Source organism: Taudactylus pleione, unplaced genomic scaffold, assembly GCF_031769625.1.
Source record: "Taudactylus pleione unplaced genomic scaffold, aTauple2 ptg000053l, whole genome shotgun sequence".
NCBI lineage: Eukaryota > Metazoa > Chordata > Amphibia > Anura > Myobatrachidae > Taudactylus > Taudactylus pleione.
The window spans coordinates 28803822-28875910 of record NW_028284455.1 but is presented as its reverse complement, the minus strand read 5'-3'; the positions used below and the strand labels follow the sequence as shown (position 1 = coordinate 28875910).

The 72089-nt window shown below is 42.1% G+C and overlaps 1 long non-coding RNA gene across 1 annotated transcript; it reads left to right on the top strand.

The window, feature by feature from the left end:
- Positions 1-33820: 33820 nt before the first annotated feature.
- LOC148535320 (uncharacterized) lies at positions 33821-53323 on the top strand. Its single transcript, XR_015875669.1, has 3 exons — positions 33821-33902; positions 52725-52792; positions 53204-53323. It is a non-coding gene; the product is annotated as an uncharacterized LOC148535320 (long non-coding RNA).
- Positions 53324-72089: the final 18766 nt, after the last annotated feature.

Sequence of the window (72089 nt, the reverse complement as noted above, 5' to 3'; positions counted from 1 at the left end):
CAACTGTTTCGAAACATTCTAAAAAACAAAGAACGTACCGGAGAGCTCAGCAACACCAAAAGACCCGGAAGACCACGGAAAAAAACTGTTTGTGGATGACAAAAGAATTATTTCCCTGGTGAAGAAAAACCCCTTCACAACAGTTGGCCAAATCAAGAACACTCTCCAGGAGGTAGATGTATATGTGTCAAAGTCAACAATCAAGAGAAGACTTCACAAGAGTGAATATAGAGGGTTCACTACAAGATGTAAACCATTGGTGAGCCACAAAAACAGGAAGACCAGATTAGAGTTTGCCAAACAACATCTAAAAAAGCCATTACAGTTCTGGGACAACATCCTATGGACAGATGAGACAAAGATCAACTTGTACCAGAGTGATGGGAAGAGAAGAGTATGGAGAAGGAAAGGAACTGCTCATGATCCAAAACATACCACCTCATCAGTGAAGCATGGTGGTGGTAATGTCATGGCGTGGGCATGTATGGCTGTCAAAGGAACTGGTTCCCTTGCATTTATTGATGATGTGACTGCTGACAAAAGCAGCAGAATGAATTCTGAAGTGTTTCGGGCAATATTATATGCTCATATTCAGTCAAATGCTTCAGAACTCATTGGACGGCGCTTCACAGTGCAGATGGACAATGACCCGAAGCATACTGCAAAAGCAACCAAAGAGTTTTTTAAGGCTAAAAAGTGGAATGTTATGCAATGGTCAAGTCAATCCCCTGACCTGAATCCGATTGAGCATGCATTTCACTTTATGAAAACAAAACTGAAGGGAAAATGCCCCAAGAACAAGCAGGAACTGAAGACATTTGCAGTAGAGGCCTGGCAGAGCATCACCAGGGATGAAACCCAGCGTCTGGTGATGTCTATGCGTTCCAGACTTCAGGCTGTAATTGCCTGCAAAGGACGTGCAACAAAGTATTAAAAAGTGAAAGTTAGATTTAGGATTGTTTAGTTTGTCCCATTACTTTTGGCCCCTTAAAAAGTGGGAGGCACATATAGAAACCATTGTAATTCCTACACCGTTCACCTGATTTGGATGTAATTACCCTCAAATTAAATCTGAAAGTCTGCAGTTAAATCACATCTTGTTTGTTTCATTTCAAAGCCATTGTGGTGGTGAATAGAGGCCAAAATCTGAAAATTCTGTCAATGTCCCAATATTTATGGACCTGACTGTATTTTCATTACTTTGATTCAACTGAGTGTAAAAGAGTTCAATTTCATGGAGGATCAACTGAGTGTTATCAATTTTTCTCCCAATTCATCCTTGTTTTATCAAGTTTTCTCCCAATTCAACCCTGTGAGTGGCAGCTGGTCTGTCAAAGAATGGAAGATTGTGTACTGTGACATAATCTTTTTAGCAGATTGTTTTAGGAAGCATATATCTGAGATCTGCCAGTAGCTGGGCATCCTTTACATAGGACTGTAACCTGCATTGTGACATAACAATGCATGCAGGCAGCAGCTGGAGATGGCTGTAGCTTACATAAGCTCTGGGCCCTACCTGCTGCATTTATATAAGTTATAACATGATTAGAATTGAGAAATGGAGAAATGATTGGTTTTGATATTTTTCTTTTTCATCTCAATGTGCACTCATTAAAGATATGACTTATTCACTTTAATATTTTAAATTTAGTTACTTTTTTATATCATAATATACATGTAAATACTGTAAAGAATGCCAGCCCTTTTGTGTTCCTATTTTTATATCTTTTTTATTTGCCCCTTTAAAGAAATTCTAACATTGGGAAAATCATTTGCAGTTTCTTAATAACCAGACATCAAATCCATCTATTGTACTGCATGTTGCAAATGTGCAATTGAGATGCTTTTGCTCTATAATAATCCTCCACATATGATCAGTTACTTCTACAGACCCCCCACCCCACGTTTTTCTTCAAAATGCTATTTTAATTTGCCACCTTGCACTTTTTGTCATCCCCTTACTCCATTATGCCTTATATTTTAGTATTATTTTGGCTTGGTCCTATCTGCCTACCATCCTTATTTAGTTATTTCATTTGGGCCTGGTACTCTCCCTGTGTTCCTCATTTTCCTAATATGTTTATGTATTTGTGTCTATCCCTGTCTATCTTTTCCCCTATGTATTTTTTCATTTGGGCTTTGCTTTTTTTACCCCCTACCCACCTTTTTATATACATATATTTTACTGTGACTCAATGTTATTACTAGTGCATACGTGAGTTAAATTTCATGGAGGACTAACTTGATGTTATCAGTTAATCAAGTTTTCTCCTAATTCATCCCTCCAATTCATCCCCGAGAGTAGGTGATCTACCAGAGAGTGGAAGAGTGTGTACGATGACACAATCCTTTTAGCAGATTGTTCTAGCAATTGTTTATCTGAGATCTGCTGCAAAATCTGACAGGTGTGTAGGCATAAAGTGCATCCAGAAAGTATTCACAGCGCTTCACTTTTTCCACATTTTTGTTATTTTACAGCCTTATTAGAAAATGGAATAAATTCATCTTTGTCCTCAAAATTGTACACACAATAGATCTAGTTATTTTTATAGCAAACATATATTTTTATAATGTAAAGAACCTCCCTCCCCTTTTCTTTCTAACCTTGTAAACCCAGCTCATCTAGATACAAAACATTGTGCATGTGGGAGGTATTTGTTTTCCTTTGTTTCTATATTTATTTTTGACCTTTTAAAGTAATTCTAACATTGGGAAAATCATTTGCAGTTTCTTAAGAACCAGTCATCAAATCCATCTATTGTACTGCATGTTGCAAATGTGCAGTTGAGATGCTTTTGCTCTATAATAATACTTTATTCAGTTACCTGTACAGACCGCCCTCCCATGTTTTTTCTCCAAAATGCTATCTTAATTTGCCACCTTGCAATTTTTGTCATCCCTTTACTCCATTATGCCTTATAGATTTGTTTTATATTGGCTTGGTCCTATCTGTCTACTAAGACTATATAGTTATTTCATTTGGGCCTGGTACTCTCCCAATCTCCATCATTCCCCTGACATGTTTATGTATTTGTGTCTATACCGTTCTACCATTTTTACTTTTGTATGTTTTCATTTGGGTCTGGTTTTCTTTACCCCTCCATCCACTTTTTATATATATTTTCTTTACTTTGATTCAATTTTAACAACTATGCGTAAAAGAGTTCAATTTCATGGAGGATCAACTGGGTGTTATCAATTTTTCTCCCAATTCATCCTTGATTTATTAAGTTTTCTCCCAATTCATCCCTGTGACTGGCAACTGGTCTGTCAAAGAATTTAAGATTGTGTACTGTGTCATAATTTTTTTAGCAGATTGTTTTAGCAAATGTATATCTGAGATCTGCTGCAAAATTAGACAGGTGTGTAGGCATATATTGGGTGTTGAATCTGTGATGAAAACTCCAGTAGGATTGTATCAACAGTCTGAGCTGGAGTTAAATCCCCAGAGGATTGGACAAGTGTGTACTTATTTTAGTAATGCAGTATCAAATTTGATGATTAATTAGCTTTTTTCATTGTCTGTAAATGACAAACTGCAGATAAAATGGAGGGAGGAGTCTCAAAAAGGTGAGGATGACTGACGAGAAGTTGTTATATAGTCCTTACCTTAATATGTTATTCAGATTCGATTTCTGAAGATGTAATCTATCGGTAAATTGACTATTATGAATCTCTTAAATCTCCTGAGATAGCACATTGAAATTGAACAGCAAAATCCCTTAGCAAATCTCAAATTTACTTAGATTCTATTTTGCATTCGATTTTCAAATCGAATTCGATCTTGTTTCAGTTTAAGAAGGGATTTGATGTTCAATTTTGCATGTTCATGTAGAAATCGAACACCACTTTCCACTCCAAAACGAACTTCAAATCCCCAAATGAATATACCTGCTTCATGCTTTCATTTTCAGCATGAGCAGCTCTATTTAACACAGATGCATGCAATAATCAGTAAGATGCATGAATGCATCTTAGTGTAAAAAGCTTAAGAGTTAATTTTTCATAACCAGTCCAGGTTGTGTAAATGCAGGGGAAAAATTGTGTAGGGTTCCGCTGTACTTAGCACAACCAGCACCAGGCTCTGAGCTGGTCCTGGAACTAGAATTACATGGGAAAAAAATTAGGGTTCCCCTGTAATTTCCATAACCGGCACAGGACCCTTTCTGGGGAGTGAGGGTAATTCCACAGCCAGGGAAACCCTATCATTGGGTTCCCTGGCTGAAACATTACCCCTTACTGCTCGTCAGCCCAGGCCAGGCATCCCTAGGGAGTTGGGGACCCCTCACTAAAAAGGTTCCCCTCTCCAGGGCACCCCTGGCATAGGCTATTAGCCCGGGGCTATCCCTGGCACCCGTGGGTGGTGGGTGCCGGGTTGATAGTGTAATAGTATAGTGAAAAATGTAAATTGTCAACAATGTCTTTACCAGTAGAACTGCAGGTCCCAGCTGTTAGGATCTGTGTTTGTTGTGGACCCTGGGTGGAAACAGGAGCAGACACCAGAACAGATTTAAACTGAAAGGTGGGATGTTTAATGTGACTGTTGGTAGACATGAACAATAATAATACTGATTAACATCTATGACCGAAGGAACAATATTGAGCAAACGAATGAATGTCCAGATAAGTGACAGAACTACAATAAAGTCTTGATTAACTGAGGTAACTGTGGAGCTGAAGGAAAAGTCCAGTAAGTCAGTGGTAATAAAATAAATATATTTATAGAAGCGCTTGTAATTAAAAAAGCTAGGGCGTGTACTCATGTGTGGAGTCTAAATAGTGTCAGTGTGTGGACCAGCAATGTTTAAAAGACAGACAATACACTCAATACATAAAACACATGCAAAAAATGTTTAAAGCGCTTTCTGTGAATAAGTTGAATGGATTAAAATGTTCCCCGTGACTGGCATTGCGATAGGTATAAGGTATGAAGAACTGGCCCTACCTTTCCCTGTTTGCGGTTTTCCTGTGTATGCAGTTATATGCTTTTAAACTGCTGATGTTGGATTAGTCAGCTGTGTGCTGTCTCCGTCTCCCGCTAATAGAAATTCAGCCCGCCGGGACTGCGTCCTCTGCTTGGTGTTGTTTGGGGAGCCGCCTTCGTTTGGGAGTCCAGTATACTTCGCACTCACTCGAATGTGACTTCAGCAGGGGTTCAGCTAGCACCAACGCGTTTCGTCACGTGTGACTTTTTCAAGGTGTCTCCGTGATGAACTTTGTCTTCTCTTATCCCTGTGGGAGTACTGATTGGTTCTGTCAGTCAAATTCTTTGTAAATCCCACTGTGCTTGTAATTAAAGCTTGAATAAGAGACTGAGTCGTTTTTGTATTAGGAAAATATATAAGTCCATGGATAAAAATAATGATGTAAATATACTGTATGTGTTAAGTATGCTTTATTAAAAGTAAAGAAAATAAAAATAATAAATAAATAAATATAAAATTACTCTAAAGTGTTCAATAAACACAGATTGCTACAAAAAACATTTTGCTTACATTTTTCAGTAGAATGTATCATTGTATTTAAACTATTGCTAGGTCCATTTTATGTGGTGGAAAGAGGAGAACATATGAGTTTTTTGTGATATTTGATAAAGATAATTATGCATAGAAAAATAATGCCTATACAGAAAAAATATAGTACCTGTACAGAGAAAAATAATACCTATACAGAAAAAATGCCTATACAAAGCTTTTCCGTATCACCAATTGTTAGTTTCTTTAAACTTCTGTAAAAATAATGTAGGACTAAAAAAATATTTGATATTACAATTTGAGGAATGCTCCTAAATCAAAATCTATATTCAATCCCTTTGGATGTAGAGTTCCCATATAGTAGATCCATTCTGTTTCTGATCTTGAAATTTTCTCTAGATATTGTCCCCCTCTCCAGACTTTTTCAATCTTCCTTATTGCTGTGAATTTCATCCCTTTTGGATTTTTCTGATGGTGTTTAAGGAAATGATTGGAGGCACTGTGTGTTGTTACACCTTTTTCTATGTAATATATGTGTTCTTATATTCTTGTTTTAACTTTTCTAATCGTGCGGACTATGTATTGAAGGCTGCACGGATACTCCAATAGGTACACTACACCTTCTGTGTTGCAGCTCAAATTCTGTTTGATTACAAATTCTTTATTATTTGTGGTTGAACAAAAACTTATAGTTGGTTTCATAGTGTTGCTGCCGGTTTCTCTGCATGCTTTACAGTTCAGATGAGCGGAATCCTCTTTGTTTACATGTGGAGTTGGATCTTTCTGGCGGTATGCAACTTGCAGTAAGTATGTTTCGCAAAGTTTGTGCTTTCTTGTAGACAATTCTTGGCTTTTTCGCAACTAAATCGTTCACTTCTGGGTCAAGTTCCAATAGATGCCAATGTTTCTTTAAGCTTGTTTCCAAACCCTTTGTGTAACTATTGTACTGGGTGATAAAAAGGGTTTTGGGTGGACTGTTCTTTTTTCTTGTTCTTCCTCTGAGGAAACGGCAAGTTAAACAGAGCCGAGAAATGCGTTAGGTGTTCCCACTCTGAATACACAGTGCAACAGAATTCCTGTTTAAAGATACACTGTTACCACCATTGAGAAGTTTCTCCCCGAGGTGGTCAGCTGGTAATCAGCGAGACGTCGCCTCAATCGGAGCGGCTCACATATATACCAGTCGCTGCTCAGACACCCAGCTATACTACTTCAAGGGAACTTTACTCACTCCCGGCCGGGACTGTCAAGTGCACGGACAGCCGATTCCCCCATGCCGCACAGCACCCGCACTGCACAGTCCAAATAGCGGGTAAGACTCTGGATTTCATATCACTCTGCTGGCAGAATTATTTATTTTGTCTACTCACTATTGGAACTATTGACACTTTAGCTCTACAGTTTTTTCATTTCCCTGTTTTTTTAAGAGACATTTCCACATAAGAGTCTGTCATCTGCTGAACATCTCAGAACATCTGAGAGCAGATCTATTTGAGATATCCAATACATAACCCACAGGTGTATCATTTATCCATACTTTTTGGACGTTTGTTTTGCAGATTGAAATTCACCCACGACTGTTTACATTTATCTCATGCTGATTTTGTAAAGTTTTATATGTTATGTTTTTTATTTATATACCACCTGCATTGATGTATGGTAACCTCTTTTATGCTGGTTTCTAGATATATTTGTTTTTATTTTATATGTTTATTCTCATACTATCGCATCATTAAATATGACCCCTATTTATTTTAGGGATGTGCAGGCTCGGTTCTACTCGGTTCCGTTCGGTTCTTTTTACCGAATCTTATTGGCTATCCAAAACTCGTGACAGCTGAAACCCAATAAGATCCGGTAAAAAGAATCGAACGGAACCGAGTAGAACCGAGCCTGCACATCCCTAATTTATTTACATTTTCACATCATTTGGTTCATTTCAATATACATACCAATTAGCGCTGCCACAAAACCATTTTTCTACTGAAAAATATAAGCAAAATGTTTTTTTGTAGCAATCTGTTTATTGGACACTTTATAGTAATTTTATATTTATTTATTTTTTATTTTTATTTTCTATACTTTTAATAAAGCATACTTAATACATACAGTATATTTACATATTTATTGTTATCCATGGACTTATATATTTTAATAAAAAACAAAAATAACTCAGTCGCTTATTCAAGCTTTAATTACAAGCAAAGTGGGATTTACAAATAATTTGATGGACAGAACCAATCAGTACTCCCACAGGGATAAAAGAAGACAGAGTTCATCACGGAGACACCTTAAAAAAAGTCACACGTGATGAAACGCGTTGGTGCTAGCTGACCCCCTACTGATATCACATTCGAGTGAGTGCGAAGTATACTGGACTCCCAAATGAAGCGGCTCCCCAAACAAAGCCAAGCAGAGGACGCGGTCCCAGCAGGCTGAATTTCTATTAGCGGGAGACGGAGACAGCACACAGCTGACTAATCCAACATCAGCAGTTTAAAAGCATTTAACTGCATACACAGGATAACTACAAACAGGGAAAGGTAGAGCCAGTTCTTCATACCTTATACCTATCGCAATGCCAGTCACAGGGAACATTTTAAACCATTCAACATATTCAGAGAAAGTGTTTTAAACATTTTTTGAATGTGTTTTATGTATTGAGTATACTGTCTGTCTTTTAAACATTGCCGGTCCACACACTGACACTATTTAGACTGAACACATGAGCACACGCCCTAGCTTTTTTAATTACAAGCGCTTCTATATACATATTTAATTCTTAAATGAGTCAGTTTTTACTGACCTAATTAATAGAAATCCACTTAAAACCTATTGGGAGCGCAGGATAAATTTTCTTTATAAGTCAGTGGTAATAGCAGGGTAGGGAATCTGGGAATACTGTGATAACAGCTGAAAGGGAAACAGGTAATGCTGAGACGATGGCTGAACAGGGTAATCCGGAAATGCTGTAATAGTTGCAGGCTGGAGTAGGTAATTGGGAACAACAGGTTCAGGAAGGAATGGGTAGGTTTGGGGAACTTCAGGTTAAGGGGGGAGTGGGTAGGTAGAAGGAGCAGGACTTGATCCACAGCAGTAAGCAAGGCAGGGTAGCATGATGCAGGTTTGCTGTGAGCCAGGGACCAACAAAGAGTTAGGGCAAGCACCGGAGCACAAGACTATGGTCAGGAGCGCAGGAACTCTCTCATAGCTGATGCTGAAACACACGGTTGCACTGGCAACTACAGGCAGCTCCAAACCCCCTTAAGTACCCAGCAACAGAGCGTGAGTGGCTGGAGATATCACCTGATGCATCAGGATAGGCCCACCATGTCACATGACCTGAGGCAAAATGGCCGCTCCCATGTACCTGTGATGCCGAGACACTGCTAGACTTACCCTTGCCAGTATGGCCCAACGCTGGCAGATCTCCGCACACACACAATGCCAGTCTCCACGCACCAGCTCCCTCACTGGAAGGACCGCGCCACAGTGCCCCCACCGGCAAGGACCGCAACTTCCATGCCGCGAAACCCTGGTCGTGACACCAGCAAACCTCCCCCACATGCTGGTACCTGTAGTTCACTTGTAAAGAAATGTTAAAAGAAAGGCACTCTCCATGTAGTCACCCTCGGTCTTCTTAAAATAAAAAAATGAAAAATACCGACCCACATATTCAGTACCATACTCCTGAATGATGGGCTGAGACGTGGCATTTCCCTTTGAAGTGCTGTGGCTGACGCGTTCATTGGCTGAGAGATCAGCCTCCTCTACTCTCAGCCAATGAACGGCTCCCACCATTGAAGCCGAAGGATCTTTATATACATATTTTTTACATTGATTCACTGTTATTAACAGAGCATAAAGGAGTTCAATTTCATGGAGGGTTAACTTGGTTTTATCAGTTTTTCTCCTAATTAATTCATATCAAGTTTTCTCCTAATTCAGCCCTCCAATTCATCCCTGAGAGTGGCTGGTCTGCTAGAGAATGGAAAAGTGTGTACGATGACACAATCCTTTTAGCAGATTGTTTTAGCAAATGTATATCTAAGATTTTCTGCAAAATCTGACAGGTGTGTAGGCATATAGGAGGATTGGACCAGTTTGTACCTATTTTAGTTATACAGTATCAAATTAGATGAATATTTTGCTTTATTCATTGTTTGTAAATTATAAACTCGTGGGCGGTGTTTTAAACAGGTAAGGGTGACAGGCGAGAAGTTGTTATATAGTCCTTAACTTAAGATGTTATTTAGATTTGGTTTCTGAAGATGATGTTGTTTAGGACCTTATTGGAAGATATATTCTAGAGTCCTTTTTGGAAGTTGTTATCCAAAGTCACTTACTAAAAGCAAGAACCAGGGTTGCATAAAATTTGGAGTTTTAAAAAAAAATTTTTTTTATTTAAATAGGATTTTTTATTATTTTCTTTTAAATAAACGTTTAAAAATGTAAAACATTTACTTACATTTTTTTTATAAAAAAATCCTAATTAAATCCCCAAAAATCTGATTTAAATCAAATAAATCCATTTTTGATTTTTAAAAAAAAAAATTCCAATTTTATGCAACCCTGGTAAGAACTACTCAGGGAGTATCAATGTAGGACAAAATGTCACTACAAAATGGCTGCCAGTAGCTGGGCATCCTTTACATAGACCTGTGACCTGCATTGTGAGATAACAGGCTGTAGCTTAGATCAGCTATGGGCCCTTCCTGCCACATTTATATAACATGATTAGAATTGAGAAATGGAGAAATTATTGGTTTTGATCTTCTTTTGAATGTGCACATTTGTAGGTATTACTCTATTCTCTGTAATGATTTTAGATTTAGTTATTTTTATAGCAAAATATATATGTATATACTGTAAAGAACCCCCCCTTTGTTTTTGACCTTCTAAACTGTGCTTATCTAAATACAAAACATTGTGTATGTGGGAGGTATTTGTGTATTTATGTTTATCTTTTATATTTGCCCTTGTAAAGTAATTCTAACACTGGGAAAATCATGTACAGTTTCTTAATAACCAGTCATCAAATCCATCTATTGTATTGCATGTTGCAAATGTGCAATTGAGATGCTCTTGCTCTGTAATAATACTCTACTTAGTTACCTGTATAGACCGCCCTCCCATGGTTTTTTTTTACATATTTTTTTAATTTGCCATCTTGCACTTATTGTCAGCCCCTTACTCCATTATGCCTTATATTTTAGCATTATTTTGGCTTGGTCCTATCTGCCTACCATCCCTATATACTTTCATTTGGGCCTGGTACTCTCCCTCTGTTCCTCATTTTCCTAATATGTCTATGTATTTGTGTCTATCCTTCTCTATCTTTTTCCCCTATGTATTTTTTCATTTGGGCTTTGCTTTCTCTGCCCCCTACCCATCTTTTATATACATATATTTTACTTTGATTCAATGTTATTAACAGCGCAGACGTGAGTTAAATTTCATTGAGGATTAACTTCATGTTATCAGTTAACCAAGTTTTCTTCTAATTCATCCCTCCAATACATCCCTGAGAGTTAGGTGATCTACCAGAGAGTGGAAGACTGTGTACAATGGCACAATCCTTTTAGCAGATTGTTCTAGCAAATTTATATCTGAGATCTGCTGCAAAATCTGACAGGTGTGTAGGCATATATTGGGTGTTGAATCTGTGACCAGGACTCCAGTAGGATTGTATCAACCGTCTGTTCTGGAGTTGGATCCCAGAGGATTGGAAAATTATGTACCCATTTTAAGACATGTAGCATCACATTAGATCAGGGATGGGGAACCTTAGGCCCAGGGGCCGTATAAGGCTCCCGGAATCATTTGGTCTGGCCCTCTGTGCTTTTTCCAGCTAGCCTCATCTGGCTAGCAGGTGCCTAGAATAGCACCCTGCAGCCAGAATCTATGGAGCAGTGCCGCCTTGAGCATCCTTAGGACACTTCAGATAGTCACACCGCTGCCCTTACATTCCCCGGAGCATCCTCAGGATGCTCCGGGCATTGCGGTAATCACCGGCAATTGTTGCCCCGCCCCTATGTGACATCAAACAGATGGGGAGTGGCCTACACTGGGCCCGCTGATAGTGTTATATATATCAAAATGGCCCTCGGCAGAAGAAAGGTTCCCCACCCCTGCATTAGATCAATAATCTGCTTTATACATTGTTTCTAAACATACAAACTGTTGATAAAATAGTGGGAGGTGTCTGAAGGGGAAAATGAGTCAGGCCAAAGTTGTTATATAGTCCTTACCTAAAGATATTATTTGGATTTGGTTTGTAAAGCTGTTGGTATGGAGGACCTTACTGGAAGATGTATCTCAAAGTCCTTTTTGGTAGCAAGAACTACTCAGAGAGTATCAATGTAGGAAAAAATGTCACCACAAAATGGCTGCCAGTATCTGGGCATCCTTTACATAGGGCTGTGACCTGCATTGTGACATCACAATGCATACAGGCAGCAGCTGGAGTTGGCTGTAGCTTAGATCAGCTCTGGGCCCTACCTGCCACATTTAAATATCATTCTTAGAATTGAGAAATTATTGGTTTTGATCTTTTTTTAAAGAACCCACCCCTTTATTTCTAACCTTCTAATACCAGCTCATTTATATCCCAAACATTGTGTATGGGGGAGGTATTTGTATTCCTATGTTTATATAATTTATATTTTCATCTTAGTAATTCTAACACTGGAAAACTAATTAGCAGTTTCTTAAGAACCAGTTACCAAATCCGTCTATTTTACTGCATGTTGCAAATGTGCAATTGAGATGCTTTTGCTCTGTAATAATCCTCCACATATTAGAAGTTACCTCAGGATGCAGTTGTGATGCCGACGGTCTAAATGCCGACCGTCGGCATCCCGACTGTTTAATCCCGGCAAGTTTCTAATGACCGACGAATGAGCTCCTCTGGTTGAGGTAAGTAATCTGAGTGTGTCTTGTCTGTAAGGGGCACTGCATAAGGGGACCACTACTGGGGAACACTGTATAAAGGGCACTTCATAGGGGGGACTCACTACTGGGTGCACTACATAAGGGGGCACTGTATAAGGGGCACTGCATAGGGGGGACCTACTACTGGGGACACTACATAAGGGGGCAGTACTGGGGGCATGTCATAGGAAGGGCTACTACTGAGGGCACTGTGTAAAGGGCACTACTGTGGGCACTGCATAGGGGGACCATTACTGGGTGCACTGTATAAAGGGCACTACTGGGGGCACTGCATAGGGGGACCACTACTGGGGGCACTGTATAAGGGGCACTACTGGAGGCACTGCATAGGGGGACCACTAATGGGGGCACTGTATAAGGGGCACTACTGGGGCACTATCAGGGGCACTGTATAAGAGGCATTACTGGGGACACTGCATAGGGGGACCACTACTGAGGGCACTGTATATGGGGCACTACTGGGGGCACTGTATAAGAGGAACTACATAGGGGGGTGACTGGGGGACGACAAATATTTATCTTGCCTCTTGGCAACTGGGATGAAATTATGCCACTGCTCTGCAGTGTTGGGGTTCATGATTGTGTTGAGTGCCCATATTAGAGAGGCTACAGCCTTAGCCATTTGCCTCTGATCTTGTCATTGCACCACATTAAACTGATCATTGAGGCCACAACATGATACTATTGGTTCTGGGAGCTTGAACATCATCTGAATGACCTGAAAGTAACAATGAGAACAGGCTTGGTTTGTGGTCTACTGTTCATTTGGCCATCTGTTTTGAGATGCTGATAGATCCCAAAAGCAGATGAGAGGGTCTTGGGGAGGGAGTCCCATAATACAGGTAAGGTGGACACAACAGATTGGTGGTAAGTTTTTTAAATTTCCAATGAAAAGTTATATTAGGCTTTAGGTAATCTGCTACTACAGTCCTCATCAGATGCTGTTACCTTGATTGCTATTGCACAGCTTTAAAGATTTTACTCTAGGTAAATTATCACTACTGCTACACTAGGAGCAATTTCTATAGAGGAAGTTAGGAATATTTTGTGAATCTGTGATGGTCTACTCCCTTCTCACATACTGTCTATCTTAGACTTTATTGCATCCCTATTTAGTGTGTTGAGCTCTGGGGGTGGGGTCCCAATCAGTGAGCACACAGACACATGTTTGAAACTTTAGTTATTAATGATCATTAAGGCTGCAAAGACGTAGGCTGCATTAGATTCAAAGTGTTAGATTATAAGTGTAATTACAATTTAATAACTAAGACGCAGTTACGCTGGAGGAAAACTGAGGGAAAACATCCTCAAAGCCAGAACACCTTCTGACCAACATCAAGCAACATATTTATGTGAGTTTCCAAATTCACCATCTGCCGTTGTATGAATACCTAGGACTCTCCTTGCTGTACTCACTGCTTGGACATTGCAAGTACCCCCCTATCTGCGTGCTGCTCCTATTGATTGATCTTGTTGTTCATAAAATTTCTGACTGGATGGTCTCTGTAAATTGTAATTTTTCCCCTCATACTACAAAAAATCTTGTTTGTATTGCCTTTTTCCATTGCGTCACATATGTTCACCTTAATCATTCTTTTAATAACTAATTCCAGCACCCACTACTCACACACCTCTCTTTATATATCACTTTTGTAGCTGCACTAATACATTAGCAGCACTCTTCTTTTACCTGTATTTCTGAAAATTTAACTCCAGTTTTCATCTCACTTCTTACCTCGTCCACAGCATGAACACGCTTACTTCAAACACCCCCAATATTCAGTGCCCACATAATCCTCTGCTTTATCCATCTCTATCTTCCCCCTCTTGTCTTCTCCACTTGTTGTTCCCCCTTTTTTCTCTCATCACTCTGCTTTCCAACCCTCTGCTCCTTTCCCGGCCTTTCCTGTTCCTCCACTCTCAGCCACCTCCCTCCCTCCATGGTCTTGTTACCCCACCACTAAGCCCTATGCCCTCCTGGTTCTGCCTGTCACCTCCATGGCTGCCAAGAGAAATTCTGGGCCCAGGCACAACATGTTGGCCATGGCTGCACCCATTTGTGGGTGGGTCTAGCATGTGAGATGCACCCACTGATAGGAGCATGGCATAGCACCCAGCAACTGGGATTAAAGTAGTCACTACTGTATTAGAATGGCGGGGCAGTCCCATAATAGCTGCATTTTTATCTGGATGTACTGTATTTGGATGCTACAATGTAACACACAATAATTAAGGTGCTACAACTTTATTTTGTACATCTCTCATGTAAATAACACATAATCAAAATCTATTTGTTGACATAGAGATAGATGAATGAAGGACTTAATTTTGACATAACATCAGGTCATCTTATACACACACATTCCGCAGCACACACATCCTAACCCACTGCTCCATGCTTCTTCCTCACTATCTACCCCATCTGTGTCACCCCTGTCTGTCTGCCCCTCCCCTCCCCTTTAGAATGTAAGCTCTCATGAGCAGGGCCCTCGTCCTTCATGTGCTTCTCCTCCCCCTACGTATAGTATAATTTACTACTAACTCCCCACAACAGCAGCTAACACTTGGTTGCTTATGTCCTGCTGCTTGTGTTATGCAGCTATGTCTATAAACCATGTCCTTGTCCTGCCTTGTATTGTACGGCTAATAACTGTTTTTCTTGTGTGCTCATTTATGTAATGTAAGGCGCTGCGGAACCTTTGTGGCGCCATATAAATAAAGGATAATAATAATAATAATTTAAATATAATATTCTGAGTATACTAAACAGGACAGTGAATAGCTTTGTTCATGACCTCTTTTTAATAGTGGTATCCAGGACAAGCCTCCAATCATTTTCCACCAAAGGCCCCTATTGCAGTGCACAACCTTCACATTTTCCCATACTTTCCACCTACTTTACTTTCTTTTTCCTTCCCTGTAACTCTGTTCTTGGCAAACCCATCCTGCCACCATGGAGCACACAGTCAGGGCCGGCCTTCCCATTACGCCAAGTACGCAGCTGCGTACGGTGCCAAACTGTAAGGGCGCAGCCGGCATCATAATGCCGCTGCGCCACTTTTGGGGGAAGACTGCAGTCCCGGCTCCTGACTCAATGGGGAAGCTCGCCGAGGCCCTCCTGCTCCTATCACTACTCCCTCCACCAGCGCTCGCGTCCAAAACAAACTTTGCTGAAAATACCCGCCGGCGGCAGCCAGCGGGCCGTCCCCTATGCTCAATAAGGTTTGTTTTGGACGCGGCGCGCGTGATGACGTGATGCGCCGCTGGAGGGAGTAGCGATAGGAGCGGGTGGTCCCCGGCGGTGTGAAGTGGTGACAGGGCTGCGGGAGTCTGGATGTACAGGAAGGTGAATGGGGCAGAAGAAGATGGAGGCTGGGCCAGAGGAAGGTGATGAGGACTGGGGGGCAGAAGGTGACAGGTCATAGAGGCAGGTGAAGGGAGCAGAGGCTAATGAGGGAGGCTAGAGGCAGAGGAAGGTGATGGGGGCAGGAAGCAGAGGCAAGTGAAGCGGGCAGAGGATGATGAGAGGCAGAGGAAGAGGTGATGGGGTAGGAGGTGACAGTTGTAAGCAGAGGAAGGAAGCTGGGGCTGGAAGCAGATGAAGGAAGCTGGGGCAGAGGAAGGTGATGGGGCAGAAGATGAAGGAGGCTGGGGCAGAGGAAGGTGATGGGGGCTGGGGCAGAAGGTGATGGGCTGGAAGCAGAGGAAGGGGATGGTGCCTGGGGACAGAGGAAGGTGAAGGGTGCAGAGGAAGATGAGGGAGGCAGAGGAAGGTGATGGGGGCAGGAGGTGACAGGGGCTGGAAGCAGAGAAAGGTGATGGTTCCTGGTGATGGAGGAAGGTGATGGGGGCTGAGGACGGAGGAAGGTGACGGGAGGCTTCTGGGTTGAAGATGGTGATGAGAGGCTGAATTTGAGGAAGGTGATGTGGGGCTGACGACTAAAGATGGCTGGCTGCAGACACCATTCCTCTTACCCCTGAGGCATCCACAGCACTGTCATCAAGAAGACCTTGCTCAAAAGACAGAAGACAAGAACTACAGCCTGAGAGGCAGTGTGGTAAGTCATAGTGTATTTTCACTTTATTTAAAGGCTGGCATATATTTCAGTTATATATATATATAAAATCTATTCTGGTAAATAGGCGGCACTCCAGAGACCTCTACCTCCGTGAACAAACGTTTATGTTCAATGTTTCAGGGTTACATTCCCTTCATCAGGATACACACATGGGAAGGGAGGCAGGGGGCAAAACATGTTCTTGCACCTGGTCCCACCACTCTCTAGTTCCGACACTGGGGGGAGGCATGTATGTGGTATAATGCAATATAAAGGGCATTACATGTGTGGCATAAAGTATTATGGCATTACATGTGTGTGGCATAATACATTATAAAGGGCATTACATGTGTGTGGCATAATGTATTAGGGCATTACTGATGTCACCCCCTCCCTGTTACCAACTGCTGTTACTCTCTCCCTGCTGTCACCGTCTCTCTGTCACCCAGTGCTATCACCCTCTTTATGTCGTCACCCTCTCCCTGTCACCCACTGCTGTCACCCTCTCCATGTTGTCACCCTCTCCCTGTCGTCACCCACTGCTGTCACCCTCTCCCTGTTACCAACTGCTGTCACTCTCACCCTGCTCTCATCCTCTCCCTGTCACCAATTGCTGTCACCCTCTACCATTCGTCAATCATTGCTGTCACCCTCACCCACTGCTTTCACCCTCTCCATCACCCAGTGCTATCACCCTCTCCCTGTCGTCACCCTCTCCATCATCACCCTCCCTGTTAACCACTGATGTCACCCCCTCCCTGTTACCAACTACTGTCACTCTCTCCCTATCACCCAGTGCTGTCACCCTCTCCCTGTTGTCACCCAGTGCTGTCATCCTCTCACTGCCACCAAGTGCTGTCACCCACTCCCTGAATATGTATCTTTGGGTATAATTGTAGCTTAGCACACAGGGTGGTCCTGCTGTATAAGGACTCATACATATTCATGTGGGGCCTATGTGTTTTTTTTGCAAAGTATAAAAGCATAATTATTTTCACATGGGGGCTAATGTGGCTTTTTTTATGCATAGCCTATGAGGGTTATTCAATTAGATGCAGGGTTTCCCCCGTGACTAATTACCGTAAAAAAATCCCCACTGCACGGGGAAAGGCTGTGCAATTAAATAGCCTTTTTCTGTTGCCGAAAAATCTGGATTATTTCATAAGGGGCGCCAAAATTTATATCCGCTTACCAAAAAAATGAGGCTCGGGCCGGCCCTGCACACAGTGCACACATACCAATCATTGTGCAAGTTCTTCTGTAGTCATTGTATGAAGAGCTCAGTGATTCATAACTAGAGATGAGCGGGTACGGTTCCCTGAGAACCGAACCCACCCGAACTTAGGGAATCCGAGTCAGATCCGAGTCGACTCGGATTTTCCCGCCTGACTCGGATCTGAAAATGAAGCAAAACGTCATCATCCTGCTGTCGGATTCTCGCGGGTTTTGGATTCTATAAAGGTCCCGCGATCGCTGCCATTTTTCATTCCAACTGTGGAGAGTGAAGAGGGAGGGAGCTGGGAGCTGTGCTGTTATGCTGTGCATGTTACAGTTGTGTCTACAGTTGTGCTGCTTTGCTTAATGTCCACAGGGGCTGGCTGTTGTCCATATAGGGGCTGGCTGTTGTTGTGACTGAGGTTGTCCTGTCCATCCATAGGGCTGGCTGTTGTCCATATATAGGGGCTGGCTGGCTGTTGTCCTGTCCATAGGGGCTGACTGGTTGTAGTCCATAGGGGCTGGCTGTTGTCCATAGAGGCTGGCTGTTCTGCTGTGTTGTCCAGGGGTTGCTCTGTCCATAAGGGGTGCTCTTCACCTGCTGTGTAAAAAACACAAACAAACATTTTAAACGTAGGAGCACAGGGGTGCTGTGCTGCTGTCTGTCAAGGAGCTGCTGCCTCTTTCAGGGGTTCAATCCCAGTGTGATAAAAACAAACAAACAATTTTTTCTGTGTGCGTGTTAGCCACACTTGTCATCAAATGTAGGTGTGCAGGGGTGTTGTGCTGCTGTCTGTCAAGGGGCTGCTGCCTCTTTCAGGGGTTCACCCCCAGTGTGAAAAAAACAAACAAACATTTTTTTCTGTGTGCATGTTAGCCACACTTGTCATCAACGTAGGAGCGCAGGGGTGCTGTGCTGCTGTCTGTCAATGGGCTGCTGCTTCTTTCAGGGGTTTACCCCCAGTGTGAATTTTTTTTGTGTTTTATGTGCGTGTTAGCCTGCCACACACTACCAGTGTGAAAATAAAAACAATTTTCTGTGTGTGCGTGTTAGCCTGCCACACCACCAGTGTTCAAATAAAAACATTTATTTTCATGTGTGGTTGGTTGTGTGCATTAGCTGCAACTTAGCTACACTATAATTGCTTGGTGACACTGCTGTAAGACCAAAGTGAGTATGGAGGACAGTCACATGAACGGAGAGCAGGATCCATATACCAGTCTTGTAGCTGCTGGCAGCAGTCATGATGACGATGCAAGGCCATCAACGTCATCTATGAAGGCCGATGTACCAGGGCTTAAGTCAGGCCAAAGAGTCAGGGTAAAAAAACCTACTTTTATCCTGTTAAAGAAAAAAAAATTAAAGCTAAGTCAGCTTTAGAGAAACAAAAAATTGCCATTCACTACACTACACGAACTGGCAAGTTAAGGAAAAGGCCTTGGCCTTTATTATTTATGACTGGTGGTTCTAGTGGTGATTTAAGCCCCTCTGCTTGTAGGAGAGGTACCAAAACAATTAAAATTGTTAAGACTAGTAAGACACCGGAAACAACTGTGTGCTCCAAAAAAAAATCACAAATCCCTGAGGAGAGTCCAAGTGTGTCCGCGGTTGCCATGTGTGAGCCTGACCTTTTGGATCCTCCTTCCACCATTTGTGCGCCCTTTGCTAATGTGGGGATGAGCGGCACAAGTCAACATGCTGACGTCGAAATCGAGGATGCTTCTGTGGAATTGCACGAGGAGGATGAGGAGGATACTTACGTAATCAGCGATAACAAGAACAAGGATGATGAGGATGTTGATGAGAATGAGGATGTTGATGAGGATGTTGATGCCAAGGATGTTTGTGCAAAAACTGTAAATCAGACAACAGTTGTTGCCCATGGTGGGAAAAAATCCCATTGTTGCCATGCCTGGGCAAACGACCAACAAATCCACATCTCATGTGTGGAATAATTTCCACCCAAATCCGGACAACATTTGCCAAGCCATTTGTAACCATTGCCATGTAACAGTGAGTAGAGGTAAGGACCTTAACCATCTTGGAACCTTTTTCCTGTTATGTCACTTGCAGCGCATTCATCAAATTGGAAAGGGTATTGAACTTTGGGGACAAAAAAGCAAACAATCAGTCCAGTGTCCAGTGTCCCTTCTATCTGGATCCAAGCACCTGCAATATCCACCACCAACACCTGCATCATCATCAACATTCTCATTCATGATTGGAAGTAGTCCTGCATCCAATATCATAAGGACTGACTCCTCTCATATCCATTATTCCTCAGAAGGATCCTTGAGTGTTACGCCTGCTGCTGTTGCTATGAGTGGATCTTCATCCCAGAAGGGGCCAAGGAAGAAGAGTACTTTTTAGTAGTTCAAGAAGTTCAATCAAACAATTAAAAGTATAACGGAAAAAACCCTGGTGCACAGCGGATTACTGACGCCATAACAGCTATGCTGGTATTAGATGTGCGCCCAGTATCTGCCATTAATGCAGTGGGTTTTACACAGTTAATGGATGTTGTGTGTCCCCGCTACCATGTCCCTTCTAGATTCCACTTCTCTAGAATAGCAATTCCCAATCTGTACAAGGACATTAAAAAAACCTTATTAATGCCCTCCGAAATGCCATTTTGCCCACTGTCCACTTAACCACAGATATGTGGACAAGTGGGACAGGGCAAACTAAAGATTACATGACTGTGACAGCCCACTGGGTAGGTGTATTGCCTCCAACAGTGCAAACAGCAGCAGCAGCTAACAAATGCCAGCTCATTGAGAGGCATGCTACTCTGCGTATCACCAGTTTCAGTAAGAAGCATACCGCTGAGAACCTCTTAAAGTATCTCAGGGAAATCATTGCAAAATGGCTTACACCACTTCGACTCTCCTCGGGATTTGTGATTTCTGACAATGCCAGCAATATTGTGCAAGCTTTACATGTGGGCGAATTCAAACATCCCAAGTTTTGCTCACACAATGAATTTGGTGGTGCATCATTTTTTAAAAAATGACAGGGCATGCACGAGATGCTCCCGGTGGCCTGAAAGATTTCTGGACATTTTCGACATTCAGCAACTGTGTGCTGAAGATTGCAGCACCAGTAAGAAATGTTGAATTTGCCCTACCATCAGCTGAAGCAAGAGGTAGTAACTAGGTGGAATTCTATCCTCTATATGCTTCAGCGGATGGAGGAGCAGAAAAAGGCCATCAAAGGCTACACTATGGCCTATAGCATAGGGAGAGGAGCGGGAATGCACCTTAGTCAAGCGAGGAAGAGAATAATTTCTGTGTTGTGCAAGGTTCTCAAACCCTTTGAACTTTCCACACGTGAAGTCATGTCATTCCCCTAATCAGACTTTGCAAAAGCAGCTGGAGAAAGTGAAGGAGGAGCTGAAACAGAGTGATTCTGCTAAGTATGTCGGACTTGTAGATCATCCCTTCATTTGCTTCGACAAGATCCAAGGGTCGTCAATCTCTTGAAATCAGATCACTATATTTTGGCAACCATACTTGATCCTAAGTTTAAGTCATACCTTGTGTCTTTGTTTCTGATGGACATAAATCTGGAAAGATGCAAAGAGATGGTGGTGAAAAAATTGTCAGCTCAAGTGGAATGTGACATGGCAGCAAAACAAAATTTTCCTAAGAGACCCACTGCTGGCGGTGATGCAGATCAGTCAGCAAAATCTAATGACATCTGGTTGGGTCTGAAAGAACTGCCTACAATGAGTGACATGTCTATCGTGACTTTGTCTGATATGGGCACCATTCAGAGAATGGTGGATGACTATTTTAGGGATAGCATCCAAATAGGCATGTCAGTCAGTCCGTTTCACTACTGGCAGGAAAAAGAGGCAATTTGGAGTTACTTACACAAACTGGCTTTGCTGTACTTAAGTTGCCCACCCTCCAGTGAGGGTTTTCAGCACAGCCGGGAACCTTGTCAGTGATCGTCGTAGGAGGTTACTTCTCCAAATTGTGGAAAAGATGATGTTTATCAAAATGAATTACAAATTCCTCGAGGAAGACCTTTACCAGCACTTAAGTCCAAAAAATACAGAAGCGTCTGTTATGGTGGATTCCAGCGAGGACGAATTCATATTGTGTGAAGAAGAGGAGGATGCACACACAGATGGGGATGACGATGACGACATCTAATCTAATGTATTGTAAAGCCAGTTTGTGTATGGGATCATTGCCACCAATGTCCACTGTGCATTGGCAGCTTATTTTGTGGGGGGTCCATACAAACCAATAATTTCAGCCACAAGTGGCAGTTCCTGTAACTGAAGTGATTGGTTTGTTAAACTGTGAATGTTCTTTTTCACATATACAACATAAGGGTGGGTTGGAGGGCCCAAGGACAATTCCATCTTGTACCTTTTTCCTTTCCATTATGTGCTGGTTGGGGCATTGCTGCCTGACATTTTTAATGTTATGGTTTATGAATGTCCAGAAATTGTAATGGCCACAGACAGCATCTCCTGAATGCCCCTTTAATTTTTTTTTAAAGAAAATTCTGAACCAATTGCTGCTTGTTGTGTCAACTGATGGCACAAGTCGCACAACAGTGACATTCAGCCAAGGGTTCTCAGCCCTTAAGGCTGCTACACAGCCCAAAGGCCACATCCTGCTTCACGGCCTAAAGGCCACCATTCGTCACTCCTCACCAGCCCTCAAGGCTGTAATGGCCGCCACTTGACAAGAGTTCAAGGCCTCAAGTCTGGTTCCTTCCTAATCATAGCTCTGTTTTCCACTACTACTCAGCCCAGAGGCTGCATCAGCAATTAACTATCAACAATCAATTCTTCAGCCAGTGGCTGCACCAATTATCAAGTATCAACTATTCTTACTTCAGCCAGTGGCTGCACCAACTATCAACTATCAATTCTTACTTCAGCCAGTGATTGTATTAATTATCGACTATCAATTCTTCAATGCTCAAGGGGTACCCCAACCATCATCTTTGCATAGTCCTCAACTATAGTTATCACTCAGTTTTGAGCCAGCTAGCTGGATGCAACCTTTTGGCCCTTAACTAGATGAAAAAAATAAATATTGTGAGCTGTGAGGTGGTCAAAAGTGATTGGAAATGAGTGGAAATAAATGTTATTGAGGTTAATAATACTGTAGGAACAAAAACAGGCCCATTTTATGTGATTTTAGCTGTTTTTATGATTTTTAAGAAAAAAATCCAGATTCAAAACCAAAACCGAAAAACCAAACGCAGAGGTGAGGTTTTAGCAAAACCAATCCAGATCCAAAACCAGGGGAGATCCAGATCCAAAACCAAAACCAAAACACGGGGGTCAGCACACATTTCTAATTTGCTCTAATCCCTCTTTTACACTGAATTCCTGGATCCAACAGCTTGAAACCCGTTCACACCATTCTTGAAGATTTAAGCGACAGCTGTTACACCTTCTTTTCAGGCTTTAACATCTGATATTAGGAATATTATAGTACAAATAAAACTTTATGCCTTTCTTTAATGTCAGTGTAATAACCTTGGAATAATATAATTAAGGTAGAGATGAGCAGTTCGCAATTGCTTTGAATTCGAAGAACCCGCCCGAACTCCCGGTATCTGAGGCAATCCGAGTGGTGGCTTGGGTCTTCCTGCCTGACTCGGATTCCACTTCAAGTCAAAACGTCATCCTTGTGGCATCAGATTCTCATGGGTTTTGGATTCTATATAAGGCGCTGCGGACGTGAATCGGCGTAATTTCTCTGACAGGCACGCTGCTGTATGGTGAGCTGTACTCTGCTGTTTTATAGGCTGTGCTTTGTCCAGACTTAGTCACAAGGCTATGCTGCTCTTATTCAATGTATAATGTGTATAGGGGTGCATGCTGCTGTATGCTGCACAGTACTCTGCTGTATATAGGCTGTGCTGTGTCCAGACTCACATGTGGCTGCATTGCTCTTAGTCAGTGTGTATAGGGGGTATACGCTGCCTTATGCTGTGCTGTACTCTGCTGTATAAAGGCTGTGTTGTGTCCAGACTCACAAGTGGCTATGCTGCTCTTAGTGAGTGTGTATAGAGGGTCATACTGCTGTATGCTGCACTGTACTCTGCTGTAAATTGGCTGTGCTGTGTCCATCAGTAAAGACGTTCACGTGCATATATAAGCCCTGTAACTCCACACAGTTTGAATTGAGCTGCGACATCAAAAAATAAAAATAAAAAAATAGCTAGTTAATTTCTATTGTTTGTACTGTGTGGTGCGCTTTGTTCACGTGTATGTATAAACCCTCCTGTGACGCTACATTTTGAACCGAGCCGCAAAGTAAAAAACATACAGACCTATTTGTATTTTTTGGTGCGGTTCGCCCTAGTGTGCTTTGTTCACGTGCATATATAAGCACTGTGACTCCACGTAGTTTGAATTGAGCTGCGACCTCAAAAAATCGAAATAAAAAATAAATATATAAAGTTAAGTTCTATTGTTAGTACTGTTAGGTGCGCATTACCTTATTGCGCTTTGTTCACATGCATATATAATTCCTGTGACTCCACACAGAACCGAGCTTACAAATTTTAAAAAATAAAAAAATTCAGATCTATTGTTTGTACTGTTTGGTGCGCTTTATACTAGTGTGCTTTGTTCATGTGCATATATTAGCCCTGTGACTCCATGCAATGTGAGCTATGTTTGAAGTTGAACTGCCACATGTTTGTGCCGCCCACTGCTGTCGCTTAGTTTAGTCAGCCTGCTATTGTGAGGTGGTCAAAATTTACTTGAAATGAGTGGAATTTAACGTTATTGAGCAGGGGCGTTTCTAGAGAGGAGGGGTCCGTGTACAGTCTCCGACACAGGCCTCCTCCTCTCCATCTGGCAACCGGCAGCGCACTGAGCTGTGCGTGGCCAGCGCCAGAGTTATAGACTCTGGGCACTAGAGTGTGCCCAGAGACTATAGTGTATGCACAGGTACTGTAACTGGGAAAATGGCCGTGGCGGCCATTTTCCCTGTACTGCGCATGTGCAAACGAAGGGAAAATGGCAGCCGAAGCCATTTTCCAGTCGTTTTATAGTGCCGGACGCCGTGCCAACGTGGGACTCAGGAAAGGTAAGTATTATTATGGGTGCAGGGTGTGCAGTGCAGGGCCCCCCTGGACTCAGTGGCCCATGTTCCCCACACACCTGCACGCAGTATAGATACGCCCCTGTTATTGAGGTTAATAATACTCTAGAAAACCAAAAAAGCTCAAATTATGTGATTTAATGCTTTTTTTGGAATAAAATCCAAAACCAGTCACGGCAGTTTGGCAAAATCAGCTGATGAACTAGAACCAAAACCAAAACCAGCAAAATGGTCCAGCGCACATCTTTCATGTAAGGTGGTTGTTCACTGTACAGCAAGGTGCATCCAACATTCACAGTACAGACCTTGTTTGATTCCCAAGCATCTGTCTCTTTCTGTGCCTGCAATTAGTCTCATCAGGTAGCACCTCCCATTATATATATTCAGGTTGTGCAGTCCAGGAATCTTTCCTATTGATTCCCAAGCATCTCGCCTGCATTGATTAATTCCACCGTATTCTACCGTATTCAACAAAAGGACAAATTAATAATCAATTGGCCACAGAAGGAAGATTGATTCATCAGATGGTTTACAGCCCACAGCTGTACAAAAAATATGGATTTCTTTTTATTCTTATAGTTGTTAATGATTTTTATATGTTTTCTTCTGTGTCCGTTAGCATTGTCCTCTAAAGCTAAGTGGTCTCTGCAATTTATTCATTCTATTATTAAAACAGCTCTGGAAAGTACATTTTTCATTCTCACGTTATGCTTGTGTTAATTGTAAGGTCATTGTAATTAATTACACTGATGGTTGGCGAGGAGTATTTAAGATGAAGTTCATTTGCTGCACACTTCACTAATCAAAGCTTTATGAGTCACATTCGAGGGCTTGCTCTACATTATAACATTGTTGTAACGTGGTATAAGCTGTGTTGCTTTCAATATGTTTTTTTTTTTTCCTCTAGTGCACAAAATAGTTATTAGTCCGGAGCATTGTTGGCAAAGCTTCAGGTTTGCCAGCTCTCTCTCTGCACTAGTACCATTAACTTATTTCTGGCTTCAGGTTGCCTCCAGACCCAAGACAAACTCTCAACTCTTATAACTTGAAAGTTTTGAAAATGACAGCTGAGAAGCAATAAAATAATATTACATTGCAGCAAAAAGTGATGTAGGGGCCTGCTGTATTTATCAAGACAGAATCATGTAGAAATGTCTGATTTCAAACACTTAAGGCACGCTTGTGGTATCAGTGGTGAATGCAAGTATGCTGTCCTGGCATGAGTTTATTTTATAAGGAACACGGAAAAATGATTGCTGGTATATGCACCAATAAGAAATTATACTCTGCATTTGTTAACTAGACAAGTGGTTCTCAGACTCTGGGCCTGAGTCAGAGCCGAATGCTCTGACCAGAGCGCTCGCTCTGAATCAGTGCCCTCCTACCTGAAAATGGAGCGGCCTCCTGGCCGCTCGCATAGCTGTGGGTGACCACCCACAGCATATGCGAGCGGCCAAAAAGATGGTCGCGATGGTCAAGACCATCGCGACCATCGGGCTTGCGACGAGACCCTGCGGTAGGGTCTCGGTGCTGCAAGCCCATGAGTGATTTTGGCTCTATCAGAGCCAAAATCACTCCCACTGACATCATTACTGATGTCAGTGGGGCCAGCTTCAGACGGTAGGCGTTCCCATGGGCATGCCTCCGTCTGGCAGACACGCCCCCGGCACGCCCACCAAAGGGGGCGTGCTGTCACTCACCATCGACAGCACGCCCCCTTTGGTGCGAGACCCCGAGTCGCTCCCCGGGTCTCGCTCATGCGCACAACATCGACCCACTTGCGTGCGTCCTTTGCTCGTGAGCGGGTCTGAATGACCCCCACTGTTCTCAGGACCCCACACAGTTCACATTTTCTAGATCATCTAGCAGGTGCATTTTAAAAGATCCACAGGTGGAGCTTTTTAATTCTGTGAGGAGACCTGGAAAACATGCACTGTTTGGGGTCCTGAGGATGGAGTTTGAGAATCTGTGAACTAGACCCATGAAGAAAAATTTAAATTACTGTAAGTAGAGCACTTGTATTTTAAAGTTCTTATGCTGGGATCATCCAGCATGCCCGTCTGCGATATCCGCAAGTTAAAATGTCAGCACCATCGGGCAGTGTTTGGCCAGTCACTGCCAGCTGCGGCTGTCAGACAGACATTTCCCCTGTTCCTTCCAATGAAATGTCTCCTCCCCCGGGTGCGGAGCGCAGATATCGAGGTCAATACTCTGTGAGATGTCTCACAGTTTATGCCTGCGATGTCTGCAGGCTGACAGGCTGCCAGATAAAATGTCTGTCAGTCTGACAGGCATTTTATCTGGCAATGTATGCCCGGCATTACTCTTGACGAAAATGTATCCCATGATCAGCATTAGATATCATGTGACATGAACCAAAACTGTGTGTTTTTGGAAAGTCTGTGAAGAGCTATAGAATTATTTTGATTTCTGTATTAACCTCTGTCTAAAGGCTATCAAAAGTCTGTTGCTGTTTTAAATGTACAGTAGGAGTAGCACGTTTTCTTGAAAAAGAGAACACTAATCTATAGGAAGAGTTTTTGTGGAACATGATATTTAAAGTATATTCAAGGGAAAAAAGTGCATAATTAGAGCAGTGTTTCTTGGTTAGCAGTTGGCCACAAACCAACATTCTGGCAGGGGGTGATTGGGCGGCTTAAGTGGGCGTGCTGGCGCGATTGCATCAATGCAGCCCTGCCCCCCGCTTTATATTGCCAATATTATTGGCATTGTAAAGCAGGGGAAGGGCTACGATGACCTGATTCAGCGCGAATCGCGTATCATCGTCCCACTGGACCGCCCACTTTCACATACAGCCACAGAGGGGGGAGCATGGGGGGGAGGTGGCCATTCTGTGAGACTTGTCTACCCTTGCGGGAGGCTGTGAACAGCACCTGAATTTAGGGAGGCTCCCAGCTCATATTATGCCACACGAAAACTCCAATTCACATATGCCACAGTTCCCCCCTTGCTGTTGATGAAGCACATTGTGAGTGCCCCTGGGTGACCGCCTCTTCCTCCCTGTTTTTAATCAGGTGCTGCAAGCAGGAGATATTAAGGGGCAAACCAGATGAGCAGATTATGGAGAGCTTGTGCAGGCAAAACTTATACTGATGATAGAAAAAGTGGAGATGAATCGCGCTGAGTGTCACTAATAGTGAAGATGGACTATCCGATATAGATTAATAGATATTACACATGATAACATAAATACTGATACATTTGTTATTAATGTGATTAATTACGGCTTAGTTGAGATAATCAAGGATTATTTATTATAAAATACATATATTAAAAAACATTTTAAAAAGAAACAATTTGTAAATCCTCAATGGATAAATCTTGCAAGTGCAAGTTGTATTAGAAACACCAAATAGGTATTATATGAATAAAATCCTTCAGCAGTACAAGATGAAATGTAGGTATCCAAATATATATGAGATGATTGAATATAATGTCACTAATGAATGGGATCCGGGTTATTGTCCAGCTCTTAGTATAATTACCAGCCTCTGTTGGATCATCACGTCCTGAATGTAAAGGCAATATTGCAGTCGGCTTGGTTCCAAAGTGAGAAAGTCCGCTGGATAATGATTATAGATGCTGGTCCGGAAAAGATGATAATAGATCCAAGATGGAGTGCAGTCGATATTGGGGAACGCCAATTGCGTTTCGATGTGGAATCACCCACACCTTCGTCAGTAGCAGTATCCCCTTGGTGAGAAATGGTGACCTCAATGTGTAATTTTTGTACTGTTTCCCGAAATTGTCATATGCCCTATAATATACCAGTATTTTTATGTGAAATTAGTCCAATGCTGAATCAGAGCTGATTCCACATCGAAACGCGTTTGGCGTTCCCCAATATAGACTGCACTCCATCTTGGATCTATTATCATCTTTTCCGGACCGGCATCTACAACCATTATCCAGCGGACTTTCTCACTTTGGAACCACGCCGACTGCAATATTGCCTTTACATTCAGGACGTGATGATCCAACAGAGGCTGGTTATTATACTAAGAGCTGGACAATAACCCGGATCCCACTTTCATTAGTGACATTATATTCAATCATCTCATATATATTTGGATACCCACATTTCATCTTGTACTGCTGAAGGATTTTATTCATATAATACCTATTTGGTGTTTCTAATACAACTTGCACTTGCAAGATTTATAATGTTGAGGATTTACAAATTGTTTCTTTTTAAAATGTTTTTTAATATATGTTTTTTATAATAAATAATCCTTGATTATCTCAACTAAGCCGTAATTAATCACATTAATAACAAAAGTAGCAGTATTTATGTTATCATGTGTAATATCTATTAATCTATATCGGATAGTCCATCTTCACTATTAGTGACACTCAGCGCGGTTCATCTCCACTTTTTCTATCATCAATTTCTATAGGAGGCTGACTACCTCCTTTTGAACCAGCAGCGTAGTGACAGCGCCGTACTGATTTATCATTTTTTTTTGTTTGTTCAAAACTTATACTGGTTGGCTGTATTCGCATAAGTAGGTGCAAGAGCGTAAGAGGAGAGGCAGTTTTTTTGCATTTAGCTTGGCAATAATGAATTACCCTCAAATAATCAGAAATAAATTGCTCTCTGCCAGCTGTCATCTACTCTCATCGTTTATATATAGACATGCTATAAAGTGATTCCAACACATGCTGCATGCAGTACTAAATACAGCAGAATTTGGTTAGGATTTTAAAGGATTAAAAGTAAACCCTGCAACAAACAGAAATAACATCAAACAATTTGCATATTTATTACTTTTCTGATGTGTTTTTTTTCTACTTCAATATTTCAAGACAAAATTAAATAAAACCAGTTAAATTACTAAATTTTATTTCTGTAGAGGCTTAAAGGTAAACCAGAAGGTAAAACCTTATAGGCGTTTAATAAATCACACAGTCCTACAATCACTCTGAAAGAGTACGAAAAGCTAAAAAAAAAAATCAGCCAATGATCTATAAAATAAGGGGCCCAATTTTGGTCTCCAACTTTGCATCCAAAATAAAGCTCATAACACTTCTTAAAGAGTGGAGTAAAACAATGTTTCTGAAATTTTAATGTTACCTCACCGCAAATGTAGCAAAAAGAGTACAGATTGTTAACACAATTTCTAAGCATTGTGCCACTTGGTATTCTGAACACTAAAAAATATATGCTGAACTATATAAATATAAACTGACAGAGAAATACATGATAATATGTTGATAAATGGCACTGGAAAGTGTATCTTATCTTAAACAATAAAAAATGTTTATTACATAATAACCTCTGAGAATACCGTGTCAATGTATCAAAATTAAAAATGTAAATATTTAAGATTCCACATCCTAACAATAGATAGATAACACAGAAAAAATACATTGTCATATAAATAAAAATACAAAAAGAAGGTTCTAGATATGCGCAACAACTGCAGCCAATCGGAAACTCAAGGGAGTCCTTACTTTTCCCTTAAACACAATAATAATATCAATAAGTTTCCCTAAGGCGCTGTCGATGTTCAATATATAATTAAGTAGTGAACAAATAGTCTCTTACTTCATTAACCATAAATCCACCAAATGTTCTTGAGAAACTCCAAAAGTTCTTTCTCAAGGTGATGGTTTTTTTCTTCACTTTACAAACTTTGTCATCATACACCACAGGCTTCTTTCAATGTGACTCTCAAATGAAGAGAAAAAAAACATAGTACAATTCCGTTTCCGTTTTGTACACAAGATATGGCAATTTATTAATAGTTGCACTCACATTGCATTAAAAAAAACATACATATAGTATCACCTATATGATGCACAAAGCACAGGAATCAAGTGGACACAGGTACCGAAGGACTTCTAGATGGAAACAGCAAAAAGATGGGGGTCCGGGACACCAACCCACTTCTTACTCAGTCCTACAGTCCCCAGTCTACACGTCCCAAAGAATGTCAGGTCTCACCCGCTTAACGCATTTCGGACTCTGTTGTCCTTCGTCAGAAGTGTGGTGAGACAGTCTCCTACCCAATCTTAAATACCCATATCAATAAGCAAAGCCCCTCCCACATGCTGTCGTTTGTTCCCGCCATTTCCACAGCCATTCCTGAACGGAAATGGCACATCAGTGGTTGGAGTTCCTTTCCGGCTCGTATGCATTCCTTTGACTGGAAGTCATCATTTCCCGGCGCTCCTTACAGCCGCGTCATCATGGTGAGCTTCTGGTGATCGCGGCTGCCCGCGTGGAAAACATCAATTCATCCGGATACAGATTCCCATCCCATCCGGATTGGATAGCATATTCCAAAGCCTGGAGATAGCAAATTTGACGGAAATAGTCTCAAGTCCCGGGGTTAGCTAAATAAAGAGCGGTGCATATATAAACAGAATCATCATGACATAAAATGTAATCTCATCGGAGCTAGAAAGGGCACTTTTTTATACACATTTTTTGAAGTGTGTATATGGTTGGGACCGAGGGATATTTCAAATTAATGAACTCATATTCAGATTTATTTAATACACCATTCTCAAGTGACAAAAGCTCTTTTGTTATTCTACAAGTTGGGCACTTTTAAGTTTCTTACATGTATTCCCCTTTTCTAATTGGCCATTAATCTCTGCTAAATAATGCTCCTTGGTCATCAGGACCACCGCTCCACACTTATCTGTGGGTTTGATTATAAGTCTGTGTCATCTTTTAAGGATTGGAGTGCTGAAAATTTATTTTTAGTTAAATTACACTTTCTATTTTTCCTCTTTTGATTTACAATTTTTTCTGTTTCAGCATTAACTATTTTGCTGAAACAATGTATGAAGCTACCCTTTTGATGTACTGGGTAGAAGGATGATTTAGGTTTAAATAAGGACCCAGAAGGACCTCTGATCTCCTCACTCCCCACAGATTAACCCCACTTGGAGATCAAAAGACTTGGAAGTTCGAGTTACCAAGTCTGAGATGATATGGATATCCATAAACTTAAAACTTTAGTACCTGGTGGGCTGAAAGGAGAGTTCGAGCTCAAATGGTTTTTATGATTTTTACATATACTTTAATATGTATTTATATTGGATGCTTTTTATGTATGTATATGATTCTTTCTTGTATACCTTCATAAAGTGCCTTTTCTAGCTCTGATGAGATTCAATTTTATGTCATGATGATTTTTAATATGAATTCTTTATATTAGAATTCTTATTGATTTAGTTTATGTGATTTTGATGTATATTTATTTCTCTTGTTTATATATGCAACACTTAAGACTATGGCCCTCATTCAGAGCCGTATGCTCTGAGCAGACCGCATGCTCTGAATGAGGGCCGTCCTCCATAATTATGGAGCGTCCTCCTGGATGCTCGTATAGCTGTGGGTCACCACCCACAGCCTGTACGAGCGTGCAGGTTGATGGCCGCGATGGTCTTGACCATCGCGACCATCGCCACTGCGAGCCGGAGCCTGCGGTTGAGTTTTTCAACCGCAAGGCCCGGAGTGATTTTGGCTCTATCAGAGCCAAAATCACTCCCACTGACATCACTAGTGATGTCAGTGGGCCGGCTTCTGACGGTAGGTGTTCCCTTGGGAACGCCCCCGTCAGGGAGGCACGCCCACCAAAGGGGGCGTGCTGTCAATCAACATCGACAGTACGCCCCCTTGATCATACACAACGAGCGAAGGAAAGTCCTTCGCTCGTCACGTCTGGTGCATGCGCACGACGGAGCTCCCGCCGTCGTGCGCATGCGCAGTGCACAACATCGACCCACTTGCGAGCGGACAGCTGCTTGCGAGTGGGTCTGAATCAGGCCCTATGTCCATCAAATTTGCTGTCTCCGGGCTTTGGAATATGCTATCCAATTCGGATGGGAATCCATATCTGGATGACTTGATGTTTTCCACGTGGGCAGCCACGATCACCGGAAGCTCGCCATGATGACGCGGCTGTAAGGTGCGCCAAATGATGATCACTTCCAGTCAAAGGAATGCATCCAAAAAGAAACTCCGACCACTGATGTGCCATTTCTGTTCAGGAATGGCTGTGGAAATGGTGGGAATAAATGACAATACGTGGGAGGGGCTTTGCTTATTGATATGGGTATTTAAGACTGGGTAGGAGACTGTCTCACCATGCTTCTGATGAAGGATAATGGAGTCTGAAATGCGTTAAGCGGGTGAGACCTGACTTTCTTTAGGACGTGTAGACTGGGGACTGAAGGACTGAGTAAGAAGTGGGTTGGTATACGGGACCCCCATCTTTTTGCTGTTTCCATCTAGAAGTCCTCCAGTACCTGTGTCCACTTGATTTCTATGCTTTGTGCATCATATAGGTGATACTATATGTATTTTTTTTTATGCAATGTGAGTGCAACTATTAATAAATTGCCATATCTTGTGTACAAAACGGAATTGTACTATGTTTTTTTTCTCTTCATTTGAGAGTCACATTGAAAGAAGCCTGTGGTGTATGATGACAAAGTTTGTAAAGTGAAGAAAAAAACCATCACCTTGAGAAAGAACTTTTGGAGTTTCTTAAGAACATTTGGTGGATTTATATTTAATGAAGTAAGAGACTATTTGTTCATCTACTTAATTATATATTGAACATCGACAGCGCCTTAGGGGAACTTATTGATATTATAAAAATAAATAATAAAATAAAAAGGAATATTTTATTGCAGAATAAAGAATATTCAACAGATAGTTGCTGAGGCTATATGAAAAGTTCCTTTTTACTGCTTATCATATAAAATGTCAAATGGCCATTAGTAGATCGAAGGTATATTTACCAGTGTCCATAGAGTCTGATTATGGATAAAGAAAGTTCACACCTCAGATGATGTAATTTGTTGCAGCTAGTGCAGTTCTAAGCTGAGATGAAATATTCCACGATGTTGAAAATTGACTAGTGCTTGAATGATCCTGTCTACGGAGGTTATTATGCATCCAGTAGGAGCACAGTAGTTTGGTAAATAAAATCCAAAGCAGCAACACTGGTGTAGTACTAACGCGTTTCTCTGTCTTTAGACAGCTTACTCAGAAGCAATAAGATATCTTCTACAAAAACCAAAAGGTTTAAATACCCCCGCAGCAGGAACTGAAAACACAGTTATTAAGGTATGTTAAATGCATTTATTAATTTATTAAAAGAGAAAAATAACATGGATTGAACTTCTGTCTCCAACGACCATTAATATAATTTTGCAAAACCATGTAAAATGTATACTGCTGCTTTAACCTCTAGAAGAGTTGAGAAGCTGGAGCTGATACTTCAACATCTATGGAAGGAGGAAAAGCTAAAATGAGCGACTCGGACAATCTGTACTCATTATTGTCAGTTTTATGTTGCCTGTCAAACACACACAATAAAGGATGATAAGGAGAATGATACCACTCTGTATCTGTGGAGAAGCTTCCGGAATTGAGGCCTATACTGTACATCTGGATGAGAGGCTTGTGATGGATGGTATTGCAAGATACAGAACATCAATGCCCCAGTAAAGTACAGTAATATATGCTACCTGTCAAACACACAAAATTTTTGGAAAGCCACCCACACTTATGTTGTGCATTAAAAAGGACATGCATAGTTTAACAAACCAAACACTTCAGTGACAGGGACTGCCACTTTTGTGGCTAAAGTACTTGGTTTGTTTGGGTCCCCACAGAAGAAAACATTATTGCTACCAATGGGCTTAAGGCTAACAGTGTTGATAATCATTGTAACAGTTGGAAGATCTCATGATCACCTTCATTACAGTTAATATCTTATTAATAACTCAGAATTAGCTTATCGCCTCTGGAATTCACTGTTACAGAAGTCTCTGTTTGTTGTAAATGGCTGCAAAGGTCTTCCTCATACAATTTTTAGTTCATTTTGATGAACATCAGTTTTTCAAAATTTTTGGATGTAACCTCCTATGCCGATCACTCACAAGGTTTCCGGCTATGCTAAACACTCTTTTCAAGTAAACACTGGAGGGTGGGAAGCTTTAGTATGCCATAGTTAGTTTGTACAAGGGTCTCCTAATTGCCTTTTTTAGTATTTAAAGGGACTGCATGACATGCATTATCATTAAAATAATCTTCCACTATTCTATTGATGCTTTTTGTATCAGATTGAGTCACAGTAGAGGTGTCAATAATTGTCAGCAATTCTTTTATGCCTGGTCCAGATGTCATAGTGTTTCACTGTGGTGTGCTGAGCTGCCTCATCACCATCACCAGTGGGTCTCTTGTAAAAGGTCAGTTTTTTTCCTGGCAGCAGCATTTGCAGGAGAAACTGAGGCAGACAATGTTGTTGTGTCATGTTTGACGTGAGCTGACAATTTGCTTGCAAGGAGCTCTTTCCATCTTTTAAAATCTGTGTCAGTTGGAAATAAATACATTATATATGACTTAAACCTAGGATCAAGCATGGTTGCCAAATGTACTGATCCAATTGCAAGATGGTGCAAACCCTTGAGTCCTGGCAAAGCTAATAAATAACTTACATTCTTAGGAGAATTTGCTTACTTTCAACCAGGGGTGTAACTATACCTACGGGGGCCCCATAGCAAAAAATTTCACAGGCCCCCCTCTCAGCCCATGGCCTCCCGCTCTCAGCCTACTGCCCCTGCTCTTGTCCCGTGGACCCTCCCTTGGCCTGAGGCCCCCCCACACCCTCCTCACTCCCCGACTTACCTGATCCATGGTCGCGCTGTGCAGGGCAGGCACACCTTCTCTCCCGGTCAGCTCCATCTCAATGACTGATGCTGGGAGAAGGTGGCCACGCCTTCTCCCAGTATCAGCCAATGGGGAGAGCCGGAGGTGGAGCTGCCTGGGAAGACGCGACCACGGAGCGGGGGGGCTGCGACCACGGAGCAGATAAGTGGAGTAGAGGGGAGTGAGGAGGGTGGGGAGGGAAGGGCCACGGACAGAGGTCTGGCACCATAGGTGCAGGGGGAGGGCCAGGCCCCATGTTGGTCCTGGCCCCATAGCAGCCGCACCCCCTGCACCCATGGTAGTTACGCCACTGCTTTCATCTATTCCTTCAGCTTCTGCATTTCCAGTATTTAGTTATCTGATTCAAGCTGGCACTTCATTGGTTGCAATTTCAAATGTTTTCAGTAGCTTGCATAAAACTGAGTATTCTACAGTGTGCTGCAGCAAAGTGGTTACTTGTCCCCCTCTCCCTATGTCATGGTTTGATATGTACGTTTGAATGGCTTTTTTATGTTCCTCCAGTTGCTGCTGAAGCATATAAAGGTCAGAGAAGAAAGGAATAGGGAGAGCGCTGGACAAAAATTTTATATTTAATGGCACTTAAAAAACATATAGTACAATTTAATATAAAGAATTCATATTAAAAATCATCATGACATAAAATTGAATCTCATTAGAGCTAGAAAAGGCACTTTATGAAGGTATACAAGAAAGAATCATATACATACATAAAAAGCATCCAATATAAATACATATTAAAGTATATGTAAAAATCATAAAAACCATTTACATCACAATAATATCAAGAAAATCAAATAAATAATAAAGGAAATAATTAAACCTAGGATCAACCTGATCTAAAAATACATTAGATAGTTTGGAATGGATATAGAGCTTCTCATAAGGCCAATATATAAGTCTGTTAGTGCAATAAGCATGAAACAGCAGTTGTTCATGCAAGCAAAGCTGTGATTAAAAAGGCATCTCATGTGTTGGTAAGTCCACGTTCTGCAAGAAAGCCTAAGGATATAGCTGCATAAGCACAGTAAACAAGGGTCCCGTAAATGCAATCCAACCCAGCAAAGAGATAATGATGGATAGTTTGTGTGGTCAGACAATTGGCTAGATAAGGGGAATTGGCACTGATAGAAATATATCAGTCAGTGGTATCTCATTGGCGTCCCGGTCAATCAGTGCTAAAACAGGTACCTGTAATCTCAAATGTCCACGGTGAGCATGGCTATCTGTAGCATAGTACTGGAGAACCGCGTGATGGGATAAGCTGTTCCCGGTGATAAGCCTGAGTCGCTGAAGGGAAGGACTGCACTCCATGTGCATATCCCGGCGACTGGGCAAACAGAGCACTATCTCCGTTAATGGTGGGGTGGAGCAGGACTCGCTGTGTCACAGAGTATGACCAATCGGAAGCTCTCTTTCTCTTGGTCCGAATCCTAGACCTGTCATCTGATGCGTTTCTCAGCCAGACTGGTCCTTGGTGGGATAACTTTGAAGGAGATGTTTTCCTCTCCCTCCTTCAGTGGTAGGATTTTATGCAGAGGGAGTGTCAGAGTGCCTGCCTTTCTTTGTTATGGAGCATTGGAGCAGGAGCCATACTAGCCTGGACAGGTGAGAAGGCAAGGAGCAGCCCATATAAAGGGTGTAATAGCACCTGGTTTCTACCTCTTGTTTCAATTGTTGGCATTGCAAATGGAACTGTCCTTGCAGCTACTGCAATGTTTTACTTGTGGTTGCTGAATGCTGAAAATGCCCATAAAGATTACAGGCTACAGATAGCATGTCCTGCGTGAGCCTGTCAATTTTTAAGAGATTCTGAACCACCAAGTTTATTGTGAGTGCAAAACATGGTATGTGTTGAAATTCATCCAGTTGTAATACTCATACAGTGTTACTTGCATTATCAGAAATGACAAATCCTGAGTAAAATCTTAGCAGGATAAGCCATTTTGCTATCACATCCTTAATTAGATTGACACCAGTATGCCTCTCAGTGAAGCCAGTGGTACAAAGAGTAGCCTGCTTGTGAATGAGCTGTTGTTGTGTGTTAGATACTACTGCTGTTGAAGGCAATACACCCACCCAGTCATAGTAATGTAATCTTTAGTTTGGCCTGTGCCACTTGTCCATATATCTGCAGTTATTTGCATAGTTGGTACAATGGCATTTTGTAGGCAAAGAATAACTTTTTGTTTAACATCCTGGTACAGGTGAGGAATTGCTATTCTGTCAAAATAGATTCAAGATGGAATTTGCTAGCATGGACACATAAGCTCAACTAATTGTCTAAAGCTGGATGCATTGATGGTGGATATTGGATGTAGACCTAATGCTAACATAACCGTCATGGCTTCAGTGATAAGATGTGGAACAGCATGGAACAGTCATACTTGAATCCTCTTGCAAATAACTGTTTTACAGTAAATTATTGTTTAAAACTACAAGTCTTCTTGGTCCCCTTCTATGATTAAGATTCACCCCCAGCAGCACAAAGTTTCTTCTTGGGAATCCTGGATTAGATGCAGGACTTCTGATCACGAAAGAGAAGGTTGATGATGCAGGTGTTGGTGGTGAAGATTGCATGTGCCAGGATCTATCCATGCTTCTGGTAACTGACGTGTAATTGCTTGTTATTAAACATGATTTTCCAGATTTATATAAACTACTTGAATAAACTCATTGCAAATGACGTAACAGAGAGGAGGTACCTACATGATTAAGGCACCTACATCTACTTACTCAGGGTTTACAAATGCTATAGATGCCTTGATAAATGTCAGAATTTGGGCAAAAAAAATTTCACAAGCAAGACAATGCACTTCTTATCACCTGCAAGAACTGCTGCCACAGGAGGCTGATTTGTTTTGACATAAACTAATGTCCAACACATTTATCATCCACATCCTCATTAGTGTCAGAAGCACAATTATCCCTTTCATCCTCTTGCACTTCCAAAGTAGCATCCTCAATTTCTATGTCTAAACCATCATCATTACTTTTACTACTGTTCTTCCTCACATTTTTAGATGGTACAGAAATGGTTGAAGGAGACTTCTTTAGGATTATAGTGTCAGAAATGTCAAATTCACACATAGCACTCATGGACTCTCCTCTGGACACTCCTAGACTCTCCTCTCTGAAGGTCTGTGAAGTTTGTGAACACAGTTTTTTCTTCAGCCTTAGTGTTTTTTTTGTTCCTTTATATACCTGTTTCAAAGGTGACCCATACTTAGCTGTGTGGCCCTGGCTTTCACAATAAGCATTATAGTGCATGAAAGAGCAGTAGCAAGATCATCACTCGCAAATAATGGCCATGATCTGAACCTTTCCTTGCCACTGCATGTGGTGTATGGCATGTAGGCAATTTTACATTTTATCGGCAGTGACTTTTCCGTTCATAGTTAGAGGTGATGTTGTCTTTAAGATTGTGAAATACTTTTTTGATTTAAGGTGCCCATTCTTTTTTCTCCTTGACTTCCTTTAAAAGTAGATGTAGATAGAAGTACTTTGACATTTACTATGACTGCCAGCGCTAGTACTGGGAAGCTCATGTTCTTCTATATACTGATTCATGATTTAATTAAACCAGGACAGGATTAAAGCTACTATGCTTGAACCACACAATGTGAATGTACAGTGAGATAAGGAAATGAAGAACTGTTACCTTACCATGCAGTTTGCAGCATAACCCTGGTTATGAACATGTCATCTTCATAGACTGCACCTAGTCCTGTATATTGTGTAGAAAATAAATGTTTTTCAAATTGCATGGCAGATGGCTGGGAGGTAATTGACTGGCTAGTTTTTACTTATAGCCCCTAGGTCCCCATTGTACAAGTTAGTAATATCTGTGGTTTTCTGCAAGGTGTCAAATTTTCCAGGTCTGTTGACACAGGCCTGCTCTCCAAACTTCAAACAGGATGGAGTAAATAAATAACCCCTGATCATGTGACCAGGAGACCCTGTGTTATAGTCACATAAACAATTCTGATCTGGGAAGAGTTAAAAACTATTGCAAGGGTGGGAGTGACCAAGAGCAGCCTGCAGAGGGGCATAAAAAATGTGTGTTTGAAATGAAACCGTGTGTATTACTCATGAGGAGGCGAAAACATGACAGGGTGCGACCATATCTTTAGGAAGAGACCTCACTTCTGCCATCATTTGGCCTTGTCCAGGTGATCCGAGTGGTGTTTCTTCCCTTTTTTGTTATTTTATTGTAACTGGTGTGACCTTTTAAAATTATTATCATCTTTGTAACTTTTTTGTAACATAAGCTTTGAAGATATTCTTGGAATTAAGTACTTAAAATTCAAGTTCTAGTTCTCTGTTCTTATACCCAAGGCCTCATGTGGCCCATGTTGCCTATTTTACTGAGTGTTCCTAATTGTATGTGCAGGTAAGGGCAAAGGCTTACCTTGTGTTTTAGCACTAAAGTTCCCCTTTGCTGGTGGCAGTGGCCGTGTTTGAGTAAGCACACGTGCTGAGCTAACCAGTAAAGTCACGGGTGGCAATTCTCAGAGTGGCATATCTGGAGGATCGGCCTGTAGGACTGTGACACAGTTTATTAAGACAATCATTTTAAATCAGAAAAAAAATACTTTTTCAGCTTTTATTATTTTGTGGTGAAGTACACAGGGGACACAACACTCAGTAAGTACAGTAATATATGCTATCTCTCAAAAACACACAATCTTTCCTTAGAATATCCAAACTGAATTAAAAGACTTGAGATTTTTTAACCAGAAAAAAAACTTTTTTTTTTGGGGTGCAGCTGATGGGGACACAAGTACAGTAATATATGCTGACTCTCAAAAATACACATTCTTCCCTTGAAATATCTAAATTGAATTGAAAGACTTGATATTTATTTTTAAACCAGAAAATAAAAGCATGGCCAATCACACAATATCGCATGCAACTGCTGGAGCATGCAAATCGGCATACACACTGCTTTATGCAGAATGGTTAGAACTTGAAGAGGGAGGACCATCTGCCACCAGGTAGGACCACCCAGTGGCTGATCCACGGGGGATGAAGGGAGTTCAAGTCTGCAGTGCAGGCAGACTCTGGATACAGGGAATGCATGCAATCATACACAACACTGACTGTACAAGAAAACAGTAAGAGGGTTTGGTTACTGATTTGTTTTGTTAAAGTTTTTTTTTTAATTACCAGTCTCTGCTGCTCTAGGTTTTTTGGTCAGCATGCATATATCACTTGCCACTTGCTTAGTGGTATCAGCATGGGGTAACTATGTGTATATAAATGTCATATACCATTGGTGATGCTAAAATAAAATACTCCTGTTTTTAAATATGCAATCACTTTATTTTTTTTTTTGCATGTTTTTGTGTGTGTATATGTGTGTGTGTGTATATGTGTGTGTGTGTGTGTGTGTGTGTGGAAGGGGGGATCCTTTAGTGTGGCATTTGCTGGAAATTAGCGCAATGTCTGTACTTTATGCAACACAATGTATTGCACAAATATGGGCTGTCACTGTGTATTGGGGATCAGAGGGCTGTGTGTGGTATGGACTCCTGTCATATGGGATGCAGTCAGAATACTGACGGCGCTATCCCGCCCGCCGATATCCCGATACTGACATTCCCACGGGACTAAAGATAGGCGTCGAAATCCTGGGGGGGAAGGGGGTGTAAGGTTTGGTTTGGGGGCTTCCGGGGGGAATTAGGGTTAGGCACCCCCCCGGGAGGGTTAGGATTAGGCACCACAAGGGGGGGCTTAGTTGTAGGCCCCCCCCGGCAGAGTTAGGTTTAGGGTGTGGGGAGGGGTGGTTAGGTTTAGGCACTAACGGGGGGAGGTTAGGGTTAGGCACCACTAAGGGAGGTATGGGGGATTAGGGTACTTACCACCTCCCATTGGGATTCCCTCCTTTGGTCTTCTGGTGTCTGTATATGATCTGGCGGCTATTCAGACGCTGGCATTATGTACTGATTCCTGTCACATATATTAGGTTGTATATGAAGTTTGTAATATGTATTACTGAGGCTGGCAGTACTTGTATTTAAGTAGAGGAAATCTGCAATGTCCTGAAACAGAGCAGTAGTGTACAATCTTGTTTTCTGTGTCAATTAATATTGCAGTAGTTTTCAGTTAATGCCTATTTGGGCTGTCAGAGTTCCCACTGGTAGACCAAAACTCTTGAAATAACAGTTTAAAGTCTGCAACTGAGTTTGGGACGATGCAAATGTTTTTTGAATCCTCTTCGCCTGACAGAGCATAACAATTGTTGGTCCAATTAGCCATGCATGCCATGGGCACCCATTGTTTTTGCTCGCCCCCTCCTGATGAGCACAAAAAATAATGGGAGTCTGGTGCTGGAACAAACATATCCATATTGCCCTGTCTAAAGTGATGGGCGAAATGCAAATTTGGACGCCCCAAAAAAACATTTGAATTATCCCCTTTGTGTATTATAATTTCAGGCACCACAGAAACTCACTTTGGGGGCAGGACTGTAAGTGGGAGGAGCAATGAGTAGAAAGGGGAGGGGTCAGTATTAATTCTTAAAAGCCCCCCCTAAAGATAAAGTCTAGGTCCGCCACTGCTGTGTAGTGGACTGACTTCTGAATTCACAGTTGCTTTATACTTTTGGGGATTAAATGCCAGAATGACAGTAATATATGACTGGCTCTGAAGGAAGAATATAACCTGCAGATCCTACAAGTAGTGGCTGTCATTTAGTTGTGCCTTCTTGGTCTCTGCACACTAAACTTACTGTCTCCCAAACTGTATGTAGACTTTAGTACAACATATACTCTGGTAGGTGACAGTCTGATTTTTGCAGAATCCCTGTAAACTACTGTATATTGGCAGCTATATCTCTTAACTGCTATCTAGTACAGCAATTTAATTTAAAGCTTTATCTCCTCCCCCAGCTCTTTCCTCTAAGGGGGGTATTCAATTAGGTGCAATAGTAAAAAATCCTGCACCTGTTGGGTATTTCCGGCAGGTGCGGGATTTTTGCTATTCAGTTAGTTGCTGTGTTTTTCATTTTTTGAGAGCTGGGAGGTTTTTTTTGCGCACTTCCAGAGCATGACTAATTTTTTCCTAAAATCCATATTTTTAGGAAAAATGGTGGGGAATTGCTCTGGGACCCCTGCTGCACCCCCACCCCCTAATGACTAATTAAGCAATTGGAAGTTTCTGATTAGTTTAATTAGTCAGTAATTACTCACCTACCAAAGCAGTGTTTTCTCCCTCCAGCATCGGGCCCCGGTCTTCTGCAGTGGTGTGTGTAAGTATCTGGTGTGTGTAAGTATGTGTGACGGTGTGTAGTATGTGTGAGTGTGTGTAGTATGTGTGAGTGTGACACCCGTGTGTGTGTTAGCCCCCCAATGGCAGCAGCAGGGAGAACTACATCTCCTAGCCTCCCAGCAGCCCTCTGGCCTCACAGCAGCCCCCTTGACTCCCAGTAGCCCCCCCCCCAGGGCAAAGAAGTGCTGAAAACCCAGCAAGCATTTTGTACGGGAACGCGTATACCCGAGGTAATTCAAAATTGGGCGTGAGGTTCACGTGATTTTTTGCGGAGAAAACCTTGCTTCCAATTGAATATCCCCCTAAATGGTGACTTTGCAGAAAGCTGTATCTTCAGTTGAAAGCCAGGTATGTATTTTCTATAATGTCACTTCCTGCCCCCTTAATCCTTCCTAGCTGTCCGCTATAGGGATGTCTATAATTTAACCATGGGGATTACTGCCTGCTGAAGTGCTCATCACCTCCAGATCATATGGATTTTCCACTGTTCTAGCTCGGTAACCTGACTGACTCTGGCTGTAAGGTATGGGATCCACTTCAGTGGTGCTAGGGGAATGTCACTCTTTAGGTAAATCCCAGACAACCCACCGGCACCTAGTGCTTCACTGCCTCACATTCACCACCAGGCACCGCAGCTGCTACAATATCCCCTGATGCCAGTCACATAGTAGCAGGTTCCTTGGCTTCTTCACTCTCACTGTCAGCCAAATGTCTGCTCCCTCCTCAGCAAGATGACTACTGCTGCCTCTTGCCCACACTGGCCTCAGTCCCCCAGCTTCCAGATGTCAGGATTCCCAGAAAAAACTTCACAGTTCCTGCTGTGACAGGCTCCCTCTCCACCCCTCTGTGCCTGGCAACCTGTCCACAGCTCAACTGCTGCTCAAGACACAGGGGGTGAGCACTGGAGGGAGGGATCTGCAGTCTCCCTCAGTACTACCACAATTCCTTATATGCTCCACTCCCTCTGGCTGTGAGACCCTTTTCCCACCTACAGCATGCGCTGTGCTATTCTAGCACTTTCTACTGGCAGCACGTGCCCCTCCACACATGCCACCCCAAACAAAAGTAACCTTACAATTGTCAAATTTACAATCTGCATAGTCCTATAGTTCATTTTCCAAAAATCACCATAATCTATACACATTGATACACCTATATCAGTTTCCTGGAACTACATGTATTAAGCCAAAATATATCATCAATCAATTACATCTTTTTATATATATAGTTTACCCCTGGTTACATTAAATACATATTTGTGTACATAAATTACCTCAATATATTTTGTAAATATAGAACTAAATATATTTTACTTCAGGGGAGTGTACAGTATATTTCTGAATTATACATACATTGTACCTCACTCTATATCCATGACTAGGTCCATATATCTATTTAACCCCTTATCAGGGTTACAACATTAACATATTTTTGCATGTCCGCTGTGTACAGAATCGCAGTTCCGACATGATATGCATCCATCTCTGACTCAGGCCCTGAGACAATTAGAGAAGTGAGATGATCCCTGCTGCAAGCTGCAGAACATTTTATATGGTTGCTGGTCCCTAATGATGGACCAGCCACCAGGGAGCACCACAATACCCCATAGGCAGATCAACTCCTACTCCCACCCCTGATGGTCCAACTACACCACCATCCTTCAATGCACATGAGGTCTGATTCTGAGGTGGGAGCAAATACTGGACAGTTTTATTTTTAAACTTCAATTTAGATTTTGGACACATCCCTTTGAAATCTAAACCTCTCTGCACTTTCAACATCTGTTCCACTTACAGTGCAGCATGGTTTTGCAAAGTTACTTGCTCTTTTTTTATTTTCTCCTAACTCATAATCAGCCCCACGGGGCTTGTGAAAGCATCCCAGTGTGCAGAGATTGTGCAGGGGGCAGAAACAATGTGCTTCCTACAGCAATTATCTGCAGAGCAGCATGTCTGGTAAGTGTAAGGTATTCATTTCATGTGGGATGGGAGTTGTTAATGTCATTTTGTGGGAGTATTGTGTGGCTGGGGAGTGCTTTTAATATAATAATTGATGGGGCGATGTATCAAGCCTTGGAGAGGGATAAAGTGGAGAAGTTGCCCAAAGCAATCAATCAGCTTCTGTCATTTATTTAGCACAGTCTGTGAAATATCAGTTAGAAGCTGATTGGTTGCTTTGGGAAACATCTCCACTCTATCTCCAAGGATAGATACATCTCCCAGTGAGTCATTTATGTAATGTGGAAGCTGGTGATGGTCATTTATGTAAAGATACGGCTATAATTAAAATATTGCAGTAACTGAAAACTTAATTTATTAGGCTCTTTATTAAATGTGGGGTCTACTAATGTAATGTGGGGTTTATAGAGACTATTAATAGATGGTAATTGATAATACAATGTGGAGTCTCTATTAAATATGTGGGATAACTAATGACTAGGCTAGTAATTGGGTAATATTTTTTATGTGGTATTGTTAATTTAATGTTTTGGCTGGTTGGGGGGGGGTAGAATGTTCACATGTTGCTCTGCTTTCCAAAAAGGGCCTCAACATACCAGGATGTGGCCAAACAGCAATAGTGTTTGACAATGGCCATCACTCTGACACAGTCCTGAGTTGGGGAGTGAGGAGGGCATACGTGTGCTAAAGTTGTTTGGCCATGGTGAAATGAGGCTGTCTCTTCCCTAGGAGAGTTATTTGGCCAATGTGAATGAGGCTGTCTCTTCCCTGGGGGAGTTGTTTGGCCAATGTGAAATGAGGCGGTCTCTTCCCTGGGGGAGTTGTTTGGCCAATGTGAAATGAGGCTGTCTTTTCCCTAGGAGAGTTGTTTGGCCAATGTGAATGAGGCTGTCTCTTCCCTGGGGAAGTTGTTTGGCCAATGTGAATGAGGCTGTCTCTTCCCTGGGAGAGTTGTTTGGCCAATGTGAAATGAGGCTGTCTCTTCCCTGGGGGAGTTGTTTGGCCAATGTGAAATGAGGTGGTCTCTTCCCTGGGGGAGTTGTTTGGCCAAATGTGAATGAGGCTGTCTCTTCCCTGGGAGAGTTGTTTGACCAATGTGAATGAGGCTGTCTCTTCCCTGGGAGAGTTGTTTGACCAATGTGAATGAGGCTGTCTCTTCCCTGGGAGAGTTGTTTGGCCAATGTGAAATGAGGCGGTCTCTTCCCTGGGGAAGTTGTTTGGCCAGTGTGAAATGAGGCTGTCTCTTCCCTGGGGGAGTTGTTTGGCCAATGTGAAATGAGGTTGTCTCTTTCCTGGGGGAGTTGTTAAGTCTATGTCCAGTGGATGGGGGAATTGTGTAGTGTAGAGTTTCCAGAACTCTGCCATTACAGTCCAGGTTTTAAGGATAACCATGTTTGAGTACAGGTGACTTAATTAGTACCTCAGTCATTTTGATTTAGCCATCTGGATTCAAGCATGGATATCCTTAAAACAAGGACTGTAATGGCAAAGGTTGGGAAACTCTGGTGTAGTGTATTTTTCCAGTTGGGGGGGGGATTGTTTGGTGTCGGGTAGTGTATGTCTTGGGGAAGAAAGGGGGAGCTTGGGTTGTGTATATTGGGAGAGATGACGCTCCTTGGACTAAAAGTGCCCGCACACCGGGCGATTTCAGGGACGATTTGTACGAAAACGATGCATCAGAACAATGCATTGTTTAAAAACGTGCAAATTGTGCAGCTTCCAGGCATGATAAGGATCCGATGTGCAGTCTCGAGGGCCGTTTGTTGTATTTTCAGATCTTACCTACTGCAGGTAAGATCTGGTCATCTCCTTAACGATGCACTGGAAAACATTAAGGTTGCACGATAGGTCGTTAGTAACAGTGCACAGTTTAGCAAGATATCGTCTGTCCAGGAGTGTTGGTGAGTTGCCCGGGGAGTTCAAGGGAAATTGATGATGACATTGCATCTTTTGCAAGTCATCCAGTGTGTGGACATGGCAATGGAGGAGGACATATGGGGGGAGCAAGCATTACTCTTCCACACCGCCCCACTAAACTGTGGATGAAATAATGATTTCTCACAAGGGTAAAAACCTTTTACCTAAATATAAGTCTCATTTGTTTAATAATAGAACAGTTTCTCATAAAAATATGTGTTTCTGTGATTCCTCAGAAACAGTGTGAAAAGAAAGTTAGTTCAGTCTTGACATATACAAGTGTAGACACTTGTAACTGTGAATTAATTAAATAAATTAAACATCTAATGTGATATGTTCTAAGCCAAGATATAATTTTAGCAGATAAAAATAGCTAGTACCGAATCAGTTGAAGACTGACAGGAGTGTATGAGATAAAGCAGACAGTGGGGAGCCAAAGTTGCAATGAATAAAGAGAAGTATATAACAGAAATCATGCTTTGGATAATTGTGAAGCATCATTATGCTTAAATGAATGGCGATCCAGTGTATACATTAAAGATTATATTTAATATTTCAAAATTGATGAGAATAACATAATGTCTAAATATAAATGGAAATTATTACATTATTATAGTCTGATGTGTTTCATAAAGATAGATATTTATAAATGACTGCACAGGTGTTACATAATAATGTGAAAGTTTGCATCTACAAATACATTGTTCCTATCTGATTTGGATTTTGCAAAAGAGTTGGATTAAAGGCCACATGGGCCTGTGGCTGAATAAGATCAAAGGTCTATGTTGAGAAGCAGAGAAGGTATGACCAGTGCTGTGTGGGTGTGGTCAGTGATATGTGGGTGTGACCAGTGCTGTGTGGGTGTGGTCAGTGCTATGTGGGCATGTAGAAACATTATTTCAATACTGTAAAGGCCAACTGGTGGCCGGTCATTATCATGCTGTTGTGATAATGGTCCTATTTTTATGTGGAGGCCAGGAGCCAGCTCCATCTTGCCTCATTGTTAATCTGGCCTACCCTGTTTTGCAATATAGGTTGTATGACAAGGGACTATATATGTATGAAATGTGGTGTGCTAGTCTATATATGCTGTTGACAGCACATGCTGTTTGGAGTATAAGAAGTAGTTCAGGGATGGATCTAGAGTTCTCTTTTAGGGGTGTGGGCAGTTTTACAATTAATATAGACTACTACTTTTTCTGTTTATGTCTCTTTCCACTTCTTAGTCTGTACTCCTCTATACTTGTACAATACAAATGTAATTAAAATCAGTGGCAGCTCCTACCTTTAGACCTAAGGGGGCCAGGGCTATAACTGTCACAAAATGCCTCAGGCTCTCATGCCTCTGGGTCACATACCTGTTCTCCTGCTCTTGGTCTGAGCTCCCTGGTGGATCTCCAACGGACCCTGGTGCTTCTTCTCCAGCTGTGACTCCTGCTTCACCAGCTCGCAGCAATCAGCGGGTCCCCGGTACTCACTCGCGGCATCTCCCGTCAGCATCGGCTGCTGGGCGCTGCCATATCAGTATGGGTCAGCTGATCACTGCACCACCAATGGGAGACTAGGATTCTTCATCCTGATGCCAGCAGTCAATCCCAAGAGACCTAGGGGTATATAAGGAATCTCCCAGCACTGAACACTTGCCAGTGCAATATTGTCCACAGCCTAGATGCGTGATACATTTGTGAGCTCCAGCGGATATATATTCCTACTAGTACTCCAAGTACAGATATCCACCTAACTGTACCACTGGCTCCAGAATCCGGTTCTATCCTGGTGACCCAACACTCCAGTTCTATCCTGGTGATCCAGCACTCCGGTTCCATCCCGGTGACCAGCACTCCATTTCCATCCCGGTGATCCAGCACTCCATTTCCATCCCAGTGATTTTTTAATAATCATTCTCATCTTCTTTTATCCTTAGCATCTCCTGGCCTCCCCTATCTTCTTCCTGGCTGACTCCCCCTCCATCTGGCCACCTCCCCAGCCACCATCAGTCAATCCTGCTTTATTTAACACACAGTGCCATGTCACAGCGCACCGCAGGGCAGGGGGCACTGTTTGGGCCTGCCAATTTTCCTGTTTATTATCATACTCACTTGTAGCTTCCCCTTCTTTTATGCCCAGCATCTCCTAGCCTCCCCTATCTCTTCCCTGGACCTTCCCCATGAGGCCATGGCCCCTTTTCAGGTGCATCTTATGTCCCTATTTAAAAAAATGGGGGGGGGGGCACCGCCAATGCTCTCTCTGGCACATGGCACCAAACAAAAAGTCTAGTTACGGCTCTGATACAGAATGTCAACATGTGGCATAAGCAAATGAATAAAGTATAACCAAAAAATGTATTCTGGGTCAATGAGATTGTGAATTAGTGCAGAGGCTTCATTTATTGTAGCATTGCTTGAAGAATTCCACACATGTCTCAAAACACTCCATAAGAGTGTCTTTCTTTTTGTGCACTACATTTACCATCTATGACTTGAAATCCATCTTGTTGGTCCATGACTTGGTTTTAACTTTGCTACTGAAGGATCGAAAACTGATCTATGAGGAGATCTAGAAAAGAAAGCCTTAATAGCAGACACATTTGTGAATAAATATTCTAGATTTTCTGTTTTGGTGTGCTGCTCTCTTCATTGTTGATGTGCAAAACAATGTACACAGTGTGCATTTTTGTATATTTCTCTCACAATCGTCTACACTTTATTCATTGTACCAATCATCACTGCTGCTCCATCATAACTCCTATTACTGTAACTTGTGTTTTTCGCTTTCAAAAGTTGGCTTAGAATACATTCAGATATTACATTTGCATCTTGCCCATTTGGAACAAAGAAACCCCTGAACTTCTTAACAGAGTGCCTGATTCAGCACGGATTACAACTGCGATCGCAGCTGCATAATCACGTGCAATAAATCTGCGAAAATATGCTAATGTCTGCCAGCGCTCAGCCAGCACAGAGACACCCACTACTGCCTTCTCACATCTGTAATACCTCGCAATCCTGCCTATATATCGGTATATAAACATCGGAGAACATCGGCCCCTCATGCACAATTACAGCAGCTCTGATCTGTCTCAGAATTTGCAAGTCTCGTTTGCACGCAGTGAGTACTCATTCTTTCATACTCCTGAGATTTGCTATAAAATGATTAGAATGCAAAGAAGATATTTATAACTTATAAACATTTTCATAGTTAATTGTAATAATTTGTAAAGCTCCCTGGTATTGCAGGGAGATGAGGCATGAGGCAGCAACAGCTCAGCCTTGCTTCTGTATTGTCAGACACTGCTTGCAGAGCTGGGGGCAGGGCCACACTACGGACAGTAACATGTACAGAAAGAGGGCTAATGAGGGTATGAGTATAGGGGGCGTACCTTGAGCACTGCTGGACATCTTGGATGTGTCATGTGACCAGGAAGTGCACTGCAGTGTTTAGAGATGGAGCTCAGTCAGCAGCAGCAAGAAAAGACACAATGATGCAGGTAGGAGAATCAATGATAACTGAAACTTAGTGTAGTGAGGGGAGAGAGGCAGTGAGTAGGGGGTGAGACAGGCTCCCAGTACTCAGACCCATCTCCATGTGTGACTCCCCAGCCATGTACCTCACCGCACATCACTGATTTTCACAGGGGATATAATGAAATAGTTGTCTCCTATAATGATTGGTGAATATAGATTTTTCTGTATTAAATGTCTGTAATGATGTCTCCTATTCCTTCCCTATCTCTGTGTGGGGTTTCCTATTATACATTCTTATTATATTTTCCGAGTAATCCCCATGATCAAGCTGCTATTTGGTATTTTTTTTATCTATGATTTTTCTCTCATATTTCTCAACCTTAGAATTGATTTATATGTATTTCTCTGTAAATGCTGCAAGATTGTGATATTTGATTAAGTTGTATTCCTTACCAGATTTTCATTCCAACCAATCAACTAGTTGGACAGATAATCTTTAGATGTGTGGCCATCTTAAAGCTGGCCACACATCTAAAGATTATCTGTCCAACCAGCCAACTAGTAGATTGGTTGAAATGAAAATCTGGTAAGGAATACAATCAGCAACTTGCTCCCAGACGCTGAAAGATAGACCAAAACTGTTGTATAAACAAATAGTTTAAATCAAACATTTAACAAACTTCCCTGACGACCATTTTCATCTGTTTTCTGGCATTTAGGAGTAAATTTCTGATCATCATTTACTCCCATTCCTTACCAGATTTTCATTACAACCAATCAACAAGTTAGCTGGTTGGATGTAAGTTGTTCTAGTGTGTGGCCAGCTTAAGTCATAGAATTGTTCAAATATATAATCATCTGTGTCATCAGCAATACCTTCATGGTTGTCAGTTCTATTACTATAATCCTGTATTCTATTAAAACACTTGCAATAACATATTAAATTATTTTTTAATATAATGAGATTGGGAGTGATGCAGCACCATGCAGTATAATTTAAGAACTGAAAGAAAAAGAGATACGCTTAACTGACCAATCTCATTAGTCACTATAGAACACGGCAGATCTCATAGTAGGTACAGGTACTGCTATCAACTAGTATAGAACTAGAACAAAGAACGTGGAGCGCTAGTTAGAAAATAATTAAGTTAATAGGATGATTTTTATGATATTTAACAATATTTAGCACTTAACATTCAATTAGTGAAATGGACTTTGGGCCTGATTCAGAGCCGCTCGTAAGCGGCCGCTCGTTCGTTCCGAGCGATGTTTGCACAACTGCGCATGCGTACAGATCGTAATACGCATGCGCGAACCAGTCATTGCGCTCGGAAATTGAGCGCTCGCAAAATAGCGAGTGCCTGCTAATTTGAGTGACAGGATGAGGCGTATGTGGGTGGTAACAGGGGAAGGTGCTTGAAAACGGGGAGTGGAGATCCGAACGCAGGTGTGCTTAAAGGTCAAAACGGGCGTTTTATGGGTGTGCATAATTAATACAGCAGCGTCATTGACCACGTCACTGCTTTATTTTATAGTCAGAACTGCTGGCATGATTGCGGTAGGAAAAACCAACCACAAGAATAGCGAGCAGTTCATACGCTGGTCGATGTACTCGATTAATCTAATAAATAGTGGACATGACGTAGGATGCGAGCGGCCAGGGGGCGTAGTTTTCCAAAAAACGACCGCATGTTTGGTTCGCTCGTTCAGACCTAGAGGCGTGAACAGACCGCAAAGAGCGAACGGTTCATTTGAATAGCCACCCCTTTTTACTGAATGAGCGAGCGGAAATAGCGTCCGGCTCTGAATCAGGCCCCTTGTTATAAGACATTACATCCAGATCTGAGTCATTATCATGATCCACTGCAGTACCACTGTTCCCCCAGAGGTGCTTCTCCATCCAGTGGTACCAGTCTGCAATGTTCCATTTGTTGATTCTCCATATGAATACAACCTACTAATGTTCACATTAATGGCAGACAATGCATCAAGCCCTGGAAAGAAAAACTTTCCGGAATTTGTACTCTATAGGCAACGTCACCTAAAGATGGTGTTGCCTAATAGAAGTCTATGGGCTTCTCTCCACTGCATTCCCTGAGAAGGATCCAATAGGATCCCTCCTAATGTCACCCAAGGCTCGCGCATGCGCTGGCCAATGGCCACGAATGCAATGGTCAATGTCCACACATGCCCAGAAGGACTTCTGGGTCATAAACCTGAAAGTCCTCACTTTGAAAAAGGATAACTCTTATTGGAAGAGCTATTCTTTGCGATTTTAATCACAATTGTACATGCATACGGCATTACTAAACCCTGCTATGCATGCGATCAGTAGCGGGATGTATCACATTCAAAATGCAATGCTTGATGCATACTGCCCAATATATGGTTCCTACACCTAATTTGCCTAGACAGCTGTTTGGCGTATTTGGGTTACCATCAGCTCTACCTGTCTTTCCTCAAATGCAAATATAATAGTCATCATTTGAGCCACAGTATCTGTAGCAAGTGTGGCAGCGGTTGCCTGCAGTTGCTGCCTTGGTGGCATAGGGCAGTGTGCAGTTGGTGGTGTAAACTTATCATGTCTTCCTCATCTCCATCACCAGGGTCTTCGGCATGGTCAGCTGCTGTCACGGGTATGATTAAATCCGCTGGATCTGTTGGGGTAGAAGAGGTAGGTACAGTATGTGTTTTTGAAAATTGTTTGTTAACAACAGTAATGCATTATGCTGTGTAATATACAAATTTGTATAATACCCAGGGAGCTTGTCATTTGTAGAAAAGTACAAACAAAATGACATAATACTGTACAGTCTAAAAATAGGCTTCACATTTTATTTCCATTTTGCTCAAAAAGAAATGAGCATAAACAAATATAAATGTGGGCAGGATTCTGGGTGAAGAAAAAGCGTAAAATTAAACATTGCTGTTTGAAAGGGGAAATGTGCATTTTTTGTGTTGACCATTTGAATGTTGACCACTAAGTCACTGTTGACCAATTACCTGTCAACCTAATGTCCGTGTTGACCTACTGACTGTCAACCTTCTGGTATCAACCTATTGACTGTCTACCTTTTTATTGTAGGCCAACAGTATCATCCGGATACCATTACGCACTCAGCCACCTAAATGGCAGGAATGCAGGTGATGCCTACATTAGTATGAAATTTGCTCAAGAACCATGCAACAAATAAAACAAATGAATTTCAATGGTAGATGCAATACATAAATAGCTAAAACTAAACATTGATTCCAGCAAAACGAATCTTCAAATGGCTAAAAAAAATGTAAGTGTAGTCTGTGTGTTGTACATAAATTGTTTCCAATAAACCTATTGGAATTTGGATGTGCTCTGCTGATTTATTCCTGCTATGAAGTGCACTGATAATGAAGAAATAAAGCCTCAAAAAATACACTTGTGACTGGATTAACCTCGCTCCTCCATGCATATTAGGAATCTTTCCAACTTCTGCCCTCTAGCAAGCTACAAATGGTTTATTTTCAGATCTTGTGGATGAATTCAGCAAATGATGATTCTTACTGTTCACAAAACAAGCCTTGAAACCAGGACTATATTAATGTTAATATTACACTGAGATTATATTCCTTTTAAAATGTACTTGAATTTGTGTGTGTTATACATTTGGAAACTCACTTTTAAATATTTATGGACCCCGTGAAACAGTTAATTTTTAGTTCCATATTAATACTGTTCCATCTAAGATCTTTGATCTGGTAGTGATAGTGATAAAAATTCAATTTATAAGAACATGTTATGGAATAGTTTCCCACTGAACATCAATTCCAGGTGCCTCGCTGCATTCCTCTTTATATTAAGCTTTTAGCTCTTTCATTTCCAAATTGCTTAGGTTTGATGCACTATTGTAAACTACTTTGACTATTTTACTGCTTGGCTCTGCTGTCAATGTTGAGACTAAAGTAGGAATCTTTCCTTCCTGTGTTCTGGCTAATGGATAACACTGGCTATCCATTAATTAAAGTACCAAACACCATCTTTTGGGTATTGGATGCTCTAACTAGTGTACAGTGCTTCCAATTCACCTATCGGAGTGCTGCATATCCATCCACAAAGCAGCCTCTATACTATGAGTGGCTGATGATTGGTACTATCCACCAGTAAGAGTGCTGGAGAGCAAGGTTTAAGGCCTGATAAGTTTTGAAACTGGGTCTCCAACTCTGCAATTACAGTAAAGTAGTGAAGAATTTGTGCTAGCTATTCAATAATTAATGGTATGTGTTGTCACCTTTATTCTCCAGCATCCCACAACTTCCTATTGAAATGGGCGGGGTGGGTGCACAATGAAATGATTCTCACAGAATTACATCATCTTAACCCCATCCCCTCTTCTAGGACCTGAGCATTGTAGCATTGGGTGTGAGGAGATGGGGTCTAATGATGTGACGATATTAAAATGAACCTCTATATACCCCTGCCTGTACCTTCTAAAATCCTTCCTATAAACCTCTAAGGATGACGCTAATTTGCGTACGCAGTCATACAATAAATAGAGACTCCAGACTCAGAACATGTGGTTCCGAAGCACAAAGTATTATTCAAGTAAAAGTACAGTCAGTTACATGCTATGATCTGTGTACAATTTAGCGCAAAGGAATTATACAGACCCAAGTACAGTATACATACGCAGCGCCTCTGGACCAGATCCCGGCCTTCAGGAAGAAAACCTCAATCAATCAGCATTCAGCAAGAAGACTAAAGACCCAGTGTTTGAGCACACATGTTTATACCCCCCCCCAGAATAGACAGGACAACAGAGAAGTTTCTTGCTTATGCCATTGGTTCCCAGGGGAGAAGCATATGTTACAGTGCATTTAACAGGCTGGTTCAAATAGACTCGCCCAGCCTCTAACAACTGAGGGTCTTTTCCCTCCCGCCTCCCCATGCTGCATCCTAACAGTTGTTCCTAAAATATACATTTTGTTGCTTGTAGTCTCTGAGGTCCATAAGTTGGGAATGCATGATGCGATCTCCACACCGATAGTACCGGAATTCTGTTGAAAGAGTACGCATCAGTTTGAAACCAAACACGGCTGTCTTAACATGTATAGAACCTTAGTTATCAAATATCTTTATTTCTCAGCATTTAAACTAACTGAACCAACTTAAATCATATACTTTAAAGCTTATTTAACCTTATGTGTGAATATGTAATGTGTGAGTATTCGGGATTTAATATAAAGACGTATTAATGTGTGAATGAGGAAGGGTGCACTTAACTCTCACTAAGTGAACATCTTAGCAGTGTGACATGCTGAGCCAGATAGTTCCACATGCCCACTTGTCAGCAGTCCCCCCCACCTGTCCCAGGCTTCAAAAGAAAAACTCTTTATTCTCCCAGTCTCTTGTGTGAAATGCAAATAGCCCAGCTACAAGAGACAGACCTAAGATGACACTCTAGTCTTTGAAATCATGTCCTTGCAGGAAGCCTGCTAATGTAGGTGTGTATTCGAGCCAGACCACCTGTAGTGAGGGCAGACACTGTCCAAGAAGCTTATCTACACAAGCTAGTTGTCACGTAGCCATTTCTAAAATATATCCTTTATAATACGTAAAGTCATGAAATAGGCTTCTGGTGAATCACCGTAACTTATGGTGATGGTCACAGATGCATTCGCATGATGCTAATAGTATTATCGCCACATGTACTAAAGTGTGAGTTTATCTGAAATGGCGCTTAGGCGGCCATTTTGCAAAATGGCGTCTTGTGGCCAGTCGCAAGATGGTGCCGCTGCGATTCAATTTTAAACTGATCTTGTCTCAGCCAATAATCCAGTTTCGACAGTCCACCCTTTGATAGCGAACAACATGCTATCACAATCTAATCTTAAAATTTAATTTAGGCTTACATTTATATATTATTTAGTGTTATTATGGGATGGCACAAGGTCGTTCTTAATCCATCAATAATGTGTCTCTGGTTGGGGACATAAAACTACTATTATACGCACACCGCGGATCTTGGAAGATCATGTGAAAGGTGTGGGGATGCACCAGTCTTATAAAAGCAGTGTTGAAGGGGAATTGAGACTTTACATTATCTGAGATGTTTTAAAAATAACATTTCAATAATACATTTTTATGCATGGCTAAATATAATACATTAAATGATGGTATTTCCTAGCTCAGGGTTGTAATGCAGTTCTGTATTTACCTCGGTATTCATACTGGCCACTATCATAATTTCATTCTTTCGTTTTACTCTATTTTTACATTTTCCACACTTCAACACAATAGGAACACACCGGACGCATATGCCAATTATTATGATGACAATCAGTATAAGGATTAAGAATTTACCTATGCTGGCGATCACTTCCTGGACCCATTCCCCTAGACCTGGGAACCATTTCACTGGGTTCAGCCATGAAACCCATCCTTCAGCCACGAAATTCCCACTTAAGCTGCAGAATTTCATCCATCTTCCGGTCAATCACCTCCTTAGGGTCGCTGGTATCATTGGTGACATAGGTGCAACATTTTACTCCAAATTGGGTGGCTAACATTACGCAATACCCTCCAGTAACAGCAGTTAAATAATTCAACACTAGCCTGTGTTGCACCAGTTCTTTCTTGTATGCTTGCAATTCTCTCCCTGTATACCTGAATGTGTCATCATACATCTCGGTGATATTATCTATCAATTTAGAAAGTTCCTGAATATATCTAAATTTTAATGTACCCCGAGCAATTCTGGTGGGATCCAGTGCGACTAAAACTTGAAAGCCAGTTGTCTCACTAATTAACTGAGTGGCTTTATGCATGTCACCAGGTATCATATTTCTCTTGCCTCTGTGTTCATATTGCGTGTGAAGATATGGTGATGGTGTGTTTTTATGTATATCAAGCATTTCAACATGTGTGAGGGTCATAACTTCTGGAAGTATTCTTCCCAAATAACATAACAATTACAATACTAAAATTGGTCAGACACTCCCCTGATTGGCATTGCACTCCTCCTGACTCCACTCCATCAGCACTGCCATCAGCTCCCATTTCCTCAATCGGTCCTCCATCACAGACACTGAGTATCCCCAAACAGATCATCATGACAAAAACTCTGAAAAAAAGAAGAACTAGGATGACCACAGCAGACCACTCCATTGCTGGAAACACTGATCTACACAGTTCTTTAGCTCAGATATCTCACCGTCACCTTTTTAATCCTTCTGGCACAAGCTCGCAATCGACAGGTCCACGTTATCGGCCTTGTCTCCGCCTTGTTTCTCCACCGGTTGGTTAACCTCCTTATAGTGAGTGGAATGGACCCACGTATCTTCCTCGGCCACCCTTTGAGGATGTTGTATCGTCAGATAAGGACCTTTCCACCGATCAGTCAAACAATCTGAGCTAAAAAAAAATTTGGATCATAACAAATTCTCCAGGTTTGACATCATGACAGCTTGCATTAAATATGTTGGTTAATAACACTTTCAATTTCTGTTATTCGCATTCATCTTCGTGAGACCCTGCACAGTAACCTCATTATCATATTTTCACATGAGGCTACCTGTTTGAACAGTATCTCAAAGGGGGGCAAATAAAGGAAAAGACAGTCTGGGATAATCTTAATGTTGTTACCCATCACCTTACACATGTTCTTGGAAATGTCACCTGTAAAATAAGTCCCCCTATAATTTTTTTTTATAATTCTAGGGATATAGTATCTGCATACAGGTTCCTGCAATTAAATCTTGTTATTAATAGCTACTGCTCTAAATAATGTCTGGGCCACTGGGTTGGATAGTATTCCGAGTAGTCGACCTCTGTCAGAGTTCAGCCGGGGATCGGCCGTCCCTTACCGTCCCACCAGCTTCCTCTGACTTCCCCGGCAGTCGGGCGGCTGGCGGGGCGACGTGGGAGGAGCTGAGCATTCACCCTGTAGCTGTGGTGTCAGGCGACCCGGTGAGCGGGGATCACAGTTTCCATCATGGGCGCCGCCATGACACTTTCCCTATGTCAGTACTTCCTTCCCTGAGTGGCCCGGCTGGTCAGCTGATGCTGTGGGCCTATCAGCAGGCTTCCAGGGGTATATATCCGGCTCCTGTGCTCCAGGTAGTTGCCTGAACAATCATTGTAGCCACTAGTGTAACTAGAGGAGTCTCGTTCCAGGTTCCCATGCTTCCAGTGTGTTTCTTCCAGAGCTTCTGAGCTATCTCATCACAGTGCCTTTACTATCAGCAGCCTGTGTGCAAGTTTAACCTCCATCTCACCACAGTGCCTTTACTAATCAACAGTCTGTGTGCAAGTTTAACCTCCATCTCACCACAGTGCCTTTACTAATCAACAGCCTGTGTGCAAGTTAACCCTCCATCTCACCACAGTGTTTTTACCATCACAGCCTGTGTGCAAGTTAACCCTTCATCTCACCGCAGTGCTTTTACCATCACAGCCTGTGTGCAAGTTAACCCTTCATCTCTTCGCAGAGCCTTTACCATCACAGCCTGTTCGCAAGTTAACCCTTCATCTCATCACAGTGCTTTCACCATCACAGCCTGTGTGCAGGTTAACCCTTCATCTCATTGCACCCTAGTGCATAATCTCCGGCCGGCAGTCCGGTATATACTTCGTGGGATATCCAGCTGTTACCCCAGCCTACCAATAAATATCCACACCTCTCTAGCCAGCATCTCAAGTGCCTTTCTCCAGCCAGGAGTTCTATCCCACTCCCCACGTGCCTATTCCAGGCATTACCCTTGGGCCACGGGTGTTTTTGATTCTCTTTTCCCCACAGGCCTTGGTCACCAAGTCAAAGGACCACGACCTGCATACAGGGAGCCGCACAAGCCCATATCCCACTTGGAGGGGTCACTGGCGAACACCTCCTTGTGACTTAGACTCCGCACCATTGACTAGGTCTAGCCAAAGACCAAGACTTGTGGATGCGGAGATCATATGTCCAGGCCCCTCGCCTTCGCCTCCTCCCGCAGCCTCAGACCTCGGCTTTCAAAAACCCGCCTCCCAGCGTGACAACCTCAGCCTGGCATGGCTGCCGTTTATCCTTAGCAGCCTTGTGTCCTATGAGTGGGAGATAAAGCACAACAGTTTAATATCATTTAAACATGACCTAAAATACAACAATAAATCGTCCACATTAGAACAGATACATTTTACATTAGAACAGATACATTGGCAGGTTGAAAAGATTGTAAACAGTCATATAAGGCCTGGGAGAAGATACTGGGGTTACCTATGAACCCATGGGAAACTCGTGTTCCTGTGTGGTGTTCTTCCCTTTGCAGTTCTTACTTACGTGTCCCACTTGGTGACAGTTAAAACATAATTTTGAACGGGGTGGATGAAAAGATTGTTGTGGGATTTGAGCAAGAGGGAAAGGTGGTGTGTATGGGTAAGGATAGGGAGGGTAAGGATATTGTGGGGGATATGAGTATGGGACCTGTGGTTGTATATGATATGTGGGGTAAGGATGTGTTTGCTGTGGTGTGGGATTGGTGAGGACCTGTAATTGTTCAGGTGCAGGTGTGTGTGTGTGGGTGCAGGTGTGTTGGTTGGCTGTGATGTTATTGTCATTCCTTCCAGAGCTTGGATACTGACAGCCATTAGTTTTTTGCTCTGAGTCTCTCTCTTCTTTGTGATAGTTTTATCATGTTCTATGGCAGACTCTATGAGGTTATCTATTGTAAGTCCCCTCCAGCCAGGCTGTGAGGTCTGAGCCCGAGTCTTTAAGTCGTCTCTCAGACCGTCCATGAGTACCGTGACTATCATTCCCCTGTGGTGAGTGCTATCTTTAATATCTTCTATCCCAGTGTACTGGGTGATAGCCTGCAGAGCCTGGTCGCAATAGTCTTCTGCAGTTTCACTCTCCTTTTGCTTGATTGTGAAAATTTTGTTCCAGTTATCTACTACTGGAAAATATATAACCAATTGAGTTACAATGCAGGAAACTTGGTTTACTTGGTCTGTTAAGGGAACGTCACCATCCAATATACAATCCATGATAAACTTTGTCACGTCGGTATTGCATGGCAGACAGGCCCTTAACACCACACGCCAATCTTTATTAGTTGGCTCATGTGAACTACCTAAATTTCTCAAAAATCTTTGACATTTGGCTAGTTCCTTTTTGTGATCTGGGAAATCATTTATGATGAAGTTTAGTTCCGCTCTTGTCCAAGGACAATGCATTACCACTTCCCTCGTGGGCACTACACCGTTTGCATCTGCATTTCTGTTCGGAACAGTTATCGTCCGAATGGGATGCAGACCGATAGCGTTGCTACCTCTGACCTGGTTACCTAGCTGGGCGTTTAATCTGCTGCTGCTACGTATGGTATTAACAACTTCCTCTACGGGTGCAGAGTGTGTTAACACTTCCCTTGCTGTTACCGATGGAGATGGCGTCACCACCCATGATTGTGGTGATGCAGCATCTATCATTTGCACAGCATGGGAAATGGCAGACATTACAATAGGCTCATCATCCACATCATAAACATTTTCTTTATGGTTGCTTAAGAGAGGGTACAAATTGCTTGTTACATTTTTATGGGTATTTTTGGTAACTGTACTTGCACCTCCATCCACATAAGGTGGGGGAGGTGAGCGTGAACTGCTGGCAATACTCTCCACAACGCTACATTGCCGCACATGCGCGCAATTTTGCGGCTCGTCCGTATTGCAATTTAGCGTTGCGGATGTATTTTCTGGCAATGCGCTCGCGACGCTAGTTTGCGTCGCTTGCACATTTTTAAGCCACGCATCCCCTTCATACTGCCACAATTTTAAACATTCAAAATATTTGACCTTTTTCTCTCGGGAGCGCATCAGACTGATGTGATCCCGGACATTATTTAATACATCCTTATCAAAACTACCAATTCTGGGAAACGGTCTAACACTCTTCATCGTCATTTTAAACCATACATCGCAATACCATATTGCATAAGTACCGTACTTAGAATGCATAATACGATGGGCCGATCCAACCGGAGCTTTCATTAGCAGCACATCATTGTCTAACATCTCTACTGTTTGCATGGCTCCCATTCTGAGACAAAATCCTACGCTTTTCAATAAAGATTTAAACTGGTGAAAGACAATCAAGATACTTTCACTTACCTGTGGATGATTTAAGTCGGCGGCGCCCACACACCTGGATAAGATTTGAAAAAGGCAACTTCCACACCCGGATAAGATTTAGTAAGGCAACTTCCACACCTATGGGAGTTTATATGTCGGCCGCTCCCACGCACCTCTCTACAACAAAGACAACATGTACACCTGCTACTGTGTATAGAACGGTAAAGCTACTTACCGAGCGGCTAGACTAACCCTTGCACCTAGCCCTTAAGGATCATACGATACCCTTAACTGTCCAACAAATACTCACTGTTACACACTTTTTCCTGCGCAGAAAAATACACGTCAACCCAGATAGTGATAACAATTGAAAAAGGTAAACCTTGACGGCTTTGTTTAAACACGTGGCAGTAGAACCGGAAGTACGTATACACTATTGTGCGACCAGCCGCATACACAATAATACGACTACCACACAACTGTATAATGACTTTTTAACTGCGTACGCAAAAGTGCGTCTTTGCTGTGCGCAAAGCTGCGACTCAGCCATGTATTCAATACTGCGGCACCCCTTTTAAACGTTAGGTTCTATCAACAAAGGAAAGCAAACTTTTTCCTTTCTTGTCCCTGGATTCTAGTCAGCACAAAGTGGTTGCAGGAAAACCCTGCATGTGGCCACTCCACCCTTTGCTGAGATATTGATAGCCGTATGTGCCGTGTGAGTAGGTAAGTGACTTCACTCGACGAGACCCCATCTGATGATATTAAAATGAACCTCTATGTACCCCTGCCTGTACCTTCTAAAATCCTTCCTATAAACCTCTAAGGATGACACTAATTTGCGTACGCAGTCATACAATAAATAGAGACTCCAGACTCAGAACATGTGGTTACGAAGCACAAAGTATTATTCAAGTAAAAGTACAGTCAGTTACATGCTATGATCTGTGTACAATTTAGCGCAAAGGAATTATACAGACCCAAGTACAGTATACATACGCAGCGCCTCTGGACCAGATCCCGGCCTTCAGGAAGAAAACCTCCATCAATCAGCATTCAGCAAGAAGACTAAAGACCCAGTGTTTGAGCACACATGTTTATACCCCCCCCCCCAGAATAGACAGGACAATAGAGAAGTTTCTTGCTTATGCCATTGGTTCCCAGGGGAGAAGCATATGTTACAGTGCATTTAACAGGCTGGTTCAAATAGACTCGCCCAGCCTCTAACAACTGAGGGTCTTTTCCCTCCCGCCTCCCCATGCTGCATCCTAACAGTTGTTCCTAAAATATACATTTTGTTGCTTGTAGTCTCTGCGGTCCATAAGTTGGGAATGCATGATACGATCTCCACACCGATAGTACCGGAATTCTGTTGAAAGAGTACGCATCAGTTCGAAACCAAACACGGCTGTCTTAACATGTATAGAACCTTAGTTATCAAATATCTTTATTTCTCAGCATTTAAACTAACTGAACCAACTTAAATCATATACTTTAAAGCTTATTAAACCTTATGTGTGAATATGTAATGTGTGAGTATTCAGGGTTTGATATAAAGACGTATTAATGTGTGTATGAGGAAGGGTGCACTTAACGCTCACTAAGTGAACATCTTAGCAGTGTGACATGCTGAGCCAGATAGTTCCACATGCCCACTCTGTCAGCAGTCCCCCCCACCTGTCCCAGGCTTCAAAAGAAAAACTCTTTATTCTCCCAGTCTCTTGTGTGAAATGCAAATAGCCCAGCTACAAGAGACAGACCTAAGATGACACTCTAGTCTTTGAAATCATGTCCTTGCAGGAAGCCTGCTAATGTAGGTGTGTATTCGAGCCAGACCACCTGTAGTGAGGGCAGACACTGTCCAAGAAGCTTATCTACACAAGCTAGTTGTCACATAGCCATTTCTGAAATATATCCTTTATAATACGTAAAGTCATGAAATAGGCTTCTGGTGAATCGCCGTAACTTATGGCGATGGTCACAGATGCATTCGCATGATGCTAATAGTATTATCGCCACATGTACTAAAGTGTGAGTTTATCTGAAATGGCGCTTAGGTGGCCATTTTGCAAAATGGCGTCTTGTGGCCAGTCGCAAGATGGTGCTGCTGCGATTCAATTTTAAACTGATCTTGTTTCAGCCAATAATCCAGTTTCCAGTTTCCCCCAGTGATTAACTGAATCTCCTCTACAGACACTATCCCAGAGGTTTGACATTAAAAGTCAGTAAGTACTGTATGTTTTAAATCCACCAGAGTTCTGGGGTCTACATTATCCTGTATGCATGGACTATTTTGTAGATCATTGTCATAAGGCTATGCTGTAATTAGTGGGTTGTATTAGCTAAGACATTAAACAGTTATTCCCAATGGAAACTACTTATAGAAATGCCTTTTTAATATAAAGCATTTGATCATTATAACCTAGTTAATGTGTATGTACCAATGAAAAACAGTATAAATAAGAAATGGATAAAATAATAGAAAACAAAATAATAGCGCTCTATCACTTTGATCATTTGAAAATGTATCCCTAACAATGCCTGTTTTAGGTTGGTTTTTCACTTCTGTCCCTTTACTTTACTCATTACTGCCCCGTCTGGTAACAGTGCTGTGCATGGGGGGGACAACACAGTGTGTGTGTGTGTTGGGGTGGGGGGGGGGGGGGTGGGAATCCAGCTTCTATGTTCAGCTCTGAAAAGCTGGCATCTGTGAAAGCCAGTACTGTACTATATTTTAAGAAGCCATAAAACTTTATTATTCTACTTTTTTAAAAATTAATATTCCTATATTTTCTAGCCCTTTTAATATATTACCCATAAGTCATTTTTTTTTCTTTGCAAAGTTTCACCATTTTTGAATTATACTGATATCAATTGAAAAACTTTGGCAGTACTACATAATCAGTGTAATGTACAATTCAAATGAATGTGCTAGGTTCTTTGTAACAAATGATATATTATATTTAAATAAAATTATCAGAATTAGATTTAGTTAAAAATGTAAGAAACAATTTAAATGCAAGTACTTAAAGTCCACTTCCAGTAATGTCTTTGGAGTGACAATGACACAATGTGCCATGCCTTCATCTTAATTTAGGGTTTGTTTTGTACAGTCACTTCTTTGTAAGCTCCATCTAGTGGTCACCCTCTTACCAGAGACATTCTTCGCTGTCCAGCCAAACTGGGATGATTGGGAGGTATGCTATTTTATACTGCTGCAGATTCTCTGCATGTGCTCACCCATTTTTGTTTGTCTGCTCATGTTTCTCATGGGTGTGGTATATTTTGTTGACATTCATCATGTCGATTTGAATATAATGTCAATATGGTTGTAAAGTTGACATGTAGCATGTCAACATACTTGCCATGTTGACATTGACCACAATGATGAGATTTGGAAAAAATATGCTGTGCCTCTGGGAGAGTCTCTATTTAAAATCAACCTGGTACTTCAGGTGAGCCTTTTTTATTATACTGTACGTGTCAAGTATGAGTAGCGCATCTTCATTTTTCTCTGACTCTGTTGTGCAAAGCGAGACACTGTGCAACAAATAACTAGGTAAGATGCTAGGTTGTTAGACTGCCGATCTCAGTGATCGTGTAGTAATAGGCAGGTGAGTGCAGTGGTGAGTGTTGGTTCTGCACCTTGTTAACTTAAGACCCAGAATGCAAGAGAACAGGAAGGGAAGGTTGTTTTTGCCATAACAGATAAATTGCGAAAGGAGATGAGGACAGTTAAGCTCAAATGGGACCAGGCTTGTAATGTTATCAATCTTACTCTAGTTAACTTTGCAGCATTTATGTTTTGCTGCTTGCTATTTGAAGATATGGCCAGCATAGCATGCCAATATTATTATATTTGCATAAAATTCATGGCATATAGCAATTGTGCAAATGTATGGTTTGGTATCCTTATGATGAAAAATGTTGTGGTAAGCAGGACAGATTATTGATGATGGAGTTTGCAACCTTCAGCTTCCTTCCTGGATCAGCAAAGACCATGTTAGTCTGTTGGTCCGGTGTACCCTACTGATATGGCTGCATCTAAATGCTTTGAATTTATCAATACCCAATGCTGTTTTCGATCATCCTGTCTCCAATTATTTTATTCCCTTTACCAGGCCACAAGCGGGAAAAGCCTCTAGAATAGATACTTCAAAGTAAAGTGCCATCCCATATTAATGTAGTTTCTATGTCAAAATGGTTGACATGGTATCCTCAGAATATACATGATGATTTTTTTAATGTTTTGCAGTTTGGTTTTAAGCTTTCTAATTTGGTTCAATTTATGTTGCTTGTCCACAGAACCTCAAGCCTGAGGGAGAACTGCCAAAGTTTCTGTAGGACAAAGTCATGAAGTAAGTCCAGTTGGACTGAATGATTGGTCTTTTTGAGTGACCACTACAAGTTATCACCAGTAGGCACTGTTTCAAAAAAGTGCTTGGGAAACTCTGGTTGATTCAGAATCTCTCTTACCAGCCAAAGTCATCTGTTAATGATTTCATTCCTGTTTAGTTGTATTCGGTTCATTATCAGTCTTTTGAAGAGGCTTTGGTTATAGGAAGGATGCAAGGTTTCGGCACACTTATGGGCAGTTTAATTGGCATTTCACCTGCTTCCCATACAGCATGATTCTTTCAGGTACTGTATATGGAATCTCACCTGGATGACAGATACTACATAGACAAGTGCTTGTGTATGTGTGTTTGGTGTCCAGTGCATTTTTTGAGCATTTCAGCATATTTATCCAGATAAAGAGGGGGGGGGAATTAGTAGTAATGGGCAAGAAGAGATACCAACAAGAACTGGAGAGACTACTATCGGATTCAACCGAAGACTAAATTAAAGACTCAATGGAGACCCAAAAGAAGCAGCAACAAGAATTATTAATACAACTAGAAGAAGGGCTCATATTGTGAATCCTCACACAGAGCAAATATGATTACCTAAAAGTAAAAGACCCTAAGGTGCAGTGTTTTACCATTTACAAAACCTACACAAGATAAATTCACCAGGTCACCAGGCCACCCCATAGTGTCTGGTATTGAGTCCATCAGTTCGAACATATCTGTTTACATTGCTTATTACCTGCAATAATTAGTTACTCAGCAAAAAAGCTATTTAAAAGATACAATCCAAGTTCTACAATTCCTGGATAGATTCCAATGGAATGAGTACTGTGTATCATGTACTAGTGACGTAAAGTCTTTGTACACGTTCATCGACCACAGAAAAGAATGTGAAAACATAAAACATTATTTGTCAACAACAACTAATATACCTACTTAGCAGATCAATTTAATCATGGCCGTGATTAACCAAAACGCATTGGGCATGTGACCAGAAACGTGACACACACGGACGGTGACTAACAGTAATGCATGGACTAGGAAGTACGGCTTACTCTATCACACCACCGCCAGATCTATCAGCCAGCTACTACTTGTGGGACTCTACATACTCCAGAGATCCGGACGATATTACCAGCATCTGGGCATCATCAGGAGGATCAGCTGTGTCTAGGAGCAGGTTTCCTCTGTCTCGACAAGGACTCAGGGTAAGTTACAGCATGGGACGCCATGACTGTAGACACGTCTTTGACTTTGTTGGCATCAGACCCTATACCAATATACACCTATGCGGGGGTAACATACACTATTTCGGCTTACGGCAAGGGACTGGATACCCAGATTCCTTAATCACCCCAGGACATCTGTAATAGGAGAGTGGTCTGTATCTAATAGGGTTACATATTTACAAAGTACCATACGGCGAGTAACCCTCTAAAGGGGCTTACTTACTATCCCTACCACCTTATATCGAGACCCAGAGGTACCCTTCAGACACACCTGGACTAATTTATCATCCTAGGGGGTCTGGATTGCTCTCTAGCTGTATATTGTGGCACAGGGATACTTAGGTAAACTATGGATAGAGGCTCCCTAAAAGAGCCGACTAACTTCCCGGGCCACACACCGACCACAGTCCTATGTGGTATTCCATCTACCATTCTATCCATTGGAGCATTGGGTCTCCTATTTTTCCAATAAATACATTTGAGTTTATACAGTCCTGAGGCATTACATTTTCATTCCAGAGGTACACGTGCTTTATTACAGTGGGATTGAGTAGTTTTATTTATTACACGCAGCTGAGCACTCTGTGTGAATTTCCGTGTTTACTATATTGATAATACAAATAGAGACTGGATATCTCTCACACACAGCAGCTCCTGACCCTGGATTCTTTTTTAAGCCGCGTGCATATCACATTTTTTCATTAACTTAAACGGGATGTAGTTGGCATCCCGGCGCCCAGGATGTGGGCCACCAGAATCCCGGCGCCAGAATCCTGATCTCTGACATTGCCAATGGTAAGTATTAGGCTTGGGTTTAGGCACTAGGGGGAGGGTTAGGGTTAGGCTGAGGGGGGAGGGTTAGGGTTAGGCTGTGGGAAAGGTGGGTTAGGGTACTTACCTTCAGACAACAGGATTCTGACTGTCGGGATGTCGCTGTACTGTACCCAACCCATTTAAACTGACATTTTTTCCATGCCGTTTCACAGAACCTGCCTTATCTATACTACCTGACTTTCTTTTATCATCCAATCATCTGCAATGATTTACTTCTATCTGCCCTTGACCATTAGCTCGCCTTGTATTTTTGCTTGTCCTGTGATTTGGTACTCCTGGAAAGACTCTTAGAGGCCAGGACCTGTAGTAATCCAGCACAGTCTAAACCCCTTTTGGTATCCTCTAATGAAAACCAGGAGGTCCATTATAGTAGTTGCCACCAAAGCATCAAAGTAGCCTATTGCAATTATCCACAGTATAGGGTATTCTGCCTCATGTAGATGGGTTTGGGGTTGGCAATACAGAGATCAGACATTCTTACCACTTTTTAATTGGTGGTACAGCATAAACTGAAAGTTGAAAGCCAATATTCCTTAGCCGCACTACTAGACGTCATGAACATGTTTTGTTATAATGGTTTAAACCAGTGGTTCCCAAACTTTCTTGAATCACGGCGCCCTAAAGTATCAGCATTTTTATATGGCACCCCTAAGCCAAAAATTTCTTATTTAGAAATTCCGCAAAAATTAAATGATGTAAATGTGGTTCTGTTTGTCCATGAATTTATGATTAGCAGCCACCAGTACTGGTTTTTCCTATCACATTGACCATAAAATAATTTGATTTGGTAATGGACTACAAATGTTTTTATTTGGTAATGGACTACCAAGCCGTGGCGCCCCTGAAAATACCCTGCGGCACCCCAACTTGGGTACCACTGGTCTAAACTAAGGTTCCTAATAACTTTCATTAATCATTTAGTTGAAAGGACCACTAAACAGCAAAACTTAAAATGTCAGATAGATCCATGTAAGTAAACCTGATGGTTTACGTTCCTCTCCGAAGGTGGAGCGCCCGCACATGCGCAGGATCCGTTCTGCGCATGTGCAGAATGAGTCCTGCGTGATCACACACAGTGCCCCCAAAGCGCATCACGATTAACATGCTACGACCATTTGGGGGTGCGCAGGGGGTGGCGCTGGTTTACTCAGATGGCCGATGGTCGCGATGTTGATCCGATGCTGCATCCTCGAATGCAGCACTCAAATCTGCTGTGCCGGCTGGAGGCTTCTTTTTCTGTCAGACGCCTCCTGCAGGCATTAACATATCAGTTGTACGGTATTGCACAGCCTCTTCCCTGCATCTGTGCAATACCCTACAAATCTGAATCAGGCCCATAGGCACCTGCAGGAGAACAGAGAAATAAATTGCAATGGACATATTTATTAAATATAAACACTGATTTGCCTTTAATAAAGTAGTTGCATTTGATATAGTAGCTGATCAGAAGTACTTTGATGATTTCATTTTGTTACCACAAATTATTTTGAAGTATGTGAATATGGTAATATAATTAAATTAGATGACTTGGGTCAAAAATAGTCTATAAAGAATTCAGAATATTGGGCCTGATTCAGACCCACTCGCGAGTGGCTGTCCGCTCGCAAGTGGGTCGATGTTCTGCACTGAGCATGCGCACGACGGAGGGAGCTCCGTCGTGCGCATGCGCCAGACGCGACGAGCGAAGGATTTTCCTTCGCTCGTAGTGTCTCTTCCAAGGGGGCGTGCTGTCGATGTTGACTGACAGCACGCCCCCTTTGATGGGCGTGCCGGGGGCGTGCCTCCCTGATGGGGGCGTTCCCATGGGAACGCCTCCCGTCAGAAGCCGGCCCACTGACATCACTAGTGATGTCAGTGGGAGTGATTTTGGCTCTGATAGAGCCAAAATCACTCTGGAGCTTGCGGTTGAAAACCTCAACCGCAGGCTCCGGCTCGCAGTTTCGATGGTCGCGATGGTCACGACCATCGCGCCCATCAACCTGCACGCTCGTATAGGCTGTGGGTGGTGACCCACAGCTATACGAGCGTCCAGGAGGACGCTCCATTTTTATGGAGGGCGGCCCTCATTCAGAGCGTGCGCTCTGCTCAGAGCGTACGGCTCTGAATGAGGGCCTTTGTTCGTTCTCAAATCATCCAATATAACACGGTGGAGATAAATCAATCAACAAATAATTTGTCTTTAATTATAGACTACTTCAACTTTTGCTGATGATTTCAGGAGTTTTATAACATTTGGTGACTGAATGAATGAACTCCAGTTGTAGTTTTATCATGATTTGTATAGTCCAGGGATTTTCAACTGGTGTGCTGCAACAGCTGGCCAGGCAATAAACCTCTTACACTGACTGGCCGCGCAGAGTGTATAGGGAATTAGAATTCAGTTCATGAGGTCAAGGAGCGCACAGAAATTAGAGCCGACCAAATCCTGATGAGAGTGCAGAGCCCCAAGTTAAACAGTAGGGTGACCTGGGATCATTGTGTGGCACAATGTAAACCAGGTACACTGTAGAATATGTGAACTGGGAGCACTGCGTGGAATATTATGAAATGGAGGCACTGTGTGAAATGGGGCATTCTGGCATAATGCGAAGTGAAGGCATTACAGTATAGCATAAAGGGAACAGGACACTGTAATAATGAAATCAGTTAAACAAACTGATGGTGTGTATGCCATGATTTGGAAAAGGTTTAAAATCTCTGGTATAGTCCATAGTTGTCTCTTAAAAAATCTTGCTTGAGAAGGATCCTCAGTTTATAATACTCTGCAGATATGGTTGGGGGTGTTGAGGGGAGCAGTTTACACTGTCTCCTCCGCTGCAGTGTCCTCTGGACTCAATCCTATAGCAGTACAGGTGCACTGACACCACAGCACAACCTCCGACACAAAGCACTACTGCGCATCCTCCTTCTCTATCCTTCATGAGACAAGGACTTGCCCCTGAGCGTCTCCTTGAGGGAGACTGTGCAGTCACATGATAGGCAACAACTACCAGGTACCTCTAAAATAAAAAGAAATCTGGATGCTGCTCACTTTGTAAACTGGGATCTGACCCTCTTCTTGGTATAGAACTAAGAACAAAAAAAAAGTAAAAAGTGTACTACAGTAGGAGCGCTGGCAGATAAAGTAAACTGTTTAATAGTTAATTGACATTATAACAATGTATTAAAACAGAAATAATCTAATTGGCAATGGAAGGGCATGTCAACATATACATGTACAGAGTGGTATAGACACTGGTGTTATCACAACATGGTATAGTCCATACACCCCTCCTAATATTCCAGATGGAAATCCACATCAGATAAGTTTAAAAGCAACAAAGTATCAGATTGTTGAAAGGGTAGCCATTTGTAGCAATCCAATGTCATTCAAAGAGCTCTTGAAACAGCTGTATAATATAGTTTGAAAAGAATATCATAACCCCACACCGCTGACCCACTCAATATAACGGCGGTTTGCCTGTGGTGCCAAACAATAATGTGTTTGCTTGGTGGTTTAACAGGAGCCATAAAAGAGCCTGCTATTAGTACTATGGGGTCTATTTACTAAGCAGTGTTAGGAGACAGAGTGAAAAGTGATAAGGAAGTGATAAGGTGCCAGCCAATAAGCTCCCAACTGTCATTTTTCAAACACAGCCTGTGAGATGACAGTTGGGAGCTGATTGGCTGGCACCTTATCACTTTCTTATCACTTTTCACTCTGTCTCCTAACACTGCTTAGTAAACAGACCCCTCGCCATCACTAGGCTGCACATACATAATATGATTTTGCACAGAACACAGCTGCAAAGATACGCCAATAGTTGAAAAGTTTACCCAGGCACAGGGATGCCCACTGCTGCCTTCTCATCTGCATCCGACGTTGCATACGTGCGTAAACATCGGTGACATCGATGCAGATCGGACAGCCATGCAACCATTGCGGCAGGTCTGACATATGTTAAATATTGCAGCTCTCCTCACATGCAAGGAGGTCTCATGCTGTGAAAGCAATCACAAAGGCTAAATAATGCAAGCCCATGTAATGGCGCTTACATGGTCAGACACGCTTGCATTCACCCAACCATCCCACCATGACCTCCCCCAATCACTTACTACATGACTTTTTGAGTGATTCCTTTGTGCGTATGTAATCGAAAAGTGATTGCGATGCGTGCACATTGTGAATTACATGCATGTACAATGGCAAATAAACGCCCGAACTGCGTATATCACAGAATTGCATCCGCTGCTGAATCTGGCCCACTGTGCATTCAACTGCAACCACAGAGTGTACAGTATGTGCAGGTGTGTGCTCCAGACACCGCACACCACCTGTGTTATCCCATTACTGACTGGACCTGTTACACCTATATTCCTGCATTGTGTACCTGCTGCATTAATCCTGTGTTATGTTGCATTCTTTGTTCTACCTGGTTAATAAACCAATCTCTGGTTAAGCTATTTATCATAGGGACAGACCTCCATCACACACGCTGACAC